Here is a 72,089-nt window from a genome sequence, read left to right as displayed (position 1 = left end):
ATTAAAATAGTAAAGACAAAAAAAATTATTTTGGCGATATTTTGGAATTCGTCCGTTTTCAGGTATTAATCAGCGGTTTAAAAAACATTCAGTTGTCTTTATTAGATTAAGCCCTGCTTTTTCAATCGTCAGATAGACTATCAGAAGAATAAATAGCCCAGGGAAATTAGTAATTTAAATCGCATTTTTCGCGGGACAAAATTTTTTTCATGGAATGTGTTCGGGTGGTTGTCCTTATCATAAAAGTCAATTTGTTGGGAAAATTGGAGGTTGGGAACAGCCGCCATCTTGGAAAAGAGATTGGTAGCGTTTTTATTGAATAGCTCCATTGTTATTCATTTTAACAGAAAATGACAAAGGTAGGACTTATTAACAATAAAATTATCTAAACAATGATATACAAAACAATTCCGTGAGTTGATTAAATAAAATTTTATAGTTGGTCAAAGTGCGGGTTTGTTTCGCAAGGTTGGGACAAAATGACATTTTTTCATATATCTGACGAACTTTTGATTTGTTTGGATAATTCTTCAAGAATGAATTATAGTACTTATAATTACCTATAAAATGAGCCCACAATCGTTATTGTAACCATCGTATTGTAGAAGTAATCTAACTCCGAAACTCTCCATGTACTAGTCAAAAGTGAGAAAAAAGCTAGTTTTTTGCTAGTAGGCCGAGAAAATTTTGGGAGTAGAGGTATAACCAAAATATAAGTACGCAGTTTTGTTGCCATACTCGTGTTAATGTCGATTTCAAAGGTCAGACAACTCTAATTTTGGGCTTTATACGGTTTTTGGGGGGTTAAATAACGTAAGGTTTCTAGTTAACGTGAATGGGCTAAATTTATACTATTTGAAATTATAAATATACAAGCTGATTCCCTATTATTTTTCCTAAATCTAGACACCCCAATCTTGAGGATGTGACCAATAGAACTCAAGATATAAGCCGTTTATACGATTATGTTTTAGAGGCTTTTTTGTTTCGATTTTTGTTTGTTTATTTGAATTGAAAAGCCTGATATGGTTAGTTAAAAAACCTTACATCGTGAGTTCTATTAACCCCATAGCCGAGATTAAGGTGTCCAGATTTAGGAAAAATAATAGAGCATCAGCTTGTATATTTATAATTTCAAATAGTATAAATTTAGCCCATTCACGTTAACTGGAAAACTTACGTTATTTAACCCCCCAAAAACCGTATAAAGCCCAAAATTAGAGTTGTCAGACCTTTGAAATCGACATTAACACGAGTATGGCAGCAAAACTGCGTACTTATATTTTGGTTATACCTCTACTCCTAAAATTTTCTCGGCCTACTAGCAAAAAACTAGCTTTTTTCTCACTTTTGACTAGTACATGGAGAGTTTCGGAGTTAGATTACTTCTACAATACGATGGTTACAATAACGATTGTGGGCTCATTTTATAGGTAATTATAAGTACTATAATTCATTCTTGAAGAATTATCCAAACAAATCAAAAGTTCGTCAGATATATGAAAAAATGTCATTTTGTCCCAACCTTGCGAAACAAACCCGCACTTTGACCAACTATAAAATTTTATTTAATCAACTCACGGAATTGTTTTGTATATCATTGTTTAGATAATTTTATTGTTAATAAGTCCTACCTTTGTCATTTTCTGTTAAAATGAATAACAATGGAGCTATTCAATAAAAACGCTACCAATCTCTTTTCCAAGATGGCGGCTGTTCCCAACCTCCAATTTTCCCAACAAATTGACTTTTATGATAAGGACAACCACCCGAACACATTCCATGAAAAAAATTTTGTCCCGCGAAAAATGCGATTTCATGCCCATATTTTGACTAATTGCCCTGAGCTAAAATGTCACTATAAAAAAAAACTTTTATTCCTAGGAATAAGCTCTAACTAAGGTTTATCTAACTATTCAAAAAATTAGCCCTAAGTGATATTTAATAATAATATTTAAATTGCCTTAGATAATGTTGCTTCTATAATTGGCTGGCCATTGATGATTAACAAATCGATAGTTGCTTCAAAAAATGCAACAGATCTAGCAAATTTAGTATGTACAAAATACTGTCATATTCTGTAAGCAAACAAAATTCACCAAATTTTATCAGACGAATGTATTGAACTTCAACATTGCAATAAACTAAAAAGATTTGAGAAATGATATCCTTCTTTAACATTTTGCCGATGACGAATTTTATCAACAGAATTGACCTCCACACAGCAAGGCCACAGAAAGCTTCCCTATTTAAAACATATTTTATTCACTTCATCATATAAAAAAATAGAAGAAATGGATGCTTCTTTTATTTGCTGGTAAGCAGTGTCTTGCCCTTAAGATATTATTTTTGTGTACCTACCAGATTCAATTTCTTTTAAAAAGCTTTGAATATAATAGGTACGTATCCGGATTTTGTTTCCATACAAAACTCTACAGCACAGCTCAACTAATATTATCGAACGAATCAAAATAATCCTAATCCAGCATAGCGTTCGCTTAAAATATGACCACATCCCCTAAATATGGTAAAATAGTTTGTTTGAATACCAAAAACTTTTTTTACTTTTAATTTTCGTTCATGTTCTAAAATTTCAACATTTTGAAAATAACACCGGCACACAAAATAAAAAAAGTGTCATGTACCAGGAACCAGACCTATCTTTCTATATATTTTTTTGGGGCACGCTGAATCCGAATTTCAAGTCCGTTTGACCCTGTCGCCCTCCAGTTTTGAGTAAAATGCAAAAAACTCAAAAAAAGGAAGTTTTTTGCCTTTTTTGGGGTCTTTTTTACATTTTTCTCAAAACTGGAGGGTGACCGGGCAAAACGGACTTAAAATTCGGATTCAGCAGGTCCAAAAACATATAGAAAGATGGGTCTTGTTCCTGGTACATACAACTTTTTTTTTGGTGTGCTGGCACTGTCGCGAAATGTCGCTTTCATCCCCGGCACACAAAAAAAAAGTTCCATGTACCAGGAACCAGATATATCTTTCTATATGTTTTTGGACCCGCTGAATTCGAATTTTAAGTCCGTTTTGCCCGGTCACCCTCCAGTTTTGAGAAAAATGCAAAAAACTCCAAAAAAGTCATAAAAATCCAAACAAAATGCAGTCACAGCTCAAAACTGGAGGGTGACCGGGCCAAACGGACCGGATTCAGCGTGCCTAAAAACATATAGAAACATAGGTCTGGTTCCTGGTACATGACACTTTTTTTATTTTGTGTGCCGGTGTAATCTTACTCAAGAGATTTCAGTATCACATAAAAAATTCTTTTTTAAGTTCTGAGTTCTTGGGGGGGGTCATGACCCCGTGACCCCCCCCTTGTATACGCCGTTGTAAGAAACAGTTTAATATCTTTATTTCCACCTACTAGCTACTACTCAAAAGTCAAAACAAAAACAAAATAGCTGTCATTTTATTATTCTTTATTTTCCTATTCCTTATTTTCTCTTTCTTTGTCGAATCCTTCCCCGTTTTTTGCTTCTCGTTCCAACTTGGCTTCTCCTTCTTTCTGTGCAGATTTCAACAAAATTGCTAGAAAAAATGATTCTTTTCCAGACATTGGGATGGCGCTAGTAAATTTTAGGTTCGTGAGAGTACTATGAAAATTTATATACAAAGATAAGTACCTATTGAGTAAGTAATGTACTGAGTAAGTTAGACCCGAATCGAAACTTAAGCATTTTAGTTCTACATAAATCCTTATGTGACAGTTTACGCAGAGGAAAAAGTAGAGAATAAGAGTTTATGTTCAACATAAATTATTTAAGTTTCGATTCAGCAAAGGGCCCTTAGCTTTTTGTTTGTATATTTGAGTGTTTTGTGTGTAGGCATTACCTTAAAGACGCTAAAAAGATAAAAAACATAGGAAAAGGCAAAAAAAAGGCAAAAAATAGGCAAAAAAAAGGCAAAATAAAATACATATATTTGGGACGAGGGGGATGTGAAACGTGTTTGTTTTTAATCTATAATGTCGTACGATTGAGCAAGAAAAAAAGGCAAATTCCACAACATCCTATCCCTGCTAATGACGAATCATGCATGATATTGGATGAATCTCTTAGCAAGCTGAGTGACCGCATAATTTCTCAATTATTTCTAAATTTTGTCGAAAAGAGGATTACCGACAAAATTGATAACGAGATAGTAGCCTTGAAAACTGTAATTAGTGACGTAGAAAACCGTATGACGAATCTCGAATCAAAACAAAATGAAATCGATGAACTCAAATTACAAAACCAGATGCTTAACGAGACTATTACACAACAACAAAACTCTATTGATCTCCTCACCACTCGCTTAAATCAAAACGAAGAAAAACAGCAAACCACCGAAATCATGAGTGATGCCTTACTGCACGGCATTCCAATGTTACCAAACGAATGTCTTCGAACAATATTTAACACAATGTGCTCTAATTTGGGATTAATGCCACCAAGTCTCAAACACATATCACGTCTTAGAAAGCAATCATCTGCTCATCCGCCAATTTTAATTAAATTTTTTACACCTACGAATGGCCCACTTTTATTGCGTAGCTTTGACAGTGGACAGCTTTACAAAGACTATGAAAATTCTCCTGTGTTCTTACATGAATGTCTAACCGTAAAAAACCGCTCCCTTTTATATCATGCACTCAAACTGAAACGTGAGAAGAAATTACTTTCTGTTTTCACTATTCGAGGGCTTGTTTATGTTAAGAAGTACCGCTTGGGAGATGCCGTTTTGATCAATGATACTCTGGATTCTGGAATTGAAAAACATTGCCACAACAACGCATACGATAAAACACGAACAGAATAAGGAGAAACAAGATGTCGAGCTATAATTACACTGGTCAACAAAATTGAACTTTTTTTTTGCCACAAGAACCAAGATATACTTTTCTATAGGTTTTTGATATGCTGAACTCGAATCTGAAGTCAAAAAAATTTGATTGGCCTCCGTTTTTGAGATATTACCGTTATAAAATGCTGAAAAACGTCATTTCGGCTGTTTTCTAGCTTCTGATTTTAAAATTGGTAATTCATTATAAACAAATTTGTACCTGTGATTATAAAAACAAATATTCTTCTTTCAGAAACTGTTTAAATTTTCCCAATATCTCTTTTATTGCTCGAGATATCTTAAATTTCAGTTAGTAAGCCAAAGAGAAACTAAATTTAATCTAAAGTTTAAGTCCCTGGTCATAAAATTTTTGCCACAAGAACCAAAACATACTTTTCTACAGGTTTTTGGGTCGCTTAACTCGAATCCGCAATCAGAAAAATTTTATTAGCTTCCGTTCTTGAAATATAACCGTTACAAAAAAACCTTTTTTTGCATTTTATAACGGTAATATTTCACGAACGGAGGCCAATAGAATTTTTCTGATTGCGGATTCGAGTTCAGCAACCCAAAAAACTTTAGAAAAGTATATTTTGGTTCTTGTGGCAAAAAAAGTTTAATTTGTTTGGCCAGTGCTATTTCTGAGTCAAAGACCATTCCTTAAATTTTAAATATCTCGGGCAGTAAAAGAGATATCGGAAAGATTTAAACATTTTTTGGAAGAATAAAACCAGTTCTTATAGATACCGTTACAATATTTTTTTCATAATGAATTACCCCACATAAAAACATAACCTCGAAAACAGCCAAAATTACGTTTTTCGGCATTTTCTAACGGTAATATTTCAAAAACAGAGGCCAATAAACATTTTCTGACTTCAGATTCGAGTTCAGCATATCAAAAACATATAGAAAAGTATATTTTGGTTGTTGTGGCAAAAAGCTTGTTGACCAGTGTTATTGTTTGTTTACCTTTTTTTTTGAATTATTATTTAATTAACTTTTTATTTATGAATTTTAATATTTTTTATTTTGAGTTAAATATTATTTATCTTATTTTTCATATTTTTGCATTATTTAAACTTCAATTATTATTATTTAATTTCATCACAGTGTCTTTGAAGAGGGAAGTTTGTTTCTATACAAGCAGTGTTGCCAATAGTGCAGATTTATCTGCATTTTGCAGATTTTCACCACATTCCCAGACTTTTGAGAACCATAAATCTGCAGTGCAGATTTTATCTGCAACTGAAACTTAACGTTTCAATAACAAAAATAGGTTTCATTTCAAAAAATCCAGTAAAATGGTATAGTTATTTAACTTTAGTTTTCAAATCAGCTGGAATTTGTTCATAACGTTCTATATTTTTCCTTCTTGACTTCTTGATTTCATTTTCTAAAATTCAAATTGTAACAAAACTCAGTATGATTTTGATTTTATAGAGGATAAAGCTTAACGACTTATTAACACTTCCATTGTTCCAGGGAAGAAGCTATTGATACAAATTTAACAATTTCAGCGAGAAAAATTAGTCTTGACATTAATTTTAGCTGACACCTGTTCGCAATTTTTTTCAAATCGTGTCTCCCATATTTTAAAAAATCTGCATTGCAGATTTTTTTTCATTGTTTCTGCAGATTTTTCAAAATATTTTAATGGCAACACTGTATACAAGTATTATATTTCGGTTGTGCAGTATGAGAATTCTATGGTCGGGGGTTATCTCATTAGAAAATATTTTCTTTACTGATGATTGATTCTAGCGAGTTAAATTTGGATTCCATAGTTCTTGAAAGTAACAGTATTATGCGTTCTATGTTAAATGTTTTGGCAAATCGGTTTTCGGGACTGCAAGTGTGTCATATTAATGCACAGAGTCTTTTTTGTAAGCTGGATGAGTTTCGATATCTTTTTGAAAATTCTAAAGTTGATGTCATATGCATCTCTGAATCATGGTTTTCCGAGCAAATCAACGATTCTGTGTATTCTGTAAATGGGTTTAGTCTTTTTAGAGCTGATAGAATAGGCCGAGTTGGAGGAGGGGTGGCCATTTATGTTCGTGATAATATCAAATGTAAAATTGTAGAAAGATCACCTATCGGCTCTCCTATCGATTACCTTTTTATAGAAATAAAATGCTCTTCTCAAAAAGTTCTTTTAGGAGCGGTTTATCGTCCTAATAATAACATTGACATAACGCCGCTGACTTCGAAACTTGATGAACTGTCATTTGTATCGTCACTCGTTATTTTAGTGGGTGATTTCAATTGTAACGTTCTTAAAGATTCAAGTCTTGTTGAATATATGAGAAGCTTCAACCTTTTCCCAGTAAATACATTAATTCCTACTCATTTTTCCAAAAGTAGTAGTACATATTGTTTTCTATGGAATTAATATTTGATAAATTGTATTTAAATTGAACAAAATATTCTTTATTAAAAATGAACGAACAATATTGAAAAAGATTTGAATTGAGAATAAAAAGTTTTCTAAAACAAGTTTTGATACAAACATAAAAACATTCTCAGTTTAAACAAACATAAACAAAGTATAAAGTATGTTAAAGTATAAATGAACATTAAACATAATTAATTGACTTCAACACTTTCCCTTGTTAATTAATTTTTAACATTTCAAAACAAACCCATTTCGCTGCATAACAGTTTCAGTCTTGGACACGGAAGGGGTTTAGTCATGATATCTACAACTTGTTTTTCTGTTGAAATCTGTTGGATTTCGATTTCTCCTTCGGTTACTTTTTCTCTAATGAAAAAGTGTTTCGTGGCGATGTGTTTAGTTCTTCTGTGGAATTCTGGGTTTTGAGCCAATCGTACAGCTGCAGAATTGTCCACTTGAAGAACTGGAATCTGTTTCAATTTGACTATTCCTTTGAATAATCTGCATAGCCAAATTATTTCTTTCGCTGCTTCATTCGCTGCAACGATCTCAGCTTCAGTTGTTGATGTTGCAACCATGGCCTGTCTTTGGCTGAGCCAGGAAATAGCTCCACCTGCGTGAGTTATAACAACACCAGAAGTTGAACGCCCAGTGCTTTGGCATCCCACCAAAATCAGCATCACTATAACATTTTAGGATTCTGGTTTTGTCATCTTTCTTGTATTCAATCCCTAAATCCAAAGTTCCAGCCATATACCTGAACACTCTTTTGACTCTAGATACATCTTTTTGGATGGATTCTCTAAGGTTCTTGACAAAAATCCTACTTTGTATGCTAGATCTGGTCTGGTTCCTAGAATTAAATACATCAGTGCACCAACTGCTTGTCTATACGGAAAATTGTGATTTTCATCATCTACTTTCCCTGTTTTTGAAGTTTCAGAAATTTTCACAATTGGTGTAGAAATTGACTTGCATTCAGAAAACTGAAAACGATCGAGGATTTTTCTTGCGTGTGCTTTTTGGCTGACTTTTATTCTTTCTTCATTCTGTTCTATTTCTAGTCCCAAAAAGAACGTCGCTTTCTTCGATGTGATCTTAAATTCGGTTTTCAATTCTTCGATGAATTTCTCTAATTCGTATTGATCAGTTGAACCAACCAGCCCATCATCTACATACAGCACAAGAACAAGTTTCTTTCCGTTTCTTTCCCTCATATATAAACAAGGATCAGCGTCACTAACTCTGAAGCCTAGTTTAGATATGAAACTTCCGAAACGCTTGTTCCAGCACCTAGAGGATTGTTTAAGACCATATAAACTTTTCATTAGTCTGCATACCTTATCGGTTCCATCTTCGTATCCAGCTGGCTTTTTCATGTATATGACTTCTTCTAAATCACCGTACAAGAAAGCTGTTGAAACATCAAACTGAATAAGGTGCATCTTTTCGCTAGCAGCTATACTCAGAACTGATCTTATAGTCCCCATCTTTGCTACTGGGCTGAAAGTTTGACAATAATCGATACCTTCTCGTTGGTTAAATCCCTTGGCCACTAGTCTTGCTTTGTATTTGTCAATGCTGCCAATGCTTATTCTAAATTTATTCTAAATCTCGGATTGAAAGTACATAGGTGAAAATCTTGGATTTAGGATAGGTGAGCCCAAATCCGTGATTTAGTGAAGAAGATTTGGAATAATTCTCGGGATTTATTCTAAATCTGTTTAGTTTAATCTCGGTTTTAGGGCAGGTGGAAACGTATTGTTAGCTAAAAGCTGATGTATTTTCACAGATGAACATTTCTCTGTAGGCTTTAAAAAGGAGGTGCCATTGTGAAACTCAAAATAAATTAAACAACGGTTGAGTTGCCTTCGTTCTTCATTATGGAATATCTTTAAAATTCGGGACGTCTTCGTCTTTTAAAAAGAATAGTACATTTGCGGAAGTCAAATATATTTAACGATGATTAGGAGCACCTCTGTGCTCTGTCCTTCAGACAGGAAGGCAAAATAAATAGAACAACGATTGGCCATTGGGGCGCCATCGTTCTGCATAAAGAATATCGCAAAAATTCGAACAGCTTTATTGTAGAAATCCTTATTTTAGTCTGAAAGTTTAAAAAAAATAATAAATAAATAAATTAATTATTTAAATTATTTACCAACAAGTCCAGCCACGGTAAAATAAAAAATTGAAAGATTTCTAAGAAAAAGTTTTGGTTTTTTATTAATTTCTCGAAAACAACAAGACAAAAAAGCTTTACCTATTAAAAAACTAGTTAAAATACGAAATTTTTGACTTTACACGTTATTATAGATGTAACCGTTGATTTGTACGTACTTTTTTTTAGATCTCCCCTCCTGGAGAGGGGTAGACTCCCAATACAAATTTTTTCTTGTCTTGGCCCCACCTACATTTCCTAGCTTTTCGAAAAACTCCTCCTAAATCATCCTGTATATAAAGACGTGAAATATTAAAGTTTTTGACATTTCATTATTTCATTATTGGATCGCACCTCACAACAAAAGCGATTTTAGAAAATTCAATCAGAAAACGTATTGGGCCATATTCATAGTAGGTAATGGTTAAACTTAAACAGGAATTTATACAATGCGATTAAAATGGGATAATAATGAGTTTTTCTTTAAAGCAGCTTCTTATAAAGTCTCCATTGTATTTAAGAGCTTAAACACTTATTTTTAAATGGCAAACCACTTTTTAATTTCATCACATAAATAAACCGACTTGAAATCTCAAAATATAAAGATTTTCTAACTTAATTAAATGGATTCTTTTAAATTAAAACATTCAAGAAACTAAGAAGATTTGTACGCTTATTTTAATCAAAAATCCTGTAACAAAGTCATCAAAAGTCCTATGTTTAACAGGGTCGTACCATTTATTAACTGCATCAAAATACAAAATCTAAGATAAAACTGCTTACGAAACTATTAACATCTAATAAATCATTAATTAAACGGAATGGAATAGGTAATAAAAGCGGTTTTGCGGTTTAGATAAAAAGACTGACCTAAGGGTATACTTATAGCAATATACAAAATCCAACAAGAGAGAACCCATACGACTTTGTGACTTCCAAATTATGTTTCAATAATTTCTCTAGCCATGGCCATGGCTCTAACATGTGAAGTCATAAAATCATTGATCAAACTTCGGGGAACGTCATTTGTTAATCTGATGCCAGCATCTTCAGACGTTCGATTAGAAAGTATTCCACGGTTTTTTTAAGATAAACCACAATTTTATAGTTAAAACAATAATTAAAATACGCGCTAAAATGGTGAAAAGTAAGTGAGTTTGTAGATAAAGTTAAATTGCAACTTAAAATTGCTTCCTATAATTTGATTTGTAATTTTAGTTACATTTGACGAAAGTGAAAGCCTCATTGTAATTTTAGCTTTGAATGAAAAAAAGGTTGTATGAAAGAACCCAACTTTCTTTGAAAATGATTTTGCTGGCCAACCGAAAAAAATTGAATTTAAAATATCGTGACATGGTCGTGGATGATTAATATGATTTAAATTTCATGCCGAAATGAAAACCCGTTATTTATGTTAAGTTAATTTGAAAGCGGATTGATTACGTTTTGATCTTATGTATTGTTGTTAGAAATATCATAATCAAATTGATATTCGATTGAGACCGAATAATAATAATTCGTATGTAGAGTAACAGGTGATCTGTTTTTGTGAAATAATCACATAATATGTGAAAAAAGTATATTGTAATGTCGTTCAGTGAATAAAATAAAAGTTGTTAATTGTTGCAACGCTGATGACGAAACCTAAGGTGAACTAGTAAACAAGAAATTATGAAAAAGTTTTGGCTTACATTCAAACAGAGTATACGAATGTAGACAAAAAAGAACTAATTTTGTTTAGGGTATGAAACTGAACTTTTCGGGTTTGCAAGGTTAGACGTAGATATACATTATATGCACAGTACATACCTACCTATTTAAAAATTGATCTTGTTTTGCGCACAAAGTCTAAGAGACATTGGGGCGTATTCATAGTCACTGTTTCAGCTCCTTTTAAGAAAATTTCGAGTTTATCCCATTTTAATTGCATTGGATTAAGTTAAACAACAAATATGAATAATGGCACATTCACCTTAAAAAAAAAAACGTTTTCGTATAAAAAGAGGAAAGAAAACATAGAAAATGTGTAAGCTATTATTGATGGATTTTTTATTTTTTAAATGTTTGTTTGAAAAAATATATTTTTAAAGTTCAAAAGAATGAATTTTTAAATAACATTTACTAACTAATCGAAATCAAGGTATTATAAGCCTCTAAATTGGGCCACGCCTCAAAACTATTTTTATTTATTTGTACCTCTGGCTTCTCTTCAATGTCGAATAAAAAAATTTATTTGTACCTGTTCTTTACAATTTTATGAAAGGTTGAATTCTTAGCCAAGTTATACTCTGAGATAATTATTACGCTTTTATAAACAATTTGAATTCATGTTTTTTTTTAATTCTACCAACTTTATTTATTCTTATCTCAATTTATATTCGCAAAAATGGTTATCTCTTTCTAATTCAGTCATTTCATTATTTATGTTTTATGTAAAATGGGTTTTCAATATACTTTCCTACACAAAACACAACCCCCTGCTATACAAATCGTTTTTTTAGTGATCAAATGTAAAAGTTCTTGTGATTTAAATTCAAAAGCTATAGATATGGACGATCATAAAAAAATGAAAAAAAAAAAAAAAAAAAAAATTCAAATGGAAATTCGTTATCAACAGCAGATTTTATTGTAGGAGGTATAACGAAAAATGGGTTACATGTACATGTACATATGTTTAGGTATTAGCGTCCCGATAAAGAATTCAAAAGTCTGGCAGGTTTATTTCACGGCATTCTATGGTTTATGGGGAGTTAAAAAATGCATTTTCCGGTTTTGTGTCAGTTATATAAAAAAATAAATGAATATTGTGGCACGAAATGTCATACATGCGACGCCCCTTAAAGGAGCAATGCCTAGTGACTTACAACTCTCAACCATTCTTGTGTGCGTGTAATTAATTTTTAAGAATAGAAGGGACCTACAGTTGTTGATTAAAGAAAAATCTAGTTTCAACTAAATCAATCATGTTAGAAAGAATATTGCTTCCCCACTTCATTCAGTTTTAGTTCGGAAAATAGAAAATGTAACACACTATAAGTTTAAAGTCACTCTGTTCACACCCGGTTATATTTAATCAATGATTTATTCAAGCCACATGTACCTAACTCACATAATACTTTCTTGCAGTTAAATTTATGTCATTTTTCGGACTTGGATTACTTGTAAGTTTTATAGTTCCTGCTGACTTTATAAGGTCAGGTTGCTCAAACTATCAGCTAAGCTCAGACTTTCCTAGACTTGAACACGTTAACAGTTTTGATGAATTTATCGTAAGATAATTTAAATAAACATTTAGAAAAATTTAAATTAGCAGTTTTTTTTTAGGATCAAACAGGACGTCAATACAGCAATGAGTTTGAAAAACAAATGCGAGAGACGATTTTTGTCACAAAAAAGAATCTCATTGATGTCACTAATAAAGCTTTTGAGAACGGTTTATCCACATTTGCACTTGGAATAAATCCTTTTGCTGACCGAACCTTAGTTGAGTACAGCAGACTTCATGGATCCAAAATTTCTCTTAAAGGAGAGTAAGTTGAGCCTTTGAATAAATCGATTAGTTTCTTATAACATTTTTTATTTTTTTGCAGACAAAGAGTTGGTAAACATCGAAACTATTTAAAAAAGAATTCCGTTAAAGATCTTCCTGATAATTTTGACTGGCGTGAGCTTGGAGGAGTAACATCAGCCAAATTTCAAGGAGCAGATTGTGGCAGTTGTTGGTCTTTCGCTGTGATTGGGGCCTTAGAAGGACATTTATTTAGAAAGACTGGGTTTTTGGTACCTCTTTCGGCTCAAGATTTGATAGACTGTGCGGAATCATATGGAAATAATGGTTGTGAAGGTGGCTTTCAGGAATATGGCTTTGATTACATTGTCGAACATGGAATTGCATTAGATACTCGGTATCCGTACACACAAATGGAAAACCCACAATGTCATCATAACGAGACTGGTATTGGCATTAAAATAAGGGATTATGCGAGTATTAAGCCAGGCGATGAAGAGAGAATGAAAGAAGTAATTGCAACCTTGGGACCCATAGCTTGTTCCATGCAAGCGAGTCTTAACTCTTTCCAACTCTATAAAGGCGGATTGTACACTGACGATGAGTGCAACAAGGGTGAAGTCAATCATTCTGTTGTTGTAGTGGGCTACGGCCAGGCAAATGGACGTGATTATTGGATAATAAAGAATTCTTATTCACCAAATTGGGGCGAAAACGGTTTCATGAAACTTCCTCGAAATGAGGATGGGTTCTGTGGTATAGCTTCGGAATGCAGTTATCCAGTTTTGTGATTGATGTTTAAACATTTCTTTTAGTTTTTTATGTTTAGTTTAAGTTATAAAGGCATACATATTATATAAACATTGGCTGATAGACTGTTATTTTTATTCGATAAGCTTCTGAATATGGTCTAGATGTGATAAACGAAACTTTTCCAGATGGAAAATAAGAAAAAAAAACCTGTATACAGTAGGTGTACACTAGGGAAGCGTCTTGAGTCCCCTGCGCTTTATTTCTGTTCTTGATTACCAGCTTTAAGGCAATGTGACAGGCCGAAAAATGCATCAGTTATTCTTTGCTGATAACGGAGCTATCATAAGTGAAGACTCGATATCCATTATGCATACGGGCTTAGTTTTTAAATAATTTTGTTTGATTTATTGAGTAATATCGTTTACTTTTAGTAAGCTATGTAAATATATATGCATATTTTGGATGGAAATGATAAAAAAATAATTTAAAAAATAATCATGTAGATAGGGATTAGCTTAAAAAAGAGTTAAAGAATTCATACATTTTGATAAAAAATAACATATTTAAGTATTGGACCGATCTGGTTTCTGGTAATTCTATGGGCATGAATTCCATAGAAAACGTCTTTTGGAGCGTGTCCCCTTTTGCACTTTATTTTTTATCAAAATGTATGAATTATTTAGCTTTTTTTAAGTTTATTCGTATCTACATGATAAATAAATTACCTAATGAAAAAAAAATTTTAAATAGCTTTTTCGACAAAAGATTTAAAAATACACCAACATAAACCAAAAAATCGTATTTTTTCGTTTGGGCCTAATAATATGGCAACTGTATGTTGAGTTCAAAACATTGTTCAGATTTTTCCTCCCTGACTGTTTCGCGTACTATAAGTTTTCATTAACTTTATTTCATGTATCTCAGAATTTAATGAAAGACTTTAATCTTAACTTAAAGTAAAAAGTTAAACTAAAAACATACCTATGTATGTAACTTTATTTAATATTTTAGAACTTACACATGCATTAAAACAATAACACGAAATTTTATATTATTTTATAAATATTTTTCCAACTTTAGTTCACTCTGAAGGAAAAACTCCTGATCTGGCAATTGGTTTTGCTGAATTCATTTCAATTCTCATCATTCCAGCCTCGCCCCAAGTTGATCCAAACGAATTTTGAACAAGCCAATAATTTTTCTTTGTCTTTTCGTCAATTCCATAGCCCACTACTGTTACATAAAGTGCAGCATTTCGAGTAGGTCTGGGCTGGGTATAAAGGCCTTCTTTGTAGTGCATGAATCCAAAGTTCGCTGGATTAATTTTAATTACAACAGGAGCAAAGAAATTTACGGCACTCTTAAGCATATCATCATTACCGTCTTCAATACTAGAGTAGGACCTTAAGGTTTTCCCAGCTGTCGAAGCCACTGGTAAAACACACATTCCCTGTGTTCTTGTTGGATTATTTCTATATTCACTTTCCGGGTAAAGTTTTTGATTCATTTTTGTTAAATAATCAAAAGCTGTTTGTGGTACTTGCTTGCTACAAGAGGTAGCTTCACCAGCGCAGTCAATTAAATTCTGAGCAGAAAGAAGTTCTGAATTAAGATTTCCAGATATAGATGCATAGAAGATTTGTATAGTTGTAGCAGTGGCATAGGCCCATCCCCCGTTGCATACAATTCCCTGGTTTTGAACAGGACTGGTAAATCCTTGAGCAGTATACGAAAACGAAGATTGAGGTGGTGTATTTAGAACTGTGAATGGAACTGCATTAGATTGAATGTCTGTAGTTGGAGGGAACATTCCAACGAAGTTCACAAATTTTAAATCGCTGAACTGGTTGACTTCTACTCGGTAACTTTCAATGCCTCTTTTGTAACGGTCATTGTGATTTTGGATTTCAAATTTGTTGAAGCCATAGCACAAGCGCGAAAAAGTTTCTTCAAAAAGGTCGCGATATGTTTTTCCAAATTTAGCCTAGAAATATACAATTATTTAAATGAAATCATCTTTCAAGAAACCTTACCTTATAATTATCCCATTCGGAGTCCTGGACAAAGAACCCCGATGATTTCGCAATCGCCAAAATTAGTAAAAACACCAGAAAAACTCTTCGCATTTTACTTGTATTATACGGGTTTAAGGTAACTTATGATAGAATTCATAGCAAGACTTGTGTTTTTATAAACAATTTAACATCTTTTTTTATTATCTCTGATAATAACTTAAGTTTTTAACAAATAAATGCTAGAAAATACATTATTATTTTATGACTTTTGCGAATTTCGTTTGAAACGTATAAATGTATATTATCAAATTGTTCTCAACCTTAACCTAAATTTTGTTTTGTTTCTGATTAAGAATATTTGATTTACCAATTTTATCAAAATTAGGCTAAAATTGGGTTCTCTCTCATATTTAAAATTCTTTTATTTATTTTGTTTATCGCAGACTGCATAGAAAAGTGCAAAACCATAAGTCAAAGTTGTATCTACTAAATGTTTCTATGAATGATAAAAACGTTACTCACTGATGTTATAAAATTCCATACCTAACTTTATTAAATTCAGCGGGAAAAAAAAAACGAAATGAATACACATAAGGTTGAAGTTGATTATATACTTGTACTTGCAAAGAATTTATTCTTAAAGTCAGCAAAACACATGTTAACAAATAAAGGTATATAAAGTGTAATGATGAAAGATTTATCTATAAAAAGAAAAAAGTCTCAGAAATAATTCAGGTAAACTGATTAAACTTGGCCAAAAAATTTCACATTAAACAAGGATGAGGGATCAATAGTTGTTGTCATCAGCGGTGCCAACTGAGGCATAATTATGCCTTTTAGGTATTGTTTCATTGGCTTAAGCATCTTTTTAATATTTTGATTCACAAAACCTTTTTTCATCTAAAAATCGTGTATAATTTTTGAAGAATTTTGTTTCCAATTTGCTCATACTAGTCATAAATTCTAATCTAGCTAGGTCGAACATAACTCTTATGTTTTACTTAGTTTATTCTAAGGCCCATTTGGTGAAACGGAACTTAAATCTTTATGTGAAACATAAACCCATAAGTTCTACATAATCGTTTGCACGAACTTCAATTCGTGTCATAAATTCCTCTAAGTTTAACATAACTTAGGGGCAAGAAATAGTAGAACATAAGGATTTTAGATTCTACATGAAAATTTGTATTGAGAAAAAAGCCATAATATCCCTTAAAAATGATTTTATTTATAAAATTAACATCAGTTATTAACTTAAAATGGTAAACTCACTTTAATAATTGTTAACCATGGTACAATTGGTCGCATAAATGTTTTTAGAAATATTTGTCAATTTTCTGTGGTGCAGGGTCATAAGCCCACGTGCCAAAAGTTCATAATGGACTACTAACTCACTTGGGTGGGTTATAAGTCCAGAAATAAATTATGGACTTACAACCTACCCAAGGGTGTCAGAAACCCACAAAAAAGTGAGCCAGAACTTCCTAATGTCGAACTTAGAGGATATAATACTTTGTATATCAATTTATATACAAAATTTATATACAAAGTATAATATATGGAGTGCTTGTTCCTATACCTAATACATTGTAACGCCATATGCATGGATAGGGGTCGCTGCCTTCGTTTTTCAGTGCGAGTCCGGTTCCGCAGCTGTAAATAAACACGCTTGTTGATGACAGCCATCAAATGAAAATAAAATGGAGGCATGCACCCATCGAAAAACTGAAAGAAACTAGAGCCCTCTATAAAAGCTTCACGGAACTAACAGCACAAGCACTCCATATATTATATCCTCTAAGATGTCGAAAAAGATGTGGAAGGTGCTTAATGTCGTTTTCTATTGACTTTTGAGATTTTTGTGTAAAATTCTCAGATTTTCCACTGCAAATAGAATATGAAATCTAGTTTTGTAATTGTGTGCGAAATCTGTGCGTATAAAAAAAATTAAACAACAACAAATGTTCAGACAAATGTCAAACAGAGGAGTGTGTGTGAAAGTGCGTGTGTTTGTATGCGTGAATCTTGATAAAAATCCAGAATCAGATTCTTGAATCTCAGATTCATTTTTTTGTCATTTTTTTTGAATCTCAGGACGCAAAAAGATCATGAAATCTGAGATTTGTCCACTATTTCCCCTCTTCAACCCCCCTTTTAGCTGTCAAATTCACAAATCTCATTCTGAGATTCGTCAATAGAAAACGACATGAGAAATATTAATTTGTAAACAATGTGGAAACGGTCAATTTTTTTTTCAAGAACATTTTTGTAAATCTATTTTTTAGTTTTTGTATACTTGATTTTTTTTTTATTTTATGTTTTTCTTAACTGACTCGAATTTCGTTTGAAGAGCTTATTGAAGAAATTTTATGTCGTTTTCGATTGGCTCTCCGGAATCATTCAGAAGCCTTCTGAAACTGTTTTATTCGCACAAAAATGACAGAAAAAACTCTTCTCATAAGAGAAATTCTCTTCTCGATTCAAAATCAGAACTGGGTTGCAAAAGTTGATACGATTGTACTTTATTCGATACAGTTGGCTTGGCTTAAGTACACAAATACACTTTTACTAAATTCGATACAGTTTTGTCCTTCCGCTTATATCAATGTCAAAGGTATTCTGGATCAATTTTTTCTTTTCAATTCTTCTAAGATAGATAATCTACAGACCTTTACTGACTTCTGAGAAACAGGTCGCGAGAAATATGCGAAAAACTGACCTTTTGACCTCTATGACTTCTAACGCCGCACAGTGTGCAATTTTCGCAATCTAGCTGTACTTTAATGAAAAATATATGTCTCCCATATCCAACAAAATTGGTATCATATGAAAGGTAAAACCTCAGACAATAGAATTGCAAAAAAAAACAACAAGAAAATAATCAAATTTGCCGTTCCACAGAATCACAAACATTAGCTTGGCTCAAGAGAAAAAAAATTTAAAGCTCATTGCTTTTCTTGTGTCACTTTGATAACAGCGTGATTAAGTAAAATAATAGTTGTTTAAATTAAATTTATTTTTTTTATTTTAAGTAACATTTAAGAAATATTTAAGGTAAGTAAATTTTTTTGTGCACTAAAAAATAAAAAAAATAAAAAATCATTTGTGTGAAGACCTAAAGAGTGTTGTTTTTTTTGTGTTGTTTAACTTTGTAAAGCGTTTTAAAAATGTATCCTCGTGTATCCGTCCTATTTTTGGGCTTAAAATCTCCGTCGATGTATTTTGTGTTAGAATTCGTTTACTTTTCTTGCGTCTGGTGTGCGAAACCATTAATTTTTTTTTTTTTGTTCAGGTACATAGGTCAAAAACCAATTTTTTGATCTTTTGAAAAATCGTACATCACATTTTTACAAATTAAAAATGACTTTTTTAGATTCTTGTTGGCAAAATAAGACAAAAAGATTAAATAAAATTTTTCGATATTTTGCTTCGTTTTCGAAATAGAGACAGTTTAAGAACCAACTCCCAAAATCTTTTGCTCGATGTCGGCTCTTCCCCACCCGTTGTGGTACATTTTGTACTCGTATACCACATATTGGACATAAAGTTAGAAATATAATTTTGAAAATTAATAAAACCCTTGTAGAAATACAATACTTAACAAAATTAAGCTGGTTTGCATCAAAAAAATTAAGTTTACTTAGAATTAGAATTAGGTACCGCTAGATTAGCAAAATTGCACACTGTGCGCCGGCGCGAATCAATTTTGATTTTTCACATCTTCATAACAACGCCGTAACGAAGGTCTATACCAAAATCGAGCCCAGTAGGAATTTTTCCGCAGATTGGGGTTAAAAATGCCAAAAATTACTGGGCTAAAAGTTATTCGTTGACTAAAAATAAATTTTTCGAATTGTTCTTTAAAAAAAATTTTAAAGATTCAAAAAGTACAATTCGATACACTTTTTATTTCACTTTCGATACAATGCTCAAAGACGATTTTTCATCCCTGAATCAGAATCCAGTCAAGAAGCACTAATACATCAATATTCAAAACTCAAAATAATCACTCAATCAGTTTCTTTTGTTTTGTTTTCTGAAATTATTTTTTTAATTTACTTTCAAACAAATAAAAGCATTATTATATTTATTTAAAATATGTTACCACCCATCTATCCTATTAATTTGTTGAATATTACCGTTTTTAAATATTAATTTATATTATTTCGTTTGAAGGAAAAAAAATTATTTAATGTTTGACGTTTGAAATTTCACAATTTTATTTGCTTATTAACAAATACAGATATAAAATTTCAGAATTGAGTGACAGCGATTCAAACTGTTTTATTGGATTTCAGAATGAGTGAATCCTTGAGTGAAACCAATCGAAAACGACATTAGAAAACTCGCACAAAGCAAAGCAGAACAAAATTTAAAATTAGTTTGGAGTCGCATAGTGATAATCGCCAATTATTTTTGCAACTATCTCGCAAACAAAGCAGGTTAATTAATTATCTCACGGAGATTAAAAATAAATAAATCCCAATTGATTGGCGGAAAGCGAAGCGGAAAAAATTTGGTCACATGAGAATCTATTTAAATCACAAATAATTATATATATTATATATATAATGGTCTGTGTTTAAATTGCACAAGCCAAACGCGAACCGGAAAAAAATTTTTCCCACGGGAGAATCAATTTTGAGGTGTGAAAATAAAAACTCGCGCGAATGCGGATTTAAATAGATTCTTATGTGACCAAATTTTTTTCCGCATCGCGTTTACCGAATTATAACATCTTTGGTGTTCGCTTACATATAATTAGCAACACGGCATTTTTTCATTTAATGAAGAAGCTTTCGAAGATCGACGAGTGTTCCAGTTTTTAATTCTTAAGTAATTTTCTGAGATTCACTCAATTTAAAAGATATTTGCTTACTTTTTTTTATATATGTATTTGTATATGTATGTATATGATGTGGAGAGATATTGCGAAAAAATTTAGAAGATGAGATTTCAGCCCCACTATGAATTTTGACTTTCCTAATTGGTTACAAATTTTTAATCGATTTGCCAAAAATCCACAGGAGTTTTGTGTGAACTTTTGACCCTCGTGGGGGGTGGGTTGTAAGTCCATAATTGATTTGTGGAGCTATGACCCACACTTGTGAGCCAAAAGTCCATTATGGACTTTTGGCCTGTGGACTTTTGATCCTGCACCATTTTCTGTCACTTAATTGTGACACACAAACACATTTGTAAAAAAACTTCATCACATGAATATTTTTTTTTATTAAATCAAACACACACTTTTTGCCACTTTCACTGTATTTAACTAATTTTTGCAATACAAAACCACAAAAATTTCAGCTTAATTTCTCAAAATAAATTTAAATTAATTGACGTTTGTATCGATTTAACACATGGTATAAAAAGACAAGGTATGATCATTAGAGCCGCCATCTTACAAAATGGGGTAATAAGGTTTTGACGTTTGGCATTTGGCAAAGTCAAAAGCAACAACAATTTCCAAGACAAATTTGTTTACAACAACAATTTCAATGGGCTGGGCTGTCAAAACCTTAAGTAGCCATAAGTTTTGACAGTTCTCGATACTGAGTTTTTTCTTCTCTTTTTATACCATGGATTTAACATTCAAATTTGAAGTTCTCAGCGATTTCTCGCATGAAAGTAAAACATTGCTAGGTTGAACATAAATATTTTTTAACAACTTAGATTAAACTTAATTAAAATAAAGACTATGTTCGACCTAGCTATGATTCAAATTTATGATCCGTATGAGCAAATGGGCCTAAGTTGCTAAAAAATATTTATTTTCAAACTAGCAATGATTTACTTTCATGATATAAATCGCTGAGAACTTCAAATTAAAAAGTCAAATCATTAGAAACGTCAAATAATTAAAATTGATTTTGAGCAATTTAGCAATTAAAATACAACAATATTGTTAAATTTTCAAGTTTGTGTCTTTATTTTGCTGAAGAAAGGTGTAAAAAAGTATATTTGAGCCAAAAATAAGTGATAATTGGTTAAACAAAAATTATTCGTGTGTGTGTGTAAATGTGCTGGTGTGTCAAAATTAGTCAAAGAAATATGACAGCAAAATAGTGAACCTCATAGAAAAATCTGTGGTGTAAATTGTACCACCTGTGTAGGGTTTAAGTTAATAAATGTGAGTTTATTTTTATTAAATTGATAATTCATGTCCTTTGTACTACCGACATCAATTTTCTAAGCTACATTCTTGCTTTTTTCATAAAATAAAAGTGCTTAAGTAGAACATAACAGCTTATGTTCTACTATTTCTTCCCCCTAAGTTATGTATATGTTCAATAGACTGATTAAAAAAAAATGTATTTATTTTTTATTCAAAGCATAACCGAAAATATTGCTGGAAATGACGAAAAAAAAAATACTGTTAAAGTTTCAGCCCTCAATATTAACATTAAGTACCGTTGCATCGCGAATTTCTATTTCCCATATGATTGACATGGGAAAGATTGTGTTTTTGAGTTTGGACTTTTAGTTTTATAACTTTTTAATGGTTCATCAAAAAGGCTAGATTTAATCATTTTCTTGTATAAAATTGAACGCTCTACAAAAAAGCTCTTAGGCCCATTTGCTCATACGGATCATAAATTTAGATCTTAGCTAGGTCGAACATAGCACTTCTGTTTTACTTAGTTTATTCCAAGTTGCTAAAAAATATTTATGTTAATCCTAGCAATGGGCACGTTCAAACACCTATCGGATAGGCTATCTGGGATACCCGAATTTGGAATATCTCTTTAAACCAAAAGCTATCCAGATAGCTTGCCAAAGCAGCTACAAAAAAAAAATATGTAAATATTGAAGAGAGAAATTTTTTTCTTTTGAGCATATTCCTTTTTTTTATTGTTGCATAGAGAAATCTTTTTCTTTTGAGCATATTCCTTTTTTTTATTGTTGCATAGTTCTTGTACAATCGATTTAACTTTAATTCTTGCAAATTTATTTTATTTTCAAGCTGAATAATCGCGCGAATAGAAATCAAAATACAAAATAGCCAAATATTTATCAGCTGCTCACTCGGATACCTGAGGTATACCAGAAATTCTCGGATACCTTCAGATTATTTTTTGACAGAAAATGGTTCGTTTCTTTGCTAATTTTTAACATTGTTTACAACAACAAAAAGCTATCCGATAGCTTTATGTTAACTGTTTGAACGTGCCCAATGATTTACTTTCATGCGAGAAATCGCTGAGAGCTTCAAATCAAATTGTCAAATCGACACAAACGTCAGTTAATTTAAATTGTTTTTGAACAATTTACGGAAAATAATTCAAGAAATGATGTTTAATTCAATAAAAAACAAATTATTAATTTGAAAGATTTATTTTTGTGTATGTATTTGTGTGTCATTGTGTTTGTTTGTATTGTGTGTGAAAATTTTGACAGCAAAATGTTAAAAAATGTATACGAATTTGTGCGGCAAATTGTACCATCTGCTACTAGTTAACACGTATAAAGTAAGTTAACCGTTCATAAACTTATAATTATTGTTCACTTTACACCCAAAATCATTTTTAAGGGGTGTTTTTTTCTTTTTTTCGCAGTTAAAATTGCTTAAGAACATAAAACCCTTATGATCTACTATTTCCTCATCCTAAATAATGTTAAACTTAGTCAGATTTAGGGGTTACTTTTAAGTTCGTGCAAACCGGTATGTGAAACTTAGGCCTTTATGATTTACTTAAATATTTAAGACTCGTTTCAGCAAATGGGCCTTAATAATTTTTTTTTTTTAAACTGCCCCGTTTCGAAGTTATTCAACTTTAAAATATAAAATGTAATTTTTTCTTCATTTTTGTTCAATTTTTTGACGAAACTATTAGGTTTTTCCAAAAATTTGGCAAAATTTTCGAATATTTGTATTCTTGTATTTTTTTGAATCAGTCTAGTGTTCAACTTAGCGAGATTTAGGACGAAGTTTGAATTTCGTGTAAACCGATATGTGGAACATAGGGTTTTATGTTATACTTAAATACTTAAGTATCGTAATGGGCCTTTATGTTTAAATTAATTAACAACTTGTTTTGTGAATTTTTTGTTATGAAGAAAAATTGATTTTATTTAGTCTATTGAATAGACCCTTTTGGATGGAACAAATTCGTTCAAGAGTTTTTATTGGCGATTATGATTCCTTGGCATACAAGAATGCTCCAGCCAAAAGTGCTACTAAATCCATTGGTGCATTTCTGAGAAAACGGCAACACTGGTCGGTTTTCAGTTTTTTTGATTTAACTCGAAAATCAAGCCTGATTTTGAAATGGTTCAAAGACACTTTTTATAGCAAATTAAATTTTCTGTCAAGTTAAGATGGTTAAAAAATTTTAAAAATTATTTTTGACTAATATTCTAACCTAAAATCAAAGAAAAAAAAGTTAAAAAATTGACAATTTTATTTTTTTTTACTAAATCAAGGGGCATTTTGTGTATGTAGCCGGGACATCCAAACTTTGTACTTATGAAATAAAGTAGAGGTAAAATCCTTTGATAATATGCAATTTTTAATTTTTTTTGTCAAGAAACAACTTAAATGTACCTATTCAAAAATTAGCACTTTTTCTAAATTTTTGACTTTTTTAGTTAAAAGCAAGTTTTTAAAACTCGATAAAATCGTATTAATTGGTAACTTTTAGACTTTTAAAGTAAACATACTTCGAGGGATTGATTTAATATAAACTAAATATGACAAACAAAAAAATTTATTTGCATCCTTATGGCTTTTTGTGCAATTTTGTGTATGTGCATTTTTATAAATTCGGGTCGAATGGATGGACGGAGAGCCATTAGCTTTGGTCTATTGCATAGAAGAACATTTAATACCAACTCTTTTACTGTTTTCAATGGCCTGAAAAACAATTCTTGTAAAATCCGCGACCAACGAAAAGTTTCTCTTGAAACAAAATAGCTCAGGCAAATTAGCAAATCAAATTGCACTTTTCGCGGGACAAATTTTTTTCATGGAACGTGTTTAGGTGAATGTCCTTATCGTAAAAGTGAATAACTCCATTTTTACTCATTTAAACCAAAAATGTCCGAGGATAGACTTATTATCAATTAAATTATCTAAAAAATGATATACAAATGAATTCCGTGAGTTAGTTAAATTCAATTTTATAGTCGGTCAAAGTCCGGGTTCTTCTCTCAAGGTTAAGACAATATGACATTTTTTAAAATATCTGAAGAACTTTTGATTTGTTTGGGATTTTCTAAAAGAATGAAATATAGCACTTTTAATTATCTATGAAATGAGCCCTTTATCGTTACTGTAACCAACATAATGTATAAGTTATCTAACGTCGAAGTTCACATTCTACCAGTCAAAAGTGAGAAAATATCAAGTTTTTTTCTATTAGACCGAGCAAATTTTTGAAGTGGAGGTATAACCAAAATATAAGTAAACAGTTTTTTAACTATATTCGTCTAAATATTGAATTCAAAGTTTGAAATCTTTAATGTTAACCTTTATATGGTTTTCGAGGTTTTAAATGAAGTGAATTTTCCAATTAATGTGAATAAGCTAAAGTGACACTATTTAAAATTTCCTAAACATGAACACCTCAATCTCAGCATTACGATAAGTATAACTCAAGATATGAGGCGTGTAAGCCGTTATGTTTTCGAGACTATTGTGTTTAATTTTTGATTGTTTATTTGAACTATTGAAATCCCAAATATGTTCAGTTTAAAAATCGTATATCATGACTTCGACGTTTGTTGCTTCTACAATGTGATGGTTACAAAAACAATAAAGGGTTCATTTCATAGATAATTAAAAGTGCTATAATTCATTCTTTAAGAAAATCCCAAACAAATCGAAAGTTCTTCAGATATTTGAAAAAATGTCATATTGTCTTAACCTTGCGAGAAGAACCCGGACTTTGACCGACTATAAAATTGAATTTAACTAACTCACGGAATTCATTTGTATACCATTTTTTAGATAATTTAATTGATAATAAGTTTATCCTCGGACATTTTTGGTTTAAATGAGTAAAAATGGAGTTATAAAATAAAAACGGCACCGACCTCTTTTCCAAGATGGCGGCTGTTCCCGATATCTTATCATCCCAAAAAATTCACTTTTACGATAAGGACATTCACCTAAACACGTTCCATGAAAAAAATTTGTCCCGCGAAAAGTGCAATTTGATTTACTAATTTGCCTGAGCTATTTTGTTTCAAACTCATTAGAGTATTTTTTTCGTTTTTCAAGAGAAACTTTTCGTTGGTCGCGGATTTTACAAGAATTGTTTTTCAGGCCATTGAAAACAGTATAAGAGTTGGTATTAAATGTTCTTCTATGCAATAGACCAAAGCTAATGGCTCTCCGTCCATCCATTCGACCCGAATTTATAAAAATGCACATACACAAAATTGCACAAAAGCCATAAGGATGCAAATAAATTTTTTTGTTTGTCATATTTAGTTTATATTAAATCAATCCCTCGAAGTATGTTTACTTTAAAAGTCTAAAAGTTACCAATTAATACGATTTTATCGAGTTTTAAAAACTTGCTTTTAACTAAAAAAGTCAAAAATTTAGAAAAAGTGCTAATTTTTGAATAGGTACATTTAAGTTGTTTCTTGACAAAAAAAAATTAAAAATTGCATATTATCAAATTACCTCTACTTTACCTCTACTTTATTTCATTAGTACAAAGTTTGGATGTCCCGGCTACATACACAAAATGCCCCTTGATTTAGTAAAAAAAAAATAAAATTGTCAATTTTTTAACTTTTTTTTCTTTGATTTTAGGTTAGAATATTAGTCAAAAATAATTTTTAAAATTTTTTAACCATCTTAACTTGACAGAAAATTTAATTTGCTATAAAAAGTGTCTTTGAACCATTTCAAAGTCAGACTTGATTTTCGAGTTAAATCAAAAAAACTGAAAACCGACCAGTGTTGCCGTTTTCTCAGAAATGCACCAGTATTCTTGTATGCCAAGGAATCATAATCGCTAATAAAAAGTCTTGAACGAATTTGTTCTGTTTTTGCTATGGAGCTCGGGTCTATTAAATAGACTATATTAAAGTATTTCTAATAATAAAAAAATACATAAAATCAGTTTTTTTTTCAATTAATGCAATACCATTTTTAATGATTTTGATCACAAAAAGAAGTAAACCACCTGATTCCTCGTATGAAAAGGAATTTTAGAAAAAATAAAATTGAAAATCATTAAAGCCGTTTTATAAAAAATTGTGTTTGTATGAGCGAATAATAAAAGTAAATTGAGTTGAAATAAAGTGTGTTCTTATTTGAATGGAAATATAAGTGGAAATTAAAATAAACAAAATAAGTTTTATTGTGAACCCGAAAAAAAACATTACAATATAAAAGTTTTCAAACATTAAAAAAAAATGGTATGCCATTTAATAAATAATTATTTAGGCCCATTTGCTGATACGATACTTAAATCCTTAAGCAAAACATAAACTGCTAAGTTCAACATAGTGGTTCGCACGAACGTCGAACTAAAACATAAATCTCACTAAGTTGAACATAACTTAGGGGGAAGAAATTGTAGAACTTAAGCGGTTTATGTTCTACTTAAGCATATTTATTTTACAAAATACCAGGAAACTTGGCGTAAAAAATACCACGGGTAGTAAAAAAGATTATTTTAAATCAAACTTAACTTACGTGTTAACATATTTTCCATATTAATCATCCGTGGATAGTAAACTTTTCTATGTAAGATTTTGTAGCACTCAAATTTGACAGTTTATCCAAATTATTCATACTTAAGGTTTGTGTGACGTATTTAATTATTTTCTTGTGTCAAATAAAAATTATTAAATTTTTGAAAAATTAGTAATTTTAAAAAAAAAGATTGAAGGACACACACAAACACTTAAATATTTAACCAACATTTATTAGTATTTAATAAAAAAAATCAAAAAACTTGAATTTAAAATTTATTTGACATTTGAATCAAAATTCGCAGGGATTTCTAGCATGAAACTAAATCATTGCTAGGTTGAACATAAATATTATTTAGCAACTTGGAATAAACTTAGTAAAATATAAGAGCTATGTTCGACCTAGTTATGATTAAAATTTATGATCCGTATGAGCAAATGGGCCTTAATACTCAAAACGAATTTTCGAAATATTTCAGTAACCTGTTTTCAAAAAATTGATTTTTCAAAAAAAAATTTTGGAATATTTTTTATAAATCCAAAAATATGTTTTGTTTTTAATTTTCTGAAATTTTAATATTACGGTTACTATTACGCTTTTAATAAATTTTACTTTTTCCGTGCGCTATAGGTCTTTCTTCAATATACTTAGTTAGTACTAGTCGACGTTTCGGGTATGCTTATACCCTTCTTCAGGACTCTAATAAAAAAACATGACTTAAAAATGTTAAAAAAAGGAATAAATTACCTAGTATTTGTGAAATATATTAAATATATTTTAACCTCTAAGGTTTCTAACTTCTTGGAAAGTTGCTTGTTTTTGTTTTTAATTTTTAATATTTCAAAATTTCAACAATTGAAGTCTTGAAAAAGACTTTCGTTTTATCAAAATTTCAAAATAATGAAGTTTAATAAATTTCTATTTGATAAGAAATTAAAATTTTTTATAAAAACAAAAATAAATCTTACCTAAAATTCTTGTCAAAAAAGATAAGATTTAATCTAAGATACTTCTTTGGACAAACTACAGTATTATCTGTATCTAAAATATGCAACATTTCTAGCAACATTCTCTTACTATACTGTTTTTCTGTTTGTAAAATGTCTACATTATTGAAATCTGGTCTATGTCCTTCATCTAAACAATGTAAAGCTAACGCTGTTTTTTGGGACTGTTAACAGGAGATCGGATTGTGAGGGACAGTCTGTTTGTCCAAAGAAGTATCTTAGATTAAATCTTATCTTTTTTGACTAGAATTTTAGGTAAGATTTGTTTTTGTTTTTATAAAAAATTTGAATTTCTTATCAAATAGAAATTTATTAAACTTCATTATTTTGAAATTTTGATAAAACGAAAGTCTTTTTCAAGACTTCAATTGTTGAAATTTTGAAATATTAAAAATTAAAAACAAAAACAAGCAACTTTCCAAGAAGTTAGAAACCTAAGAGGTTAAAATATATTTAATATATTTCACAAATATTGTAAGTATATGAAGGTAATTTATTCCTTTTTTAATATTTTTAAGTCATGTTTTTTATTAGAGTCCTGAAGAAGGGTAAAAGCATACCCGAAACGTCGACTAGTACTAACTGAGTATATTGAAGAAAGACCTATAGCCCACGGAAAAAGTAAAATTTATTTTACTAAAAAGGTCATAAAAGGAAAAATTAATAATTATACGCTTTTAAATAAAAATTTTTCGTTGAAATCGGGCTGGTCGTGTACGATATAATTAGAAACAAAAAAAAAGCGGTTAAATGGCAGGTATACAACGGTTCAATAAATATTTTTTATTTAGAAAGTTTGGCCTTATTTGTAACATTACACATAAATCGTAATAGGCATTTTTTTCTATTTCCGTTATATGATGGCAGGTAGATACCGTTTGTTTTGGTCCCAACAAAATTTCAATTTCTCCTCTAGGGAATCACCCAAAACTGTTTACTGCCAAGTTTGAAGAAAATCGCTTTACTAGTTTAGATTGTAGCTCGAGGTATATACAGACAGACAGAGAGAATTGGCGGATCATCGTTATGTCATGTCTGATTGTTATCTAGAGTTCGATATTTTTTTACGAATCCTTAAGTTGCCTAAAGTACCTACCTATGTATATCGCAAGTAAAAAACTACACCAAAAACTTTCACTTTTATATTAGTGTTATATTTGACTGGACAATAGGAAAATCTCAATTTAATTTTTTGCAAATATCAATATTAAATTAAAAATTGCGTAGTTTAGCCGCAGTACAGAAATTGTGTTTAGGTACTTACTATGACCTATGAGTATAAATGCAATGATAGCTAAGATTTCAAAATTGATATTACCAAATAGCAACATTTACCTACTGGTTTTTTTTAGAGTTTGAGAGGTATTTCAAAGAAATTTCTATTAGGGCCAGTTTGTTTGACACTCGGTCATCTTTAATCAGTGATTATTCCAGTTGATTATCGTAGAATCCGTTTGTTCACTAAAATTATAATCAAGGAATCTATGATTTGAGTAGTTAATTTGAGATTTCGTTAATCAGCCAATTTTGCTCGATTAGCACCATTTAATCAAGGATTTGCTGAAATTCAGTTTGTTCATACTTGATTTTCAAACAAAAACAAACGAAATTTGACATTAGCACGAAGTTCCCCATTAAAAAAAATATAAACAATTCCTTGGCTTTAGAGATAATTTATTGACCAATCAATAGTTATAAAAAGTGGGGAAAAGATTTTTATCTTCTTCAATTCTTTGGCTGATGCCATACAAAATAATGCAAAATTATTATTTATTTATTTTTTATTGTTTTTCAAATTGTAGGTGCCATTCATGCCATTGTTAGGTATTAATTATTACAAGTTGAAAACAAGTATTTGTATAAAAATGCCTTCAAGCTGCATATTTTCTCCATATGTATTTCTTCTGCAAGAACATCGAAATAGTTTTTTTTTTCTTTTGGATTTTGGCCGCTTTGAAATATTTCTGAAAACAAAAGAGTCTATATATAGAAAGTGTTTTTTTTACACTATCAGTTCATAGCCGAAGAGCGCTTATAGCAAGCACCGTCTTGCGACCATTTGCCAACACAAAACTGTGTTATCCGGCTCATCACTTAGTGCAGTGTTAGTAGTTTGTAAGCAAATAATAACTACAAAAAACGTAGGTACACTAAGAAAAAAAAACATTAATTTCAATATTAGATAAAACAAACATTAAAGAAATACAAACAAAATAATTACTTGAGCAACAAAAAGGACATAAAAATAAACACAAACATTTATGAGCGTGGTACACTGGTTTTTAAGACAGTTTTTAATCTATTTTTATTAAAGTTTAAATCAAAAAGGTTTGAATTTAAATTTAGAAGTTTACACATGCGTGTTAAAGGTTCATGCAAGCCATAATTTGTTCGGTGTGGTGGAATATTCATTAAATCCAAGCATCGGAGGCTATAAGCAGTGGCGTATCTAGAAAAAATTTGGAGGGGGCTAGAAAATTTTTCAAACATTTTTTAGAGGGGTACGAAAAATTTTTCTCTCTTATTTATTCACCTTTGATCGAGAGTGAAGCGCTGTGTTGCGATACTGAAAGTGGTATAGTAGCATTTAACTGCTCTCGACGTCGACAGCTTCGTACTGCTGACTCCTGTTTTTAAAAGCTGAAACACAATAACGCTTTGCCGTCGATTTTGACAACTGCGAAAAGTTCAACTATAGGAAATCTGTGTATCCTCACATAATGATGCTTTTCTTACGTACGCTTTTTTTGACAAACGTAAGGAAACGTAAGAAAGCGAGCAAAAGTTCAACCAGACTGAACTTTTGCTCGCTTTCTGACATTTGACAGACATAGTTACAGTCACCCACATTATTATTGCGCCAAATGTGAATAAAAAAAAAATAAATTATTGCAAAACTATGTGTGTTTTTTAATTTCTCTATATAGATTTTGCACAAAAAAACGACATCGAGATATTTTAAATCAAAACAATTTACGTATTAAAAACAAAAAAAATGTAATGATGTTTTAGACTGAGTTTTATTGTTAAAAACAATATATTTTGATTGGTTTTGTTTTTATAACTATAGGATTAAAGAATAAACAAATTTCTATGAATTTTTCAAACACATTAATATCCTTTTTCATTTTTCCACAATTAAATCAAGATAAAGACTTGGCCCAATAATTTTGTGAGTGACTGTGTTTTTTTTATTTGACAGCAGATTTTATGTTGCAATCAGCTGTTCAAAGTCAAAGTGACAGAAGCGCGCTTTGAGGATTTCTCAACGTAACGCAACGAAGCGACGCCCTAAAGCGTGATTGTGTTTCAGCTTTAAAGTTCTTGTGTGACAAACACCATTTTCGATATAAACGCCCATGTTCCGCAATTCGACCGAAAGTGAATTGAAATCACTTTTAGATTTCACGTGAAATAAAATATCATATTCTTCATTTGGATCAATTTCAAAAACTTCGAAATTGCTTCGAACTGTCATAGCTGAAGGATCATCCTTTTTAATTTTCTGAAAGTTAAATTATTACTGCTGGATGCAATTTTATCGGCAATTTTAATGGAAAAAAAGAAGAATTCAAAAGAAAAAATAAGGAGACACAAATAAGTTATGATAATATTTTGTCCAAAAATTATAGATTCATTGAAAAAGGCACCAAATTTACAAACAGAAATAATGTGAATTGAATTCGATCAGAAAATCTAAATGAGTGAAAAATGCAGAAAGTGAAAGTCTAGAAACTAATTTTCCATTAAATTATTTTAGATGTTTAATTCGAAATATATATTTTTTCGTAATATGTTGCTTTTTTAATCCGAATTCGAAGTCCAAACTGGCATTTGCTGAAAGAAACCATTAGTTACATATGTTGACCACTAAGATTTTGAGATATCAAATATTTCTATTTCCAATAGCTTTGAGAAGTATATAATTTTTGAAAAAAGTGTTTATCGAGATTGCATAAGAACTTTTGCAAAATTACACGGTGATGATATTCGACGTACGTATTATATTAAAAAGTGATCTGAAGAATTTCGAATTGGACTTAAATCCGAAAAAAACCACCCAACCCTCAGCTACAGCTAAGGCTCTTACTCAAACAAACACAAATAGCCGTTTCAGAATTTGGAGGGGGCTCGAGCATCTGAGCTGCCTCTAAATCTATAAGATTTACGAACAAGTTTCAGTTAATCATGTACATTATGAAGAAATCAGCTAAATAATAACATTGTCTTGTAGGCTTGGGGGGGGGGGGGGGGGCTTGAGCCCCCTGAGCCCCCCCCCCCCCCTCAATACCCCACTGGCTATAAGCACCCCCTCGATAGTTAAAACCAACAGAATTAAGTAAATTTGGTGCATCAATTACGCCTGTGATTAACTGGTGAATGAAGATTATGTCATTGTTAACCCTCCTGCTCCTTTGAGCCAAAGTTTGAATCTGAAGGAGATTAATCCGATGTTCATAAGGAGGAAGATTATAAGGATCAGACCATCACCATGGCAGTCCTTTTAAGGCGAAACGAATGAAATTACGTTGTACTGATTCCAGTCTTACATTATGGGTCTCGTAAAAAGGAGTCCAGACTTGCGATGCGTACTCAAGGTGGGGGCGTACTAAACAATTGTAGAGGGAAAGAGTCACATAAAGCCAGAACTATAATTGGCGGATGGAGTCGGAAGCTACTGTCAATTGTTGTTGTTTTCCATAAGTTTTCATCCGACGAGTGCGCTCGCAATCGCACTCGACGGATGAAAACTTATGGAAAACAACAACAATTGACATTAGCATCCGACTCCATCCGCAAATTATAGTTCTGGCTTAAGGATCTTGAAATTCTTTTGACCAACGCTTCACAAAACCTAGCATAGAGAAGGCCTTATTCACGATGACGTTGATATGTTCGGAAAAATCAAGATTATAACTAAAATTAACCCCTAGGTCTTTAAAGCTCTGAACACGCTGTAATTTGTGTTGGGATATTTTATATTCATACAAACTAGGAGCACGTTTTTTAAAAAAAGTCATTGTCTGACATTTTATTGGATTCAAAACTAAGCTATTCTTACTACACCATATAGTTTTACCACATGTTCATAAATAAAAATTGCTATTAATGGTTGTAATTAATATTCACAAACAAAATGTCAAAAACGTCAATATAATAAAAAAATAACTTAATTCTTTATTAAGTTTGGCAACAAAACTGACTGATAGACTGGAAAATGAAACGATTTTAAGAAAACCCATGATTTGTTAATCAAGGTGGAAAAAAGTGAACAAACGCTCTTTGATTATCACGTATTCTTAATTCTCAATTAAGGGGAATCCATAATAATCAAATCGACGATTTAACCCACTCTCAACAAACTGGCCCTAAGTCCAGATGTTAGATGTTCAAATATGGGAGACCCAGAAGTTTGTACCACCCCAATTTTTTTTCGCACTCCTGAAATTCACCTTTCGGCCGCCATCTTGGATTTTAGTTTTTATTAAATATCTCGATTTCTATTTATCCTACATAAAAGTTGTGTAAACAAAAAACGTAGATTTTGATTTTGAATTTCGCGTCTTTTATATTAAAAAAACTTTTTCGATATTCTGAATATTAAACAAGTTACAAGCCAAAAAAGTAAAAAAAAAAAACGAAAAAAAAAATGACAATTTTAAAGTTTTGAGCACTTTTTATCAAAATTATGAAAAAACCTTCCGAGAAAAGATTGTTCACTTTAAAATTCTCTACAACATTGCTATACAACTTTTTTTTAATGGCTATAAATAAAAAAGTTATTAATACTTTTTTTTTGTTAAAAAATGCTCATTTTTGTTTGTGTTTTATCTTTACTTTTTTTCTTAATTTTTTTTACCAAATCTTGAATTTTGAATGGTTAGTGAGTATTTTATAGTAATAAGAGAAAATTCAGGACCTGTAAGTTTTTTTATTTTTAAGTCTCTTATTTATTTATTTATTTATTTATTTATTTATTTATTTATTTATATAAAGGTATCGCTGCATAAAAATATTTCTCTTGTAAGTAATGCAGGTTGGTAGCATACATTTGAAAATATGAATTATAGTTAACTATTTATTAACAAAATATAAAAAAAATATATATATAAAGATATAAAGTGAAAAACAATGAAAATGTTACATTAACGAAACTTCAGTTTTCATTAGAAAAGTGAGAAGAGATCAAAGTCAAAAAACTAGCATTGTATCCAATCGTTGACCTAATAGAAATTGGCAATTGATTCCATATCCTAACTGCGTAAATGAAAAATTGACGTTGTGACGTTAGACTTTTGTGCCTAATTGGCTTCAGATTCAGATGTCTGTTTGACCGCGGAAAATTAATTTTATTATAAAGATATTCCGGTTGTTTTTGGTGAATAATATTATAGAGCATTTTGACGGATTTTAGCTTTAAAAAGTTTTCAAGTGTACATCCAAGCATGCGATTTGAATATTCAGAGACATGGTCGTAACGACCAAGGTTGAAAACATATCTTGCACATGAGTTTACAGCAACTTTGAGTTTACTAAAAGAGTTTGTGTCAGGATCACAGAAAAGTTCACAGCCATAGCTGATAATAGGGACAATAAGAGACTTCACAAGTTTAAGTTTTACTTCCAAGGGAAGGACGTTTCTGGTAACCGAAAGTCCTCTTAATGAGCCATAGATTTTTGAAACAACACTGTTTATGTGGTCATCCCAAGACAATCTGTTGTTAAACATAATCCCGAGATTTCTTACATTAAAAACCATATCAATAAGTACATTGTTTAAAAAAATGGGAGGAAAACCACTCTGATCTATATGACGTCTCCAGAAGGTAATTGCTTTGGTTTTTGTTGGGTTAATCAACAAATCATTTTGGAAGGACCAGGAAAATATTGACTTTAAGTCAACATTCATTTTTGAAAAAGCATCTTCAATATTTTTGTATGGAAAACGTATATAAATCTGCACGTCATCAGCGTATATATGGAAAGAACTGTATTGTAGAGTAGTGGGGAGGTCGTTGATAAATAACGAAAACAAGAGAGGACCAAGGATCGAACCTTGAGGAACTCCCGCATTCGTATGATGGAAGGATGAGAGCTTAGAGTTACATGATACAGCCTGAGACCGATTAGATAGATACGAGTATAAAAGTTTGCTGGCAGAATTTGAAAAGTTGAAAAGGTTAGATAGTTTATTGCAAAGCAGGGTATGATTCACACAGTCAAATGCTTTAGAAAAGTCAATTAAGGTCATAGTTGTCATTAGATCGTCATCGAAAGCATCGCGAATATCATCTGACACTTTCAAGAGTGCTGTTATGCAGCTGTGACCTTGTCGAAAGCCTGACTGTAAAGGCGATAGTAAATGTTGACCCTCGATGTACTTTTTTATATCATTGCTTACAATCAATTCAAAAACCTTTGAAAGGAAAGGTAGAATCGCTATGGGTCTATACTCGACACTTGTTCCCTTTTTAGGTACAGGTATAATTTTTGACCTTTTCCATTGAATAGGAAAAGAAGATGTCATGATGATCGAGTTGAAAATATGTACTATGTAGTGTATAATGTGTGGAAGAAGAATTTTAATAAAATCAGGGTGAATATTGTCTAAACCAACACATTTTGATTTGATTGAAAATATTGCATCTCCAACTAAGAACATGTCTACATTACGAAGTGTGAAACTGAATTCAGAATTGTTTCTAAAGATTGGTGTGCTGTTGATTGCGAGCTGGCTTGGAGCAGCAAATTTCAAATTTAACGCCTCAACATCAATATCTTCACGTGCACAAGGACTTTGTTTACAAACACCCATGTCTTTGACCTTCTTCCAAAAAAACTTAGAGGATCTATCAGAAGAAAATGTTTGTGAATAATAATTTAATTTTGCGATTTTAATCATGTTAACCACATTATTTCTAGCTCTTTTAAAGTCATTGTGCAAATCTAAGCATCGAAATCTCTTCCACCGTTTATATAACTCATTTCGTAGACTAATAGCATTAATTATATCGTGGTTCATCCAAGGGTTTGAGTTAATCCTGATCCTACGAGACTTAAGGGGAACGTATTTATCGAAAAGATAAGTTATGTTCTTATTAAAAATATCAACTTTTTCGTTTACAACAGGATTTGTAAAAATTTCATTCCAAGCCAAAACATTGCACTCAGAAAATAGATTCGCTAGCTCAATATTGTGAAAATCACGATACTGATAAGTTTCGGATTCATCACTGGTATTAATGTTCAGACCAAGTGTTGCAAAAACTAGATCATGGTAGGAAAAAGCGGGAAAAGATAGTTGATTATAATGACAAAGTAGTTTAGGATTGCTAATGAGAATTAGATCTAAAAGCGACGGTGTTCTATTCGGCATAAAATGTGTTGGCTGGGTTTTGTTGACGGCAGACAAATGCAAAACTTTTAATGTATCATTCAGCAAGACACAAGCCGCGGGGTTAAGCAAATTTATGTTAAGGTCACCGCAAATAATTAAATTGGGTGAAAAAGAACATACCCTTTCTATTGTAGCTCTAAGAATACTACAGTCAGCAACGTGAGGAGGCATATAAATTGTGCCAATAGTGCATTTGTTCTCTCCACTAAGAATATCGATAAAAATGAATTCGATGTTATCAGATTCATTTGATTGCATCAGAATCTTTGCTTTGGTGGACTTTTTAATATAAATACAGGCACCACCACCTCTAGTTAGCACTCTATCCGCACGAAAAAGTTTAAAGCCCTTAATAGAAAAATATTCACTACTCATACTTGGTTTTAACCATGTCATGAAATGCATATAATCTCCACTTCACTCCCTTCAAAGATAAGACGCAGCTCATCTATTTTATTCACCAAACTTTGAGCATTCAAATGGCAAATGTGTAAACCGAGATTTTGTTTACATAAAATATTGATCAAAACAGTCAAGTTATCATTTACACTGTTGCGAATATGTGGCGAGTTTGTCATAATTAAAATCATTAAAAATATATATGAGAAAGAGAAAAAATGAAAAGTAAAAAAGGGGTATTTTTTAACAAAAAAGTATTAATAACTTTTGTATTTCTAGCGATATAAAAAAAGTTGAATAGCAAAGTTGTAGAGAATTTTAAGGTGAATAATCTTTTTTCGGAAGGTTTTTTCATAATTTTGATAAAAAGTGCTCAAAACTTTAAAATTGTCATTTTTTTTTTTTGTTTTTTTTTTTACTTTTTTGGCTTGTAACTTTTTTAATATTCAGAATATCGAAAAAGTGTTTTTAACATAAAAGATGCGAAATTTAATTTTCTACGTTTCACAACTTTTATGTAAGATAAATAGAAATAGAGATATTTGATAAAAACTAAAATCCAAGATGGCTGCTGAAATGTGAATTTCACGAGTGCGAAAAATCAGGATAATGATATTCAGCCAATGTTCTATCGAATGAGCAAAAAAAATTTGAGGGTGGTACAAACTGCTGGGTCAAATTATAAATGCACTGGGCTATATAGAAATTCCTGTTTTAAATTTTTGATTTTTTTTTCCGATGTTTGATGAATTTTCAAATAGAAAACGAAAGTAAAAGATCATATCGAGCTTTAAAGTACATTTGTATGTATGCAGATTTTCTTCAAAAATACTACATACATCATTCAAATTTAGTTTTTTTTTATTTTCTGAGGGTGTGACTGATCAAATAACATTATATTGATTGATATGAAAGTTCGACCGTGCTTCCAAAGATGAGCAAGTATTATTTTTTAAGAAATAATCAAATGTGAATTGAGCTTCTTTGAACTTTCGGTCAGTCAGAAATAAAAGTTCTCAACAAATAGAAGTGTTTAGATCGAGCAAAATAATTGAGATTATTTTTCAACAAAATAATTTTGTACTATCAGTCCAACTCGTGGCTTGATTTTTTACGCACATTAATTTGTTAAATTGGAGATAAGAAAATAATCTGGTGGATTGAGGTAATAATTATGTAGAATAGTTTACATCATAAGGCGAAATACCCACAACTTTTTCTAAGCTAGAACTCAAGTGTTTAATACAAAATCCAAGTTTAAAACAAAAAATTTCAAAAGAAAAATAAAAACAGTGAAGGTATTTAAAATCCGGAAAGCACGCTTAATTTATAGTTTGTCTAGTTCAAGGTATTTGTTTGGCTTGTTTTTAAATGATAGTGAAACCGATGGGCTCACTTGCAGCTTACGCAAAAGATAATATTTATAGTCACCGTATGCAATTACGTATATACATCGTTGATGTTACACAAAACCGGCAAGATTAAAACTCAACTGAAAATGTAAAGTCGACTTATGTCGAGTTAATGTGTTTTCAATTTTTGTTTTATTAAATCTTGTTAAAAAAGAGTGTTTTTCTTATATCCGAGACTTCCGATTAGTTTCAAGTTTTAGTATACTTAGATTTAAATAATATGTTGTTTCTTCATTTACATTGCTTAAGAATTTCAGAAGGTGAAATACCTACATGTTTGCTGAATTTTCAAATTTTTTCTATATAAATGGAATAAAGTCTTCAATAATCTAAAGCTTTCGGTATTCTGGAAAATTAATTCACAAATAGGAATAATGCATTAATATACAACTCATCAGGAGAAAAAATAAAATACAAACTGTGAGTTATGCCAAAAGATTTAAAATAATATTTTTTTTTTAATTCCATTTATACAAAATAGAAATTGGTATAAAAATCTTCTTGAATATTAAGGCCCATTTGCTGAAACGAAACTTAAATATTTAAGTGAAACGTAAAGCCCTAAGTTCTACATTGCGGTTTGCACGAACTTCAAACTAGGTCATAAATTCCTCTAAGTTGAACATTACTTAGGGGGAAGAAATAGTAGAACATAAGTAGTTTAGGTTTTACTTAAGCATATTTATTTGAGAAAAAAGAGAGAATACCGCTCAAAAAATGATGCGTTTGTACCAAAATGGACAAAAATTAAGTATAGCAATATGAGTTAACTTACTTTTATAAATTCCAACCATCTGCGAATGCAAAAATACACTGAAAAATATTTTGAGAGAATGTTCACCCTTTTGTTGTTTTTTTCCAACACTAATTTAGACACACGCATACGTTTACAAAACACAAACACATTTGCTAAAATTATTGCATTTATTAATTTAAACGCAAATTTTATTTGACTTTTACTATTTTTACCTTTTTACATTAATTTAAAGGCATTCTTAACAATTTTTTTTCTAAAATTTCTCAAAAACAAATAAAAACTAACTGACGTTTTTATCGATTTGACAAATTAATTTGAAGTTCTCAGGGATTTCTCGCATGAAAGTAAATCATTGCTAGGTCGATCATAAATATTTTTTAGAAACTTAGAATAAACTAAGTTAAACATAAGACCTATGTTTGGCCTAGCTAAGATCAAAATTTATGACTAGTTTCAGCAAATGGGCCTATATTTGAATATTTTTTAAGGATAATATTTTTTTTTGTTATTAATTTTGTTTTTTTGTGAGCTCTTAAATCCGTTAGGCATAGATTTATAAATTTGTATGAATAGGTTATTAGTAATTCAATATGAGGAAAAGAAAGGAATACACAAGATTCCAATAAATTCACTCAAGCATTTGGCGAAGTGAACAATGAAATGGATATGTAGATATATTTTAACATTTAAAGCTTTTAATAAAACATTAATAAAAAAGCAATGTTTCACTGTTACTACTTTATAATTTACTAGTACTACCTATGTACTACTAATTTAATTTATTGCTAAAAATTAAATTATTTTGTGTAAAAAAGTTTAGTAGGTAGGTACGTTATTGTTCTAAATAATAACCTTCTGATTTTGTCGGTTTACTATTTACTATTTACATACAATAGTAATTGTACATGCAGCTCCAAATATCTATCTGCAAAAATGGAGAATCAGATTTGATTTATTTTAATTCGTTCATATTACTTATAATTAAAACCAAAACTTTGATAAAATGACAAAGTGTTTAATTCTTGTCTGTATTATTCATAATTGAAAGGAATCAACAATGGAGCTATTAATTATTGTATTAAGCTGTTGTATAGCTGCCGCAAGCGTAGGAGCCCTTGATATCAGTATTGAAGAGGAATGGAATATGTTTAAGGTAAGTAATATAAATGCATAATTATACACTTATATTTATCAAAATCTTATTTTTGTAAATTAGAGTAATATATAAAAGCACACATCAAACATCATATTTTATGCAGGGTGCCTCAGGAGAAATGTGCCAAAAAGCTAGAGCATGTAGGTTGGGCTTAGACAAAAAATCTTAAGAGAGAGAGGGTCTATTTTCCCTCGTTTAGGGGGAGGGGCAGTCAAAAAAAAATTGACCTAATTTTGAAAAAGATTTATTAAAAATTAACGATTTTACCTAAAATAACGTGATATATCTTTTTGTAAGGCCAAAAACTTCGTCTTAAATAAAGCTATTTTATGACATATTTTTTGAAAAATTAATTTTCAAAATCAAAATTTAAAAAAAATTGGAGAAAAAAGATTCGAAATAATTTGTTTCAAAATTTTAATTTTAAAATTAAGTACCAATTCAGTTTTAAAAATTCGATGCTGTTATTTATTTTTAAACAAAAACAGAAACTCGGATCCAAAAATATCTTGTCGTTTTCGAGAAATTAACAAAAAACCAAAACTACTTTTTTCGAAGAAACCTCTTTATTTTTTGTTTTTTTACGTGGCTGGACTTGTTGATAAATTTATTTATGAAACAGTTACCATTCGTCTATTATTTTTTAAACATTCAGACTTAAATGAGGATATAACAAAGTATTGGATTAACCCTGAATTGATCAACTTTTTTCATTGATAACACCTGAAAACTTACCTGAGAATTTTTCTTACTGTTTATGGGGTTCCCGCCGCCCATGGATTCTTGCTGTAAGATCCTTAAGTAAATAATACCGCAATTATTTAATGAAAAAATGAACAGCAAATACTAATGTACATAGTCAAGTAATTTTAGGTTTTATCTGCGGAAAAATTTCTACTGGGCTGAATGTATAGACCCTCGTTACGGCGGCGTTGTTATGAAGATGTGAAAAATCGACATTGATATCAGGCCGGCGTTAGAAGTTATAGAGGTCAAAAGGTCACGAAAATCAGTTTTTCGCATATATCTCGCGACCTGTTGCTCGGAGATCAATAGGGGTCCATTGAAAAATTGTTCGTCATAAAATTATCTACAAATATTGCCATGCATTTTTCTGTAAAACCAACCGTTTTCGGAATAGAGCGATTTTAAGCGTAGGCATAATACATGATACCTAATAATAGGTTTGTTTTATTTAAGAGTGAATAATTTTGTATTTGAATACTGAAAAATACATGTGTAATCTCTTTTGCTTTTTATTAATACGTTTTTATTAGTTTCACTTGTAATAGATATTCAAACAAACCTACTAACTAACTAACTAACTAACTTACTTACCTTCTAACTAACTATGTAACAAAATCTTAGCATTTTGACCCTCAGGTCAAAATTACCTACCCTGAGACGTTTTGGTCCAAGGGTAAAGGCATTTGAGGGTCAAAACACCCCAAATCAATCTTGGACTGCTTCTAAGAGTCATATCGAAACTTTGAACAAATTTATGTAGTTTGAATGACGACGTTATAATGTAGTCTCTTTCCGAAAACGGTTGATGTTACAGAAAAATGCATGAGGCAATATTTGTAGATAATTTTATGATTTTCGTGACCTTTTGACCTCTATAACTTCTAACGCCGCACAGTGTGACAATTCGCACATTTGGCGGGATTTAATTAAAAAAACAACATACATGAATGTAAACAAAAACCAGTTTCTCTTAAAGCCTAAACCTCCCCCTCAATGAATATGCACATTTTTATGCGTTAGAACTAAGCACAACAACAAAAAATTACTTAAGAAATTAACTTTTGTATTATTTTTAGGAGAATGGTCTGATTTAGTGCCCAGTGGATTTTGCTTTTGTTGCAAGTGGTTCGTGAGGTTTAAGGGAAAAGTTTATTTTTTTTATATTTAATATAACATTTGTGATTATAAACTTAAATTTTTTTTTTTTATAAATTGTTGTCATAAAAATGGGAGTGCTTGGAAGCGAAAAAATAGTGAAAAACTTTGTGTTTTATGTGTTCATTAGACAAAAAGTATAATTTTACAGTGTTTTTCAAAGTTGAGACCCTTTTTGTTTTAAAGCTGTATATATGTGGAACCAAGAAGTGTTTTATCTTTTTGCGCACAGGTGCGACACTCATACAAAATTTTTCGTATTCTAGGATGCCAACCGAAATTAGGAAAAAACAAATTTTTGATATTTGGATTTCCAAAATCAAAATTATGCGTTTCGATGCTGTGTTTTCCTTCGTTATGGATAATTTTAATATTTTTTCATTTTCTGAAGAGGCAATTAAGTCAATAAAGGCAACCTTCAAAACTTTATACTTGAGGTTTGACGAAAAAATGGCTAAATGTGGTCGTAATAGAGAACGCTTTAAAAGCAATAATTTTGATTGGTTAAATGAAATCATTAAACTGCCACAAATTGTTTTAAATGAAATTTCCTTATCATCTATAACATCTTCGTCACAAACCTGCTACATTTGCACATAAAAACCATATGAAGTGAACATTCAGCTTATAGACTAGATGTTAAAGTTTGGCAGGTTAGAGATCAAGGGTCAAAGCAAGAACAAAATGATTCAAGATAGATTTAGAGCTGAAACTCAACAGCCCGGCAACACAAATGATGGCAACACGGTCAGAAGATTTTTTTAGAGATTTAGAAAAAACTGCTGAAATTACAGGAATCGATATTGGAACCATAAAAAAGTTTTACATTATTTAGAAATGCTTGTATTTACCTCCTCTACATGAATTCGTTACAATTCTTCACCTAGTGAGTTATCGTACTTTTGCCCAAAAATGACCCCCATTAAACCTCTTTTGTTTAAAAATATGAAAGAATATTAACAAAATTGTTGTTTCATTTCATTTTGTATATATTTGTTATAAATTCTATAAAAAAAAAATCCACGAAAAGTTATAATCTGTGAGCGTTATTAGTTAAATCCCGCTAAATGTGCGAATTGTCACACTGTGCGCCGGCGCGATATCAATGTCGATTTTTCACATCTTCATAACAACGCAGTAACGAAGGTTTATACCAAAATCGAGCCCAGTAGGAATTTTTCCGCAGATTGGGGTAAAAAATGCCTTAAATTACTGGGCTATACATCCTTAAGATAAATCAATGACAAGAAAGAGCAAATACGAAGAAAGAGAATTCAAATGGTCTAGGAAAAAATAATTCTCTTGAAACCATTTTTAAAGAATATGATTTTAAAAGTCCTTTTTTTTATCATAAACTACTTCTTCAAATATTATTTTAGTTTTAAAACTTATTGCTGATGTTTTTTCTTGAATTTTTTTATTTGTATTTTTATTATTTTTACGATGGTATTTTTTCATTAACATGTGCGCTGTTAACTTTGGAAACTTCAAATTTTTTCATTTCGCTTCAGCGGGGTACTAGACTTTATTATTAAAAAAAACACAATTATATTCAAAACTAGTATTTTTGTTTTTTTTTTTAACAAAGGAAATTTCTTGACAAATACGATATTGAAAATACAGAATTTTGCAGTACAGAATTTTACAAAACAGAATTTTGCAAGTCAGTATTTTGTTCATACAGTATTTTGACATACAGAATCTTGTATTTACAGTTTAATGACATACAGAATTATGGACTTACAGTATTTTAACCGTACAAAATTTTGTCATACAGAATTTTTACAAGCAGAATTATGACCCGCTCCCCTTTGAATTCAAATAAACATCTTTTCACCCAAAACTTTCATGTGGAAATTTCTGCACTCAAATTAGGAAAAAAATATTCGCGAAAGGAATTTTTCGAGGATGATTTGCGATAGAAAAGTTCTCAAAATGGGAAAAAGTTCCGTGAAGTACCATTCATTTCAAATAATACTTTTTAACAAAAATGTTTCAACTTTAATCCAAGTAGCTATGTTTGATGTATTTCTATTTTCAGCGAAGTCCACAAAAAGTTGTAAGCAATTATAATAGTAGGAATTGTTTAAGTTTTCTTCTCAAACTACGTTTGCGTTTTTCCCTTCAACTTTAGTGCATGACCAATTAAACCTAAATTCTCCGATTTTTCTTTTGTCTCCAAACTAAAAATAGGATCTCGTTATGCATATATGACATTATTATATGTAGACGTGGAATTACAATAAAAAAACTTTGTTTTCATTCTAGCATACATATGGAAAAAATTACACAAATGAAACAGAAGAAAATTTTCGCATGAAAATATTTTTGGATAACAAAGACAAAATTGAAAAACACAATCTGAAGCACACCAAAGGCTTGGTTTCATTTACGTTGGGTCTAAACAAGTATGCCGATTTAATGTATGACGAATTCTATACCTTGGTAAATGGTTACAATTTATCTCTTGAAATGAATCAGTGAGTTCTGAAGCCCCTTAAAACGTTTGGTTTTTAATATTATTAGAACTTATAGATATATGGAGATGATGCCGGAAGAAGGTATCGATTACGTAAGCCTATCCAATACAACACTGCCAAAATCAGTCAATTGGACGGAACTTGGCGCTGTTACACCGGTTAAGGAACAGGGTAATCAATATCAATTATAAGCTTATCCAACACAAAATAGTTCCCATGTTTAATTTTTAGGTTATTGTGGATCCTGTTGGGCGTTTTCAGCCATAGGTGCATTAGAAGGACAACACTTTCTCCATAACGGAATATTAACTTCTTTGTCTGTTCAAAATGTAATGGATTGCTCAAAAAATTACGGAAATACAGGTTGTACTGGTGGTTTTACAAGACAAGCCTACAGATACATAAAGTACAATAGTGGTATAAATACTGAAGAAGTCTATCCATATAAAGGAGTTGATGGTACCACATGTAATTTCGACAAAAGCAAAATTGAAGCCACAGATCGAGGATATGTCAATCTTCCACAAGGAGATGAGGCAATCATGATGGAAGCTGTTGCAACCGTTGGTCCACTTGCAGTTGTTATTGATGTCAATCGAGAATCACTGCAATTCTACAAGAACGGAGTTTTTAATGAACCCGAGTGTCATTCCGGTGTGGAGTATGGAAGACATGCTGTTCTCTGTGTTGGTTATGGTAGCGAAGAAAATGGCGCTGAGTATTGGTTGGTGAAAAATTCGTGGGGAAGCACATGGGGTGATGGAGGCTTTATCAAAATGTCACGCAACAAGGATAATCAGTGTGGTATTGCAAATGATGTCAGTTACCCATTGGTGTAGTTTGTAGATATACTTTGAATGTTTTAATGTTTGTTTTGTATATTTTAGTTGCAAAAAGTCTTTAGAACTATAAATCATTCCTTGAATAACATTTTATTATTTTGAAATTGTTTCGAAAAGTTTTTGTGGTAGGTATGGGTTGCAATAATTTCATCAGAAAATAATGGATGAAACATCTGGATAAAACATCCTCATAATTTCTTAACAGTAATTAAACATTTTTTTTTTTATTTGGACAAAAATCAAAAATATAAGTTTTTTTATACTTAACTCTTCTAAAATGAAGTTTTTGAAAAATATTTTGAATTTATTTTATAGCCCATGATGTTTTTGGTTTTTGTCCATATAAATTTTTTTTTTTAATTACAGCTCTGGAGAGATAAAAACTTAATTGAAATATGTAAAAAAAAACAGATAATATATAACACTGGCCATTTGACGAAAATAGACAAAAAAAACTTTATTTCTATATATACCACTCTTTTGAGCGCACTACATTTAAAATGATAAGTGTAAATTAGAGTGACCGCAAGAAACCGATTTTCGAAATTTGGTCAGGGGAACCCCATAAAATGTTCCGCCTTTGCAGATTTTTAGATAGCCAAAATTTCAGCTCGATTGGATAAGTCTAAATGGTGCCGACACTAGCTCAATGTATCAAAAATCTCTGGTTCTAGCTCCCAAACAGATCGGGTTATTTTCACTTTTTATATATTAAATTAAAGGTAGTGTTGCTACACATAGTTCAGATGCTAAATTTGTTTAGTTTTACTAAAAAAGAAAAATTTTGTCATCAATTTAAATTTTCAGTAACTCGATTTAAAATTAAACTTTTTTTTAAACTGTTTTATTTAAAAAAACGAAACATTTAACAGAATTCTAAGGCTGTGTGTGAATTGCGTTAAATAGTTAACACCGTGTAAAATTGTTGACACTATTGAGGTGAACAAAAAAATTTCAGCTGTATGGCTTATTGTTTAATATTTTTCTCTGCCCCTTTTCTGCTATGAAACTCCTTTTTAATTAAAAAAAAGAAAAACAAAACAAAACCATCTGCAAAAAAAATTTAACTCAAATTTAATCAGGTCCCAGAGCCCAATAAATTTTTAACAGCTGAAAATTTTTTATTCACCTCAATAGTTTCAAAAATTTTACACTATGTTAACTATTTTACGCAATTCACACACGGCCTAAAAAACAAAAAAAAAATAACATCGTGTTACATTTCTTATACATAATTAATGAAGTAAATACTGTAACGATGAATTACTGAACTACTTTTAAGATAAAAGTCTGAACACACTACCTGCTACAGTAAAGGTAGAAATGTGAACGGACCTTTAGTAATTAAGAAACTACCCTCTGAACGCATCCATAGAAATTCCCTCGACTGCTGAATATCCCAAAATATCCCACTGGACTGGAAGTATGAAGCGCCCCCTCTTGGAAAGGAAGCTTCGAGAAGCAAAGACGAGAACCTTCGAAGACATTCTCGAATTCCGAATTTCAGGTATAAAAGGGCAGCGTGGACACCGACCGGATACAGTTTAATCTTGAATGTGAAAGAGTACAGTACAAAGTGAAATAAAGTGTTGGAAATTGTTAGTAGTAAATAAAGTGATTGAAAAGTGTGTTTGTTTGAGCGAATAATAAAAGTAAATTGATTTGAAATAAAGTGTGTTCTTATTTGAACGGAAAGATAAGTGGAAGTTAAAATAAACGAAATAAGTTTTATTGTGAACCCGGAATAAAACGTTACATTGGTGTCAGAAAAGTGGAATAAAACTTATTTAATTGTGCGAATCAGATAATTTCGCTAGTAAAATAATAAGTGCGCGTGTGTTTTAACAATAAACAAAGTGTAAAACATTTTGAAATAAGTAAAAGTGCTCGCGATTTAAAAATTAAAATGGGTAAAACATTAAATCAGTTAAGTTTGTCTGAGCTTAAGACGGAATTAACTAAACGAGGTCTTCCTACTGCTGGATCGAAAAATGACCTCATTATTCGTCTGCAGGATTATTTAACCCAGAAGGACGAAAATTTGGATACATTTCAATTCGAAATTGCACTAGTAGAAGAACAAGTAAGTACTAGTTCCGAAATGTCATCGATGATGGCTGTTCTCCTTGCAAAATTTGAAGAACAGAAAGAACAAATTGAGACACAACGCAATGAACAAAGAGAACAAATGGAACAACAACGAACAGAGCAAAAGAGTGAACAACAGAATCTTCTGGAAAAATTGGAACAGCAAAAGAACCTTCTAGATGAACAGAAAAACCTCATCGAAGGTAAGCTTCATGCGATCGAGAACAAGTTCGTTGCTCTTGATGCTTCAATCAAAGGCGTTGAAAAACAATCTCAAGAAAAGTTTGAGAAAGTTGAAGAAAAACTCGAGAAAGTAGAAATAAAATTCGATGACAAATTTAAAGGAATGGAAGTGAAAATGCAAAGTTTTACCGAAGAACTTGACAAAGTTCGGAAAATTAAGATCCGAGAAAGTTCTGGTGAGTATCCAAAGAAGAAGGAAATGCATCCACCAACCTTTGATGGACAAAGTTCTTGGTCGATCTACAAGAAACAGTTTGAGGCAGCTGCCACAACAAATGGCTGGGATGACGAAGACAAATGTATAGCGCTGACTCTTGCACTTAGAGGTCCTGCTGCTGAGTTGTTACAAACTTTACCACCAGAAAAGAATGGTAACTTTAACGCTCTTGTCCAGGTAATTGAAAAACGCTTTGGAGATGGCCATATGCAAGAAGTTTTCCGGGTCCAACTCAATACAAGAGTCCAGAAAAGAGGAGAAACTCTGCAACAACTCCAAGCTGATATTGAAAGGTTAACTCATCTGGCATATCCGACAGCAGGAGACGACATTATCAATCAGTTTGCGACAGAAGCCTTTGTTCGTGCTGTATCTGATATAAATCTTCAGCGAGCGATTCGAACAGCTGGAAAACGTTCTCTTCCTGAAGCATTAGCGTTCGCACTAACTATGGAAGCAGCAGAACAGGCTTCTCAAGGCGTTCATCGGGTAAGAGAAGTTGCAGTGGAGGAATGCTCTTGTCAAAAACTCGCATTCCAAAGAAACCAGCGAGACGGAGCTGCTCGATGCTGGAACTGTAACAAGACAGGACATCTCCAGCGGCAGTGCAGATTGCCACCAAGAAGAACTGCTTGCCAACACTGTGGAAACAGGAATATTGCCCAACAACAGGTAAGCGATACAACCAACACTCATGCTCAGCTTGATTCCCACTCGGGAAAACGAGTAAGAACCAACTTCGAGGGGCAGAAGCTGGTTTCTGGTATCGATGGCCCCAGAACCACAATTCAAGTCTCACAGACTAAACGAGACAACAAAAGTCTGACAGTGGAGGCGACCATAAACAACAAACAACACGTGGCTACAATTGACACCGGTGCCACCGCCTCCATTGTACGAAGAGACTTGGTGAAGATGACATGGCTACATAACACCAACAGCTACCGTCTGAAGACCGCCACAGGAGAAGCAGCAAGGGTGTACGGTGAAGTTCGTCTTACGATCCGTATAGCTGAACTAGAGTTTTCACATGTGTTTTTGGTGGCAGATATATGTGACGAGTGCATCATTGGAATCGACTTCATGAAGGAGCATGGAATCATTTTGGATATCGGTAATCAAGTCCTGAAATACAGAAATGTAGAGATTCCAATGGTCTATGGCAACGAAAATTCAACAACAATTAGAACTGTCATCAAAGAAGATATGTGCTTGCCTCCTTCTTCAGAAGTTTTTGTGTGGACGAAGTTAAAGGGGAACTGTGGAAGCCATCGATACCTCATGGTCGAACCAGAAGTTGAGCAAAGTTCCGAAAACATCTTCATCGGGAAGACTCTTGTGGCACCAAAGAACAACATGGTACCTGTACGGATACTTAACATCAAACCGTACCCAATCAAGCTTAAGAAAGGAGAAGTTGTTGGGCAATGTGAATCTGTGTCCGCAATAACTAAGATCAATGAGATGGACATACAGATGACTATGAACTCTGAGAAACTAAAGACTCAAATTCTCAAATCAGACAACTTGAGTCAACATCAGCTTAATGTTGCTGGAAGGCTTCTTCATGAATATGCTGATATCTTCTCTTCACCCAGCGGGCAATACGGCCGAACACAACTGGTGCAGCACCGAATCGATACAGGAGACGCTAGGCCGATTCGTCAACCAGCAAGACGTCTCCCCTTGGCCAAACAAGGTGAAGTTGAAGAAATGATATCGACAATGAAGAAAGACGGGCTGATCGAAAATTCCAAAAGCCCTTGGGCATCACCGGTAGTTCTCGTCAAAAAGAAGGATGGAAGCACTCGATTTTGTGTCGACTACCGCAGGCTGAATGATGTGACGAAGAAAGACAGCTACCCACTGCCAAGAATCAGCGATACTCTAGATGCAATGGAAGGAGCACAATGGTTTTCGACTTTGGATTTGAAGAGTGGCTACTGGCAGGTAGAAATCCATCCAGAAGATCGGGAAAAGACGGCTTTCTCCACAGGAAATGGTCTGTGGCAGTTCAATGTCATGCCGTTTGGGCTATGTAATGCCCCAGCTACTTTTGAGCGTTTAATGGAGTGCGTTTTAAATGGATTAACCTGGAAATCTTGCCTAGTCTATTTGGATGATGTCATCGTTTACGGGAAAACATTTGATGACCATTGTGAAAACCTAAAGGCTGTATTCCAGAGGCTACGAGAAGCGCATCTTAAGTTAAATCCAAAGAAATGTGCACTTTTCAAGACCGAGGTCAAATATTTGGGGCATATCATCTCATCCCAAGGAGTAATGACTGATCCAGAAAAAGTTGACACTGTGAAGAATTGGCCAACCCCTCAGGACAAGCATCAACTTCGGAGTTTCCTCGGTCTGGCAACGTACTATCGACGATTCGTAAAGGATTTTGCGAGAATCGCCAAAAGCTTGCACCAGCTAACGGAGAAGGGTAAACCTTTTAAATGGTCAGGTGAGTGTGAGAAAAGCTTTCAGGAACTGAAGCTGCGGTTATGTGAAGCTCCTGTGTTGGCCTATCCGACTCCAGGCAAACAATTCATCATTGACGCAGATGCAAGTAATGTTGGAGTTGGTGCTGTTTTATCACAAGTTCATGACGGAGAAGAAAAGGTCGTTGCCTATTTCAGCAAGGTACTCTCGAAACAAGAAAGAAACTATTGCGTGACCAGGAGGGAACTTCTTGCTCTGGTATTGGCAACAAAGCACTTCCATAAGTACATCTATGGACAGAAGTTCCTTCTTCGTACAGATCATGGTGCACTAAATTGGCTTTTGAACTTCAAAAATCCAGAGGGTCAAGTAGCAAGATGGATCGAGATACTTCAGACGTATCAATGTCAGATTCAACATCGAAGAGGAAAGCTGCATTCAAATGCAGACGCATTATCTCGGCGCCCGTGCAAGCAAGACTGCAAGCATTGCACACGACTAGAAGAAAAGGAAGTTGTCGCTGTTAGACGAACGAGAGCTGATCCCATTTGCGGCTGGAGTAACGAAGAACTCAGAATGGCCCAACAGGAAGATTCGGACATCGAACCCATCCTTGCATGGAAGGAACATCAAGAGAAACCAGAATGGGCCGACATCTCCGACCGAAGCCCCACTCTCAAAGCATATTGGGCGCAATGGGACTCACTTCATGTGCAAGAAGGGCTACTCAGGCGTAAGTGGGAATCCGCAGACGGTAAATCCTATGTAATGCAGCTAGTCGTACCTCAGTCAAAGGTTAATGATGTTCTCCGAGAGATGCACGAGGGAACTTCTGGAGGCCATTTAGGTATCAACAAGACGCTGGAAAAGGTACGACAGCAATTCTACTGGTTACGTATGAGAGAAGACGTTGAAAAGTGGTGCCGAAAATGTGATACTTGTGCCGCTAGCAAAGGACCAGCTAGAAAAATCCAAAGCAAGATGCAGCAGTACAATGTGGGCGCACCTTTTGAGAGAATTGCAATAGACGTAGCAGGTCCTTTTCCCGAAACCAACAACGGAAACCGGTACATCCTTGTAGTGATGGACTACTTCAGCAAGTGGCCTGAGGCATTTGCCATCCCAAACCAGGAAACCAAAACAGTTGTGGATAAGATTGTCTTTCATTGGGTGAGCAGGTTCGGAGTACCCTTGGAACTTCATTCCGACCAAGGAAGGAACTTCGAATCTAAGATTTTTCAAGAGGTTTGCTCACTCCTTGGCATCAAGAAGACGCGAACAACACCGCTTCATCCACAATCTGATGGGATGGTTGAGCGATTTAACAGGACACTTAAAGAACACCTGTCAAAAGTAGTCAACGATAATCAACGAGACTGGGATCGACATATTCCATTATTCTTGATGGCTTATAGAAGTGCAACACATAGTTCCACTGGACATACACCATCGGAAGTCCTTTTTGGTTCTACAATACGGCTGCCAAGTGAGATAAAATTCGGATGTGTTCCAAATGAGCCACAGGAAATAGATGAGTATGTTGATAACCTGAAAGAAACACTGGCTGACATTCACCAACGGACAAGGACAAATATAAAAGCGTCTAGTGACAGGATGAAAACAAGATATGACGCGCGAGCGACAGCAACAGGGTTTCAAGAAGGAGAACTTGTGTGGTTTTACAATCCCCACCGACAAAAGGGACTATCACCGAAGCTACAACAAAACTGGGAAGGCCCTTACACAGTAATAACCAGAATCAACGACGTGGTTTACCGTATACAGAGAGGGGTAAGAGGCAAATTAAAGGTAGTTCATTGTGACCGTTTACATCGTTATAATGGTGAAAGAAGCAATGGAGTTGTTCGGGACGAACAATCCTAAGAGGGGGGCAATGTAACGATGAATTACTGAACTACTTTTAAGATAAAAGTCTGAACACACTACCTGCTACAGTAAAGGTAGAAATGTGAACGGACCTTTAGTAATTAAGAAACTACCCTCTGAACGCATCCATAGAAATTCCCTCGACTGCTGAATATCCCAAAATATCCCACTGGACTGGAAGTATGAAGCGCCCCCTCTTGGAAAGGAAGCTTCGAGAAGCAAAGACGAGAACCTTCGAAGACATTCTCGAATTCCGAATTTCAGGTATAAAAGGGCAGCGTGGACACCGACCGGATACAGTTTAATCTTGAATGTGAAAGAGTACAGTACAAAGTGAAATAAAGTGTTGGAAATTGTTAGTAGTAAATAAAGTGATTGAAAAGTGTGTTTGTTTGAGCGAATAATAAAAGTAAATTGATTTGAAATAAAGTGTGTTCTTATTTGAACGGAAAGATAAGTGGAAGTTAAAATAAACGAAATAAGTTTTATTGTGAACCCGGAATAAAACGTTACAATACTAAAAAAATTTAATCAAGAGATTTACAAAGTAGTTTTGGAAGCATCAGGATACAATTTTCGGCACTCACTGACTACTTGAAGTACATATTGTTTTTGTTCCTCATCTTTAGTTAAAAGGTTATTAAAATCGGTTATTAATTTGACTCCTCTTTCTGTCATCTCATTTACGACTTTAAGTGATTGCACTTTTTTAAAGCCTTCTTTAAAATGCGGGTTTTCGGGCCAAAGATTTGGAGGTTCTTTAGGAAAACTTGTGTCTATTTTCAATCGGCTGAAAAAGTTCAATGTTTCTTTGTTCACAATATTTTTTAACCCTGCTGTGACAAATTGTTCATCTTCATGTGTCTGTAGCTTTGGATTTACTATTCTGTTGGTTTCCGTTTCACTGGTTTTCAAAATTATGTTGGCCGTTTCTAATTTTTCGCCATCTCGTAAAGTTAGGTCAAAGAACGCCAGACCTGCCAGCTCTGAACTCAAATACCATAAATGGTTTGAGAATTTAGCAAGAGCCTGAAATATCTTTGTCTATCTGGCGGTATTCAATGCAATTACGCAAAAGATCTTGTTTAGGAGCCAGATAAGCTCTTGGGGCATTAAACCAAGCAAAAGTTTTTTCTTGTTGAATGTAAGTTTGATTTTGAAACTACAAAGTCAATTGGATTTTGCCCTAGTCCCTAGTGCTTCTATTGTAGCTATAATTATGCGAGAAGCATTTCTATCAGATGCCTTACATTGATCCAATAACATAGAAAGTTTCATTGTTAATAGCTCTTTCACCCCACGACTATAACTCATACTTTTGCTACCCGAGGGCCCAGAGATAGAGAAACATCCATATCCCAATCCGCAGAATAAAACAGTTAAAAAAAAGTTTAATTTTAAATCGAGTTTGCACTTCAGCTCTTTTTGAGGTATGTACTGAAAATTAAAATTGATGACAATATTTTTCGTTTTTAGTAAAAATAAACAAATTTAGCATCTGAATTATGTGTAACAACACTACCTTTAATTTAATATACAGGGTGTCCCAAAAGTAATGGATCAAACGAAGTATGTTAATAGGGGATCTTAAGGGCTCTCAGAATTTGGTAACTTGTTCATCCCAAATCATTACGGTTTTCGATTTAATGCATTTCTTGTGAAATTTCGAAAAATCTCGACTTTGCAACAGTATTTTGCTTCCTGCTGCCATAATTGATCTTTGTTTTTTACAATTCTTTTACTAAAACATTGACAAATAATTAGGAACAATTAATTAATCAAAATATTTTTTATTCCATAAGGCATTTCGATGCAAATTAACTAACAGTTTCAAGTTTTTTAAAAAATCAATTTTTTACTTTTTTTTTAGAGCAACACCGCAAAACAAATTTCTATGGTGTGAGAATGGTTTATTATTTTAAAAAGTTGCCCTGTTATTGTAGTTTTCAAAAATGTATAAAAGTTTCCAAAGTTGCAGTTAGATCGCAAAATATTACAATTTGAATTCAACAAAACAGGGGTTTTCAGAGCAAAAAACAACCAAAACAAACACATTTTCTCGAACTGTTATTTGTTTATTTTTCTTTGAACAAAAGCCTCTATTTTCGTTTGTATTTTTGCTTTGAAAAACCCTGTTTTGTTGAATTCAAATTGTAATATTTTGCGATCTAACTGCAACTTTGGAAACTTTTATACATTTTTGAAAACTACAATAACAGGGCAACTTTTAAAAATAATAAACCATTCTCACACCATAGAAATTTTTTTTGCGGTGTTGCTCTCAAATAAAAGTAAAAAATTGATTTTTTATAAAACTTGAAACTGTTAGTTAATTTGCATTGAAATGGCTTATGGAATAAAAAATATTTTGATTAATTAATTGTTCCTAATTATTTGTCAATGTTTTAGTAAAAGAATTGTAAAAAACAAAAATCAATAATGGCAGCAGGAAGCAAAATACTGTTGCAAAGTCGAGATTTTTCGAAATTTCACAAGAATTGCATTAAATCGAAAACCGTAAGGATTTGGGATGAACAAGTTACCAAATTCTGAGAGCCCTTAAGATCCCCTATTAGCATACTTCGTTTGATCCATTACTTTTGGGACACTCTGTATAAAAAGTGAAAATAACCCGATTTGTTTGGGAGCTAGAGCTAATTTTCTTCCAAAAACAGTGAAAAAACAGAGATTTTTGATACTTTGAGCGAGTGTCGGCACCATTTAGAGTTATCCAATCGAGCTGAAATTTTGGCTATCTAAAAATCTGCAAAGGCGGAACATTTTATGGGGTTCCCCCGAAAAAAAATTCGACAAAAAATTTTTTCTATGGGAGTTGCGGTCACTCTAGTGTAAATAAAGCATATCTTCAGCTATTTTGTGTAAAGCGTTATAGTGTTATGATATTTTAGAAGCTATGTACACAAATTCGCAATTTTTGAATTTTGACAGAATCAAAAAAATTATTTTTTTTTTTTTTGAAAGACTACTTTTTTATTTTGAAGTCTCCAAAGTCAACAGCGAACATGCAAACGAAATAATAGGTACCATCGGATATTATAGCAAAGTAAAAATAATAAAAATACAAATCAAAAAATTCAAGGAAAAACATCAGAAAATAAGTTTTAAAGCAAAAATAAAACAAAATTAATTTCGTTCAAGATTTCGAAATTTTGTATGTAAAATTTCGTTTCGCTTCAGCTGCGTACTAGGCTTTAACAAAAAATAAATGTTATCTTCTTCGCTGGCTATAGGTCTTGTTTCGATTTTATCTAAACTTCTTTGTCGACGTTTCGCTTACACGCTTCTTCAGGACTAAGAAAAAATAATTCTAAAAAAATGCTAAAACGTATAGAATAAATACTTATCTTTAATCTTTTGATCTCCAATTAATTGCTGTTAAAGGTTTTTTTAGGTTTTTTGTCTCGCTTCAATATTTCAAAAATCAATAAAAAATGTCTTGAAAAAGACGTTTTCTGTTATCGAAATTTCAAAACATAAAAACTTTTTTTAATTATTTGATAAGAAATTCAAAAAATTTTCTTATCAAATTGAGTTGATTATTCATTTTAAAAATTCCTTTTAACAAACTGACTATAAATACTGCTAAGCCCTTCACAATCCGACCTCCTATTAACAGTGTTGTCTGTCTAATATTATTCTCTTATTATAATGCTTTTCTGACTGTAAAATATCTACATTGTTATAATCTGGTCTATCCCTTCAAGCAAGAAAAATGAGTTCAACAAAGACACTCCGACCTCAGAACGCGAAAAAAGGGGTTGCACTCACACACTTGCAACTTTTTGTGTATGAACACAAAAGCCGAAGGAGAAGCGTGGTGAAAAATGCGAAAAGGAGAACTGACGAAAGAAAGACATGTCTTTGCAAAGGCAAGAAAATGACAAAGTGCCATTTTGTTATTTATTTGTTATTTGTTGAAGTTCCTCGCGTGTCGTGCTCGTGACTCGTCAAAAATAATAATAATAATATTATTAATATTAATTGGAATAAAAAACAGGTATGCACTGCTGAAATGTAGCTTAGCAAATTTCTAATCAATAACACCGGCACACAAAAAAAAAAGTGTCATGTCATAAAAAAAGTGTCATGAACCAGAAACCAGACCTATCTTTCTATATGTTTTTGGACACGCTGAATCCGAATTTCAAGTCCGTTTGGCCCTGTAACCCTCCAGTTTTGAGCTACGACTGCATTTCGTTTGAATTTGTATGACTTTTATGGAGTTTTTTGCATTTTTCTCAAAACTGAAAGGTGTTCGGGCAAAACGGACTTGAAATTCGAATTCAGCGAGTCCAAAAACATATAGAAAGATAGGTCTGGTTCCTGGTACATGAAACTTTTTTTTTTGTGTGCCGGGGATGAAAGCGACATGTCGCGAAAGTGCCAGCACACCAAAAAAAAAGTTGTATGTACCAGGAACCAGACCTATCTTTCTATATTTTTTTGGACCCGCTGAATCCGAATTTCAAGTCCGTTTTGCCCGGTCACCCTCCAGTTTTGAGAAAAATGTAAAAAATACCCCAAAAAAGGCAAAAAACTTCCTTTTTTTTAGTTTTTTGCATTTTACTCAAAACTGGAGGGTGACAGGGCCAAATGGACTTGAAATTCGGATTCAGCGTGCCCAAAAACATATAGAAACATAGGTCCGGTTTCTGGTTCATGACACTTTTTTTATTTTGTGTGCCGGTGTAATTAATCTTTTTTATGTTTTTCGTAGGAAGTCATCTTCTCCTGCAGCCTGACGCCCCCACCAACCATGAACAACATTCAACAAATAAAATTTTGGAAAATCAATTATTCCTGCCGCTGGCCTGTATGCTGTTTCTTCAGAAAATAAATGTTAACATTTGTGTTTGTGAAAGTTAAATAAATAAAACAATTTCAGTGAAAAAAAAATAAATCTTGTTCTTTTTTTGGTCGCAAATGCGAAACGTCATCCCTCTTTTGTTCCTCTTTCTGGTAGGTTTTCGCTGATCCGCCTCGGGTCCGACTTCGGCTCCGTTTTCTCGGAATGGAGGTTTTCACCACACCAATACATATGCAATCGACTTCGCGGTGATTATAATTTCCATACTAATTTGAGCCGCCTTCGGACCAGTTTCTGATCCGAAGTCGGACTCAGCTCCACCTCAGGCGGAGCGGATTCGGACCGAGGTCGGACTTGTTTGCTTGAAGGGATATCCCTCACCTATACAATGCAAAGCTAGAGCAGTTTTATGAGAATGTGCGTTATTAATATCCTATCTATGACCAGCTATACGATTTTTAAGCTTCTGCATGGAAGTACCTACATAAACTGATGGACAATAGTTTGCTCCATCACCTAAACATTATATATATATATATACTATATTTGATTTATCGTTTTTAGAAAACTCACCTTTTAAATTTGAAAAAAGTGAATTTCTCAAAACATTTACTGATTTAAAAGCTAAACGAACACTATCTTTGTTTCTAATAGAAGCATCTTGAATTCGATTCGAAAGATGAGGAATATACAAACCACAGTACACAAACACAGTACTTCTGTAGGAAAACTGTGTTGTATTTGTAACTAAATTTGGGCTAACCAACGCACGGGTTGAAATATTGGTTCAACAAAGTTTTTATTATATTTATTGGAAAAGAATTTGATAGTAAAACATCCATGATTTTTGTAATGTTATTCTGACGAAAGGCAATATCACTGATATCCAATACTCTGGTTATAAATTTTTTTGCTGTATTAATAATGATTTGTTTTGGCTGTTGGGAATTATAATTAATAAGGCGACCTGATGATGTTATTTTTTTATACCAATCAAATATCAAACGGTTATTTTTCCTAATTACAAGCACGTCAACGTACGGAAGTTTTCCATTATTTTCATATTCAACTGTAAATTGAATTTTTGGATGAAAACCATTCAGTGCATCTAAAATTGAATTAACATGACTAGATTTAAGTATAACAAAAATGTCATCCACATATTTTGTAACAATTTTAGGTTTATATGGAATATTTTCAAAAACAAAGCGACGACACGCGTATTGCAACTAAAATTTTTGATGTTATTTAGGAATGGAAAACGATTAATAAATAACGGAAATAACGGTTCAAATTAAGTACAACTCTACGAATTATTCGTACATTCTACGAATAATGTGTACAGGCACCCTACGAATAAATTTGTCTACGAATATTAGTATTTACTTAGTAAATAGTACGAATTTATTAATAAATAGTACGAATTTAATGCATCAAATTACGAATTCATTCGTACGAAGAACTTACGAATGTTATTAGTACGCAATAATTCGTACAATGTACTCATAAAAGTTCCTTAATTTGTGTTTACGAATAATATTAGTGTATTGAACGAATAAATTCGTGGATAAATTACTACAGTTATTAGTAAAATTTCACTAATGCATTCGTAAATATTTCGCTGCACGAATACTTCGTGTATTTTACGAATATGCGTACAATGCACGAATATTTTTGTTACGAATGCCAGTCGTAACTGTTTTACTATAATTATATAAATATATAATTATACATATATAATAGTGTATATATTTTTTGAGTGTAAAGTGACAATCATCATAGAAAAATCCTAGGTGTTGAAAAATAACCAATCTACCAACACTGTTTTCATTGTTTGTTTGGTTTCTATGTTTTGTAATAGTATTAATTTTTAAATCATCATCTATGTATTAGTACATATTAAGTATGTATCATATTATTTGCCTGCCATTCCGGCAGTTGCAATCTCGATCTCAAAAAGAAAGTCATTTAATTAAAAAGACATTCGATTATTTTAAAAGATTTGCGTTTTTAATTTCTGTATTCAGTTTGCGTTGTTTTTTAATATTTGGTGCCGAAACCAGAGAAAAAAAGATATGGAAATCGCTACACGTCGTGCTTTTAGAGCACAACTAACGAAATTAATTAAATCCGCGAAAGAAACTCTCGAATCGAACGAAAGTGATATCGATAAACTTGAAGAGCTTAGCGTCCATATAGAAAGATTAAATGCAGTGTACGCGAGTGTTAAAAGTATAGATCAGCAAATTTTGGCAAAAGCACTAATTAAACCCGAAGACCACGATACGGATGCCCAAAAAGTTGCTGAGTATGAGGACTCGGCGGTCACAATTCTCGCACGCTTGAATCTACGTTTAAAAGCAATTCATTTTAAATCGCAACCTAAGATGAATGGAGATTCTAATAATGTCTCATCAAATAAAGGTAATACAAAGCTTCCTAAATTACAGCTCAAGCGTTTCAGTGGTGACATGAGGGAATGGTTGCCCTTCTGGGAACAATTTGACGTTGCTGTCCATCAAAATCTACAGTTGTCCGAAGCGGAAAAATTCTACTACTTGGAAGGTTCATTGGTTGGTGCAGCAAAAAGAGTGGTTGATGGTTTTACAGCTACCTCATCATGCTATGAAGCAGCGGTTTCTTTGTTAAAAGAGCAGTATGGTGACACTGAAAAAATAATTGACAACCACATGCAAAAGCTTATTGCACTCCGCCCTGTTACCACAAGAAACGATGCTGTTGGTTTGCGGAATCTTTACAACACAATCACAACGTCCATCAGAACCCTAACTGCATTAAAAGTACCCACACAACAATATGACGTTATTCTAAAAACAGTTTTGCTAAGATGTATGCCGGTTGAATTAAGAGTCGATTATCATCGAAGGTGTGGAAAGGAAAACCATATTGCTAATATCGCTGATGATGAGAATACAGACGAAAGCGAAAGAAATTCACAAACATCGCAAGCACAAAGTCAGTATGTGAAGAGCATCATGTGTTTTCTTAAGAGCGAGATAAAAGCACTCGAAAAAAGTAAGGTTTCCCCTCTTCACACTAATACAAAAGAACCACCTACAACTGCGACGAGTTTACTGAAAATTAGCAAAAGTGTGTGTGCATTTTGCAATTCAACAGACCATATCACAAGTGAATGTTCTAGCCATTTAACACTACAACAAAAAAGACAAATTTTACTTAAAAACAATTTCCAATCACCCAAAAGGTTTTGGGTTTGACCTGGTCAGTTTTTAGCGATGAGTTGTCTGTTCCAATGCAATCGATCCAGAGCTTCTTAGAATCTAATCTGAACAACGGAAGCAAGCGAAATGTTGAATTGACAGCTGCCTTAATAGCCGCCAGAATTGGTACCTACCTTAAAGATGCCCTGAAGGTCTCAGTCAAAAAGTACTTCTTCTGGACTGACTCAAGAATAACTTTAAACTGGATATGTGGTCAGTCACAGCGGTGGAAGCCGTACATCCAAAGCAGAGTTATAGAAATTCGTCGCCATAGTTCTATTCTCGATTGGGACCACTGTGCGGGAAATGAGAACCCAGGTGACCTAATTACCAGGGGAATTTCTGGAGAAAAACTTCAAAAGTCATCATTATGGGCCCATGGTCCGAAGTGGGTATACGAATTCAAACCAAACAACAGTCATCCTGTTCCTGACATAGGCTTTAATACTGCTTTACTGCTGGAGATTGATGTCAAGAGAATCAAACAACCAATTTTTGACTTTGACAAATTTGGAAGCTGGCTTCGGTTGCTGCGTGTCACCAGTTGGGTACTTCGATACATCAACTTCTTTATAACCAAAGAGAAGACTTTTGAAGGCCCACTAACGAAAACAGAAATAGAAGAATCCGAACGTTACTGGATTAGGTATGTACAATTGTTCAGTTTTACTAACGAAATTCGCTGCTTACAGAGAAAATTGCCTTTAAATGCGTCTTCAAAACTGATTGAACTAAGCCCATTCTTAGACGAAGATGGGCTGATGAGGCTTGGAGGGAGGCTCTAATTACTAGACGAACCATTTGACCTTAGACATCCCATTATTCTACCATCAAATCATGCGATAACGAGACTCATTGTTAATGTTGTTCTGACAAAGATTCGAGAACGTTTTTGGATCATCAAAGGACGGCAGCTGGTGAAGAAGACAATCAATTCCTGTATTGTGTCCAAGAAGCTTTTTGGTCAACCAGCCACACAACTATTTGCTCCGTTACCACTAAAAAGATTAACAATGACAAGACCCTTTAACGTCGTTGGTATCGATTTTGCTGGGCCCCTTTATTATGCAAACTCAGAAAATGACATGCAAAAAGCTTACATCTTGATATTCACCTGTGCGAGTATTCGAGCTGTTCATTTGGAACTTACGGCTAGTATTACAACAGAAAGCTGCATAATGGCGTTAAGACGGTTTATGGCCCGAAGAGGAGTCCCTTCTACGATAATTTCCGATAACGCAAAAACTTTTAGGCGGGCTGCCTTAGAGTTAGAAAAGATCAAGGATCTGTTTGGCGAAGAAGAAGCACAAGGTTTCTTATCCAAAAACCGAATTCAATGGGACTTTATTGTGGAGAGAGCTCCCTGGTGGGCTTTCTTTTGGGAACGTCTCATCAGATAAGCGAAAAACACCCTAAAGGTGACTATCGGAAAAGCCAAACTGAATTTCGAACAACTTCGAACCATCCTAACAGAAACCGAAGCCGTTGCCAACGATAGACCCTTGACGTACGTGTCCAGTGACCCATTAGAATTGTCACCCCTTACACCAGCAAAGTTTTTATTGGGATTCTCGTCATCTATTCCCGATTTTCAAACAGCTGCAGATGAAGATACAAAGCTAAGGGAGCTATAGAAACAACGTATGAAGTTCAATGCGAAGCTGTCAAAACGATGGAAAATAGAGTACCTTCAAAGTCTTCGATCTTTTCATCACAATCAATTTAAAGAATCAATCCAACTAAAGGAAGGAGATGTCGTTCTTCTTTATGATCAAGCAACTCCTCGTATACACTGGAAGTTGGTAATTATAACTAAAGCCTACATCGGAAGAGACCAAAAGGTACGCTCCTGTGAAATTCGATGCCCAAATGGGAAGCTATTCAGAAGACCAGTCCAGCTCCTATATCCACTGGAGCTTTCAAGTATCGCCCCGCCGGAAGATGTTGAAAAATAACCAATCTACCAACACTATTTTCATTGTTTGTTTGGTTTCTATGTTTTGTAATAGTATTAGTTTTTAAATCATCATCTATGTATTAATACATATTAAGTATGTATCATATTATTTGCCTGCCATTCCGGCAGTTGCAATCTCGATCTCAAAAAGAAAGTCATTTAATTAAAAAGACTTTCGATTATTTTAAAAGATTTGCGTTTTTAATTTCTGTATTCAGTTTGCGTTGTTTTTTAATACTAGGTGACTTAAGCCGTGTGACATATCGTGCGGCTAAAATCGACTCGGCTCCATTTTCTGGGAATGGAGATTTTCACCACACCAACATTGTATATATTATATTTCTATAGTACTATCATGAAGTCGAATTTAGTATTAGTTCATGTCGTCACTTTTTTGAGGTGGCGCTCAGTGTGTTTTTTTCATACAAATTCTGTTTTTTCAAGTCACCACTAGAGTTCCTAAGATCATTTCACTTCATGATAGTACTAAGGAAATATATATACAATGCACACCAATACATATGCAATCGGCTCCGCGGTGATTATAATTTCTCATTTACTTAATATATATGGACTGCTAGAAGCACATTCAGGTTGGTTCCACTTGTTTCTTCGCGATACTAGCGCCCTAAATAAAAGCGGAGAATAAGTGCAACATTTTTGACAATTGATATTTGCGCTAAAAAATTTCTAAAAAATAAACAAACGAAAAATATCAAAACAATTTTTTCCAAACACATTTTTTTATTATTTTTTCTTCAAATATTTAGATATTTAAAGCACTTAACCACTAAAACAAAATAATTTCAATTAAAAACACAAAAAAAGCCACACCGCCATGTTTGTAGTTTGTTCTTTTCATAAAAAAATGTTAACACAAATTGAAAAAAAAATCAAGAAACGAAAAATATAAAAATTGTATGTATTGTATTTGACGCACTTTCTTCATTATTTTGTTCATTTATTTATTTATTTTGCTAATTTATTTGAAGTACTACACCACTAAAAAAAAAAAAAAAAACAGAAGAAAAAAGCCGCACCGCCATATTTGTAGTTTCTTTTGTTTATTTTGTGCGAAGTGCGAAAGGAACAAATATAGAAAAACAGAGAAAGCACTACCTTTTGACAACAAATGTCATTCATTAAAACTTTCCTCTTTTCGCCGTCTAAGTTTATAGGTAGAAAGAACTAGAATCGTTTTTTTTTTCAATTTTTGTATGGAAAAGTCAAACGACTAGCAGTCCATATATAGTAGGTCAATGTAATTTCTATACTAATTTAACCCGCCGTCGGACCCGTTTAGTAGTCGAGGTCGGACTCGTTTGCTTGAAGGGAAGTCGGCAGAACAGCGCTTAGTCAGCTATTACATGAAGCCTCAAGAGGCTTGACTCTTTTTTCTAATTTTCTTTTGATAATCATTCTGTGAGGCGCGTACTATTACACGATGCCTCTTGAGTCCAGGACTCAAATTTGACATTTCTCTTTTGATTTAAAATTTGTTGTTGTATTGCACCAAGAAGCAAAAAGAAATGAAAGAGAATGTTGAAAAAAAGAAAAGTGGAAAAAGAAACGTCAAAAAAGAGTCTCAGAATTCCGACCCACGACTCTCTGGTCGGATAATTTTTTGTTTCATCTTTTTTCTCTTTTGCACTCATTACGTTTGAAAAGAGGCGCGCCTCTTGAGGCTTCATGTAATAGCTGACTTACAACTGACGGATGAAAACTTACCAAAAGGTCAAAGAAAACAACATCAGCAAGTTTTCTTGTGGGCATCGGCAGTTGCCATAAAGTTTTTTTTTAACTTCTGGTGTGGTCTATAGCCTTAAAGGCTTGGCCACACCGAAGGGTACATGCGGTGCCGGTACGAGCACTTGTATGAAAAAAATTCTAAACTGAAACATCAACGTTCAGATGTGGAATTTTGTTCATACAATTAAAGGCTTGGCCACACCGGAGGGTATGCGGTATAGCGGTAACGATATTTGTACTAAAAAAATTCCACACCTGAACGTTGATGTGTCAGTTTGGAATTTTTTTCATACAAGTACCCTCATCGCTACCCGTACCGCTATTGCATAGCGGTACGGGTAGCGGTAACGATATTTGTATGAAAAAAATTCCACATCTGAACGTTGATATGTCAGATTGGAATTTTTTTCATACAAGTACCGTTACCTCTACCCGTACCGCTACCGCATACCCTCCGGTGTGGCCAAGCCTTAAGGCTTGGCCACACCGGAGGGTACGCGGTAGCGGTACGGGTAGCGGCAACGATATTTGTATTAAAAAAATTCCACACCCGAACGTTGATGTGTCAGTTTGGAATTTTTTCCATACAAATACCCGTACCGTTACCTGTACCTCTACAGCGTACCCTCCGATGTGGCCAAGCCTTTAAGGCTAGACCATACCAGAGGGTACATGCGGTAGCGGTACGGGTACTTGTATGAAAAAAATTCCAAAGACACATCAACGTTCAGATTAGGAATTTTTTTTAAAGGCTTGGCCACACCGGAGGGTACGCGGTAGCGGTACGGGTAGCGGCAACGATATTTGTATTAAAAAAATTCCACACCCGAACGTTGATGTGTCAGTTTGGAATTTTTTCCATACAAATACCCGTACCGTTACCTGTACCTCTACCGCGTACCCTCCGGTGTGGCCAAGCCTTAATACAAATATCATTACCGCTACCCGTACCACTACCGCATACCCTCTGGTGTGGCCAAGCCTTTACCCGTACAGCTACCGCATGTACCCTCCGGTGTGGCCAAGCCTTAAAGCCCTGGCCACACCGAAGGGTACATGCGCTAGCGGTACGGGTATTTGTATGAAAAAAATTCCAAACTGACACATCAACGTTCAGATGTGGAATTTTTTTCACACAATTACCCGTACCGCTACCGCATGTACCCTCCGGTGTGACCAAGCCTTTAAGGCTATAGACCACACCAGAAGTTAAAAAAAAACTTTATGGCAACTGCCGATGCCCACAAGAAAACTTGCTGATGTTGTTTTCTTTGACCTTTTGGTAAGTACCCGTACCGCTACCGCATACCCTCCAGTGTGGCCAAGCCTTTACCCGTACAGCTACCGCATGTACCCTCCGGTGTGGCCAAGCCTTAAAGCCCTGGCCACACCGAAGTGTACATGCGCTAGCGGTACGGGTATTTGTATGAAAAAAATTCCAAACTGACACATCAACGTTCAGATGTGGAATTTTTTTCACACAATTACCCGTACCGCTACCGCATGTACCCTCCGGTGTGACCAAGCCTTTAAGGCTATAGACCACACCAGAAGTTAAAAAAAAACTTTATGGCAACTGCCGATGCCCACAAGAAAACTTGCTGATGTTGTTTTCTTTGACCTTTTGGTAAGTACCCGTACCGCTACCGCATACCCTCCAGTGTGGCCAAGCCTTTACCCGTACAGCTACCGCATGTACCCTCCGGTGTGGCCAAGCCTTAAGGCTTGGCCACACCGGAGGGTATGCGGTAGCGGTACGGGTAGAGGTAACAATATTTGTATGAAAAAAATTCAACATCTGAACGTTGATATGTCAGTTTGAAATTTTTTTCATACAAGTACCGTTACCTCTACCCGTACCGCTACCGCATACCCTCCGGTGTGGCCAAGCCTTTAAGGTTAAATCGAAAAAAGAGAGGCAGAATAATTAGTTTTTATTAAGAAATAGAACTTTTACACACGTTTTTGACAGGTGACATATATATGATTTATTTTCTCAATGGGCACGTTCAGGAAATATTAGGGACTAGATATTTAGGTAACGTCATTTTCTGAACGGAAATTTGAGTAAATTGACTTAATTTGTTTGGATACGCCATTATTTTCAAATTTCGAAATTTATTTGAGATTTTTAGAGATCGCGGGGGGCAGACAACAAATTTCACTTCACTTTAATAAATAAATAATATTAATTATAACCGATTATGCACTTTTTAACCGTTTCTCACACAAATTAATTAAATTCTGCTATCTTTATTCTGTAATTAAAAACAATCAGCTGTCATGTTGACAAAAAAAAACTTTCCTAGTTTTTTAGTGAAAAATTTCTTGCCTAACTTTCCAGTCAGCTTTCCAATAAAATTACCTAAATTGGAAGGATTTTTTTAGACAGCTGACCAATCAGAGGCCGAGAAATTACCTAAATATTTAGGCCCTAACGTTTCTGAACCTGCCCAATATCATGCTTAAAATTAAAAGTTTAGCAATGATTTTAATTAAATATGTTTCCCAATCATAAAAAATGGCATCACCTTTAAAAATATCTGCAGATAATTTAAAAAAGTAACTATTTTTCGTGCGGTGCAAACTTGAAACTTAAGGGCCTATTAAAAACAGCTGTGTTTATATTACCTTCGATGTTTTTCAAGCTAATAATTCTCTAAATTTCTTCGTGACCCTATTTCTGGCCTTTTACACTTGCTTGCTTTTTGCATTTAACTTGTTTTAGGTGTTCCGACAGAAAAGCATCATTCATCAATGATAATGCCTCATTAGTTGAAAATTCCAGTGGTTTAGTGGTTCCAGAGGATCAGAACTTAATCTTTTATACATTTTGATCCTTCACTCAAAGAAAATTTCGTTAAATCCTCTACGGTTTTATTGGAATATGCTTTTCCAATTTTGCGGAGAGCGATTCTACTGATTTTAACTATTTCCTAATGATAGGTGCACTTAAGAGTCTTTTAACCTTCCGTTTGTTATATTTTTCCCGATTTTTAATTTTTAAAAATTCTTTTCTACTTTTGTTTCACTATCTACTGTTTTTGTTTATTTAGTTCCCACATAATATTGGTCAAGTAAAATGAAATTCATGTTTAAAGAGCGGTCCAAAGTGTCTTCCACCTTTTTTGTTTTTTTTTTTTACGCTTAGGTAACTTGAAGAACAAAACTTTTATTATGTTTTTAATTTTTATTTATTGTCAAAAATGTTCCAAAGATGATACCCGCTCATTAAAAGTACAAAAAAACTGTCTTTTCGATCTTATTTGGCAGTTTTGACACATTTTTCGAATTTTGGCGGTCGAGAAAACGCGAGACATGTAAATAGCTAATCTCAATGACAACACTCCACAATACATTAATTAATTAATTTCAGACCGAAAAAATGCGGAAAAATTAACTTTAGTTTGCAATGGTAATTAATAAATAAAAATTATAATACTTTACCTCCAAATGTAGATTAACAATTTAAAAAAACAATTACAACAAAAAAACTACCACAGCGTTTTTAATTGTCAACTAAACTCAAGCGAAAAATAGAATACTTTGTATTATCTCCATCCAACTGTTGACAAGAACCAACTTTCAAGCTTAGCTTACGCTAATCCGAGATGAAAATCAAAAAACCAAACATGAATTACAGTTACCCATTGTATTGAGAAGCTCAACTCATGATTTAAAATCATGTGGCTAAACTTTTTTTTTTCTATTTTGTCCAGTCAGATTGGCGAATTACCACACTGTGCCCCGGTGGAACAACGACGTAAGTGCAAATTTTGAATTTTCTGAGTTAAGTATGCCATAGTTCCAAGAAAAGGTATTTTCTTCCGATGAAACAAAGACCCAATTGAAAATGTTCTATTTGTATGCAAGGGGCAGAAATGTCTTTGGACCGTTACATTGTTTTCAAACTATTATATCGCGAATACATAGACTTATCTGTCACTTGCGTTTCAAATCTCTAACAAACAACCGTTTGAATAGTCAGTCAACGACGTATTATTGCCGAAAACTATGTTTAATTTCCCTTTAATAAAAAGTATGTTAAAAAAAATTGTGTGTTTTTTTTAATAAAAAACGTTTTCAAAATGTTAAATCGCGTTTTCTGAAGAGTCAACATTTTTTCACTTACGTCGTTGTACCACCGGAGGTGCGATATATATATGATATTACAATGCATGTAATTAACATAATTTTGTGTTCTTGAGCATGTTTATGTGCGGAAATGGAATAATGAAAATAAATGAGGAAATAAAAAAACTTAATGACGTTGGGGACCAAAGCAAAATTAAACATGCATAAGTGGATAGCCAGAAAGGGATTTTATAAATCCAAACAAAATAATTTTTACAAATACTGAAGTGATCTCAGTGAATCATATCAAGAAATGGCGAGCCTCCACAAACCACAAGACATTACTTGTTAAGACACGTCAGCATGACAAAAATTATCTCCTGTGGAGGCGGCCTGTTATGTTGTAGATGTTAGATATTGAGTTAGAGAAAAATACCTCTTGTGGCGGCGGCCTGTCAGAAAAACTTGGACGGTGCGAACTGATTAAAATCTGGCTAACGGCTAAATTCATTTTGAACTCAACTTGAGCTTGTAGTTCAATTCGATTTCCATCTTCCATATAAACGGTATACAACAAAGAATTGTTTTAAAAACAAAGAAAAAAGAGGTTTCGTTTATTTTGTTCCTCGAAAATTAATTATTTTAGAGCGAGAATTCATCTTAATCGGTTAAAGTTGTGATCTTCTTTAATCAAAAGTTAACATAAAACAAATTACTTATATTTTAATTAAACCATTTCGTTAGTTTTATTGTGATACTATTAAGTTTTATTGGTAAGTTATCATAATTTTAGTGTACCATTTTTCAATTATAAAATTGCTATTATTGCAAGGTTAAAATTTTGTTTCTTTTGTTTAGAAACATTTGCATATTGCGTCATCTAAATATTTACTTCGTCGTTCGATTCCCTTGTGAAATATAAAACCAATTCAGATTATTATTTTTATTATTTGAAGTAGATTATAATGATTTCCTTTGTTTAAATTATTGAGCTTAAGCATAATAGACATATTAATCAGACTTCCTGCCGGTTGTCTATTCATAAAGTGCCAATAGCACTTAGGTAGATATGTTGAATACCTACAAATAATAATCTACCATAGGAAAGTTTGAATTAATTTATAAAAGTGTCGAGCTCGAATTAGAGCAATGGAATTTAATAAACTTTTCGAAGTATTAACTACGCCAAAAATTAAACAAGGCTAAACAACGCTAACCAGAGATATTCTGATTTTTAACAGTTATACTAACAGTCGCCATTTGAACTATATAAGCGCTTCGAGCTTGAATCTAACCGAACATGGAGCATGTTTATTAAAAAAAACGGGGAATTCCAAAGGTATTGTAATTGCGACAATTCATAAATATTCGACACATAAGTTAATTTCTGTAAACATACAGCTTTATAAATTTTTAGCATGGTGTTGTTTTCCATGTTCGACGTACCTACGCCTTTAGACTTTCTTTCGCTAACTTTCTGACTAACTTGAAGTTTAAAACTGGATTTCATTTATATATATAGAAACACACATGTATAATATGTATACAGATAAAAGTCATGTGACGACGCTATGACTGTTGGGTAGATTTTGCTCCATTTGTTGCATCTGTTTGCTGATAAGAAATAATCATACATTAATAAAATAACAATATCGACCAGATAAAGAAAGTTTTAGTTTATGCTTAGTTTATATAGCCACTTGTACGAAATTTTGATCTTGGGATTAATGTAATTCAAACAACATTAAAAAAAAAAAAATATCTTCACTTAACAAATTATTTTTTACTCATCGATACATGATAAATCTTTATAGGTATAAGAAATAAAATGTAAAGAAATAGATGCAAATAAACGGTGGTTATGATTTAAATAGATATGTAACTAACAAGCATATTGATTTCTTTGATTCAACAAGCACTTAAACTAGCAAATGACAAATTTGTCTCAAGAAGCATTAATTTCGTTCTGTGGTACGCTGCACAGCACATACATCGATTTGCAATACATACCTACGCGGTCATAATTCAAAAAATGAAAACCTTTAAAAAGAAAAACAAACTTTAAATCGAAAAACCAATTGGTAAATAGCAACTTGCCCCAACTCTTTTTATCTCTCTCAGTATGTTACGCCGATCAGCAGGGCGTTGGTTGGAGCATGGAGAAGAATGGACTCCGTTTTGATGTTTGCCTAAACTTTTTATTTTATCCACTAGCTACTAGCATTAAATGGAGGATTCAAACCTGAAATTTGGATCCTAGATAATACAAAAACAAATTAATTCTCCTGATCCTATCTTTAGATGAAATAAGTGTGTTTGGCTTAATAGATTATAAATGAGATATTTATTTTTTAAAAACTAGTATAATTAAGGTGACCATCCGTCCCGGTTTTCCCAGGACTGTCTCGGGTTTTTATTTAAGAAACTCTGTCCTGTATTGGCACATTCTCATTTAAAAAAAAAAAAAAACATTTTTTTAAAACAAGACGAACCTATAAATTTTTATTTGAGAGTTAATATATTTTAAGAAAAATGTAGCATTTTTCCCTTTTTTTTTTGAAAATTTAAATGTACAAAGCTAGGTTAATGTGTATAAAAACCAACCAAAATTTTAACCAACTCAAGTTTTCCAATTAATGTGAGTAGACTGAATTCGCATTGGCTTTTAAAAATGACAGAGCATCAGTTCTTGTCTTTAGAATGTAAAATGAGATGAATTTCTAATAAGAAAACTCAAGTTGTTTAACTCCCCCGAAAACGTTATAAAGCCGCGATTTAAAACTGCCAGACTTCGAAAATCAAAAACTTCTGTTATTTTCCCCATTTTTTCCGCGCCTAAAGATTTTTCCCGACCCGTTTTTGTCCTTACAGGTTATACACAATCAGATTCATTGACAAACACAATTTTGAGTCCAACTGACCCATGTAACTCATCATTTATTAACAGTTTTGCTTTTGAACCTGTTCAGATGAGCCAAAAAATATGCTTGTTTTTATGAATAGATTTGGTTTAGCTACCGTGTGAGGAGAACGGTAGGCCCTAAGACAATTTTTTTTCTCCTAAACTAAGCGTTTAATGATGTTCTCTCGTTACATACATAAAAAAGATGTGCCATTGCACAGAGGTGCGTTCTTTTTCTAACAATAGTTAACTATTGTTAACTATCGTTAACTTTTGTCATTCCTAAACTACAAAATAGTTACGATTTGTAACTATTTGACAGATGAACATCGTTCCTAAACTCGTTTTGAAGCGTCAAATAGTTACAAATCGTAACTAATTCCAACTCACCTCCATGATGTGAGTTGAACCCTCATGAGATTGTTGATGTGTCAAAGTGTATGTTTTGTTTACAAAACAAACTCAAAGATTTTTTTTCTTTTGGAATTAAGGGGAAAAAATGAAAATAAAAAGAGAGTTTTGTGATTTTTCGATGAAAGATAATTTATTTTGAATAAAAAACAAAATTTTTTGGTATAATAATGGAAATAAAAGTATTCTCAAAAGAAATTTAGCTGGTGGTTTGACAGTCTAACAATTTCTAACAATCTCTAACAATAAATCGTTCCTAAATGATTTGTACAAAATCCAACAATTTCTAACAATGACACTTCAACAATAATTTTTGACATAACAACGATCGTTGACTATTGTTAGAAAAAGAACGCACCTCAGTGGTTCTGT

General features: G+C 32.8%; 4 protein-coding genes and 1 long non-coding RNA gene across 7 annotated transcripts in view; 3 read left to right on the top strand and 2 right to left on the bottom strand.

Moving 5' to 3' along the window:
* Positions 1-12,342: 12,342 nt before the first annotated feature.
* Positions 12,343-13,789, top strand: LOC129918876 (procathepsin L). Its single transcript, XM_055999623.1, has 3 exons — positions 12,343-12,661; positions 12,717-12,922; positions 12,983-13,789. The coding sequence occupies exons 1-3, from the start codon at positions 12,527-12,529 to the stop codon at positions 13,689-13,691; spliced, it is 1,050 nt and encodes a 349-aa protein (XP_055855598.1). The 5' UTR covers positions 12,343-12,526; the 3' UTR covers positions 13,692-13,789.
* Positions 13,790-14,632: 843 nt separating this feature from the next.
* On the bottom strand, positions 14,633-15,871 carry LOC129919089 (uncharacterized). Its single transcript, XM_055999923.1, has 2 exons — positions 15,687-15,871; positions 14,633-15,637 (listed from the first exon to the last, which is right to left on the bottom strand). The coding sequence occupies exons 1-2, from the start codon at positions 15,777-15,779 to the stop codon at positions 14,735-14,737; spliced, it is 996 nt and encodes a 331-aa protein (XP_055855898.1). The 5' UTR covers positions 15,780-15,871; the 3' UTR covers positions 14,633-14,734.
* A 14,271-nt stretch (positions 15,872-30,142) lies between these two features.
* Positions 30,143-39,928, bottom strand: LOC129917671 (uncharacterized). Its single transcript, XR_008772839.1, has 3 exons — positions 39,513-39,928; positions 39,319-39,452; positions 30,143-30,298 (listed from the first exon to the last, which is right to left on the bottom strand). It is a non-coding gene; the product is annotated as an uncharacterized LOC129917671 (long non-coding RNA).
* Positions 38,119-45,768, top strand: LOC129917670 (cathepsin L-like). Of its 3 annotated transcripts, none has more exons than XM_055997711.1 (5): positions 38,119-38,296; positions 40,349-40,453; positions 44,627-44,838; positions 44,885-45,009; positions 45,070-45,768. In XM_055997711.1, the coding sequence occupies exons 2-5, from the start codon at positions 40,358-40,360 to the stop codon at positions 45,675-45,677; spliced, it is 1,041 nt and encodes a 346-aa protein (XP_055853686.1). In that variant the 5' UTR covers positions 38,119-38,296; positions 40,349-40,357; the 3' UTR covers positions 45,678-45,768. The 3 variants fall into 3 exon arrangements, with proteins under 3 accessions (XP_055853686.1, XP_055853688.1, XP_055853687.1); XM_055997713.1 differs by having other exon boundaries at positions 38,120-38,296; positions 44,894-45,009; XM_055997712.1 differs by lacking the exon at positions 38,119-38,296 and adding an exon at positions 38,325-38,429.
* A 23,928-nt stretch (positions 45,769-69,696) lies between these two features.
* Positions 69,697-72,089, top strand: part of LOC129917669 (cathepsin L) — a 16,586-nt gene continuing 14,193 nt past the window's right edge. Inside the window, exon 1 of the mRNA XM_055997710.1 lies at positions 69,697-69,743. Within this exon, the coding sequence (XP_055853685.1) occupies positions 69,712-69,743 (32 nt within the window). The 5' untranslated portion in view covers positions 69,697-69,711. The remainder of the gene's footprint in view (positions 69,744-72,089) is intronic.

The sequence above is a fragment of the Episyrphus balteatus genome, chromosome 4 (genome assembly GCF_945859705.1).
Source record: "Episyrphus balteatus chromosome 4, idEpiBalt1.1, whole genome shotgun sequence".
In the NCBI taxonomy this organism is placed as follows: Eukaryota; Metazoa; Arthropoda; class Insecta; order Diptera; family Syrphidae; genus Episyrphus; species Episyrphus balteatus.
This window is presented reverse-complemented; position numbering and strand designations above follow the sequence as displayed.

Coding starts and splice junctions, on each gene's coding strand:
- LOC129918876 (XM_055999623.1), top strand. CDS start 12,527: ATGTCATTTTTCGGACTTGGATTACTTGTAAGTTTTATAGTTCCTGCT. Junction 12,662..12,716: donor ACAGTTTTGATGAATTTATC/GTAAGATAATTT, acceptor GTTTTTTTTTAG/GATCAAACAGGACGTCAATA. Junction 12,923..12,982: donor AAAATTTCTCTTAAAGGAGA/GTAAGTTGAGCC, acceptor ATTTTTTTGCAG/ACAAAGAGTTGGTAAACATC.
- LOC129917670 (XM_055997711.1), top strand. CDS start 40,358: ATGGAGCTATTAATTATTGTATTAAGCTGTTGTATAGCTGCCGCAAGC. Junction 40,454..44,626: donor AGGAATGGAATATGTTTAAG/GTAAGTAATATA, acceptor TTTTCATTCTAG/CATACATATGGAAAAAATTA. Junction 45,010..45,069: donor TACACCGGTTAAGGAACAGG/GTAATCAATATC, acceptor TTTAATTTTTAG/GTTATTGTGGATCCTGTTGG.
- LOC129919089 (XM_055999923.1), bottom strand. CDS start 15,779: ATGCGAAGAGTTTTTCTGGTGTTTTTACTAATTTTGGCGATTGCGAAA. Junction 15,638..15,686: donor CCGAATGGGATAATTATAAG/GTAAGGTTTCTT, acceptor GTATATTTCTAG/GCTAAATTTGGAAAAACATA.